Source organism: Ixodes scapularis, unplaced genomic scaffold, assembly GCF_016920785.2.
Source record: "Ixodes scapularis isolate PalLabHiFi unplaced genomic scaffold, ASM1692078v2 PGA_scaffold13__105_contigs__length_92229423, whole genome shotgun sequence".
Taxonomy (NCBI): domain Eukaryota; kingdom Metazoa; phylum Arthropoda; class Arachnida; order Ixodida; family Ixodidae; genus Ixodes; species Ixodes scapularis.
The window spans coordinates 33,001,327-33,073,415 of record NW_024609839.1 but is presented as its reverse complement, the minus strand read 5'-3'; the positions used below and the strand labels follow the sequence as shown (position 1 = coordinate 33,073,415).

Below are 72,089 nucleotides of genomic sequence, written 5' to 3'. Positions count from 1 at the left end.
GCCATCAGTGAGCAGCGAGAACTCATCCGCTCGCGACGGCGTGACCACGTGCTGGCGGGCGCAACGCGAACAACATGGTGAAAGAAGAAAAGTCTCATCCGGGTCCGGCCATACCCGTCCGGCCCTGTCCCCCTCCCCCTCCGGCTTCTGGCGGCTGTTCCGCTGTTCGCGGTAGCAGATAGCATAGAGTTAGTACAATAAACGCCAGAGGCTCAGCTGGCACTAGTGTCTACGGGACTTCCGGTTGCAAATTGAAGCAGACAGCATGCAGTCTACTTTTCCAGTCTGCCTGTGTATTCCTATGGAAAAACGCGCGTGATTTTTGTCTCGTCGCCGGAAAATAACATGAATAACTTTTGTTATTCCGGTTGTACCGGATAGTATTTACCTTTATTAATATTGTGAATGTGTAATTGCTTTGGTTACAGCGTTTTTCCTTTACGAACGAACGATGCTAAACTTCGCTATATTTTAGTCCCAAACCTCTGTTCCATGGCAGGTATGTAGAAACAAGCGACAATTCTAAGAAAAAAAAAAAGAAAAAAAAACAATATCGAAAGGAATGTAGAATGTGTTCAAAGTTCGCCAGCATTCCGTTGGTGCTTATATATCTTGCTCATATGCCTGTCCTCTCACTGTATGAAAATGACCCATTCGTGCATCTTTACGAGTGGTTAAAAAAAACGTTCGAAACGTAAAGAATAAAGTACGTGGGCTACTAAAGGTGTCTTTTATTACTATTTCCTATGTTTGACAGTTTTTATCGCGCACCTGTTCTTTAGCTTCCGCCTATTTGCAAAGATTTGGAGCGTGCGGGTGATGATTTCAACACAAAACAAGCATCTTCCCACATATTCATGACCAGAAAGAATAAAGCAGTACTTTTTTATCGCAAATCGGACTATATCACGTGACTTTATATTTATTTTGATCGTCTGCAAGCACAAGGAGTTACTTATCCAGTGTTACTGCGTATTCTTGCCGTCTCTCTTGGTTTTCCACACGCCCTTCGTTCGTTTGGCACGTAGTATATCCCCAATGCTGGAAAGCGTCGGCGCCGTGTTCGCGCTAACAGTGTCCGACAGTGCACATAAATACACTTACGAAGCGGTCTTAACACCATTTTTCATGCCGAGAATTTCAAATAAAAATGCTGTACCTAACCAATTATTTCGTCTGCGTGACTGAGAAATGTTCCAATGTGCCTAGTACGTACAAATTATTCGTGATATTTGCTCTTATAATCGAGCGTAGAGAAAAATTTCACTCGCTTTTTCTCATAAAAATGCATTACAGGAAGTCAATTTTTGACTGCTTGCTGTCTGCTTCAAAATGCAACAGCACGCTAGCGCCAGCTGAGCCTCTAGCGTTTATTGTAATAACTCTATGGCAGATAGAGCTGACGGTATGGTGGACGTAGGATAGATGGCGCCACTAAAACTTCGTATAATAAAAGTTTTGTCGATAGCACCAGGTTTTTGACGCATTTATATACATCTTGGAACGACAAGATTAATAGAAAAGACCTTTTATCGAGCAGGTATTCGCACAACTTGCTATCTTTCTACAAGACCCCATTGACGTCATGCCGCGTGTTTCTTATGGCCGCTACTCGCGGCTGCAGACCGAGAAATATTCTAATGTATGCCTCGTGATTACGCGGCGGAATCGTAACATTTTGAAGAAAGGAGGTGTGTTTTCTGTCCTTTGTGACAATGGGAACAATGTCAAACGTAGAAGATGCCAATTCTTTCAACGTTAAATCGTTGAACAGCTCCTTTAAAGGGCAACTGCGGTCCATACTTTCGATTTTGGGATTATGACTGTTTTTAGTGCAGTCAGCGTCCCTGAATTGCAAGGTGCAATTTTTTTCTCGTTATTGTGCGTAGTTTTAAAGATATCGACATCTGAAAGTTTTGTTTGGGGTGCGGCCAACAAAACCGAAACTAGCCGCTCAAGGCTCCGGCAACACTGGAAATCAGCCGCTATCTGAACGTGACGTCACGATCGTTCTCGTTCAACGATTACGCAGGACGGGCGCCACCTACCTCTGTTGAGCTAGTAGTCTAAAGATAGGAGGTAAGCTGATTTTGTTTTAATTCTGTATACGCCGTAGTTATCGACCATATGTAGCAAGAGTTAGTGCGTATAACCAAAAGCTAGCGACTGGAAAACCCGTGAACTCGTACGGTGCCATACTCGGCGGCCACCGCCGTGTATGTGGTCTTCCGTACTCGTCACTAGGCCTAAATTGTCATCTGGGCTCCGTGGATGGAGCGGCGTTGCTTTACGCCGCGCTGCCAGTGACGAACAGTACTGGGGGCCCTCTCGCTTTCGCGCTGCGGGTCAGTCTCAGACACGAAGGTTTGATGCTCTGGCGCGGGCCGCAGCGCCCGAACACACGTGTGCTGGGCTGAACACGACTGCTTTTCGTGTTTTTTTTCCTCGGGTGCGTAAAAGCCGAAGTCCAAAGTCCACTCGTCGAACAGCGTTCACCCACACCTTTTCCAAGTTCCGGTCCGTCGGACACTTGTGAAAAAGCACCTCCGTGTTGCTCAGAGGGTTGTTTGAGCAGCCCACAGCGCTAGAAGTTGCACTCGGCATCTCTCGAGGAACAGCTGGGCAGTCTTGGGCGCACCGAGTTGCTCGCTAAAACGAGTCTTAAAGTCCTCACAAGCAAATAAACAAAAGGCTATACCGAAGCTACACGGGCTACAGATAAAAGCAACGGCTAAACACGCCAATCACAAGCCGGAGTAGCGGTGGTAGCGGCTCAAAGAAGCGCACTCCGCGGAACGCCCGCACCGGAGGAAAAAAAGAGAACGATACGGACGTCACGGCCCAATGTTGCTTTAGCGATCAGCAACCCGCTGGCTGCCCGCTAAGGAGCAGCGGCTCGCGGCGGGTCGCATTTTTGTTATCGGCATTAGTTGAGAATGCAGCGTCCTACGGACGTAATATTTTGGCCGGAGTCGTATTTTGTGTCACTACAGCGATACCAGTAATTTATTTCATTTTGAGTTTTGGCCGGAGTTGCCCTTTAAGGTCGTTCTTGAGGTCATCCTAGAAGTTATCCTAGGCTTCGTATTTGGCGTCATCCGAGAGGTCGTCCTAAACGTAGTCCTTAACGTCGCCCTAGAGGTCGTCCTAGACGCCGTACTCGGGGTCGATCTCCAGCCATGTTTGCAGGCGTCTGTGACGACATCTGCCTTGTCCCTTTATTATTCGCTAGTCAGTCCCGATCGGCGAGGCGGTGCCACTCGTAGATCTCTTGTGTGCACTTCCAGGCATAGATCAGAAAGCGCCCAGGCGTCCTTCGTACCAACGTGCTCCTTTACCCCACTTTTCCCCCCTAAGTTTTGGGCAGTTGGAATATCTGGCACAGCTTGCTCCTTCGAATTCGACGTCACTTATGGAGGGAGACAGCAGAGGAAGAAACAAGTACAGAGCCTGAGTAACGGGCATGCGTGCCGTGGCGAACGCGGGTACAGAGAAACGAAAGAGGGAGTGTTCAACTTCTTCATCGGAGTCACACGGTTTATGGACGAGCTGCCGTCGCCACACTAGGAGTTGTGTCAAGGTATCCTGCTACACATAGCAAAGCGCTTTGGATAGAGTACAGTTCACACTGAAAGAATAAAAACACAAAAATACACGAGGGACAGTCACACACAGTTCTTTCAACGAGCAACTACATTTAAATGATGCCCATTACACTATGATGAACCACCTTGGATACGGAGAAAATTAAGTGAAGACGAAATGAGTGGGCGCGGCGAGGCCAACAAGAACATGTGGCTGACCATGTCGTGGTTTTTCGTACAGGCACTTCCCTGTCTGTTCGGCGCAGTATCCTCGGCCAACGTCGGCGGAACCGTGCTCCCGGCATCCAGTTCCGCCAGTCATCGCCTGTTTCCAAGCTATACGCTGCTGACAACGCCCCTTGATTCATCCGGGTTCGTGACGTCACCATCAACCGCATCCATAAAGGACTGTCTTCAGAACTACAACTTCAGTGGGCGCGGCGAGGCCAACAAGAACATGTGGCTGACCATGTCGTGGTTTTTCGTACAGGTCAGTTATCCTTCATGCTTTAGGAGTGATGATCTGTGTCTGATAGTTGTGCCGCGCCCACAAATGCTTTGTGAAATTGCTGTTGACTGTTTTGATGTATGTAAACTGCTGCTATGTGGTGACGTCGAGACAAATCCAGGGCCAACGGTTGAAGAAATGTTTGAGTCGTTGATGAACGGGCAAGCAATAATTCACAAGGAAATAGCTGACCTGAAAATCCAACAATCCGGTACTGATAAATCAGTTTCTGAAGTGCTGTCAAGAGTTGCAGAAGTAGACAAGGTATTGCTTGAGTTAAAAGTGAAGTCACTGGAGGTGGATGCACTTAAAAAGACCGTTAACAAGCTAGAGGAGACAATAACACTACAAATTGCGAAGCTTGCTAATTTAGAGGACCGGAGTCGACGTTCAAGTCTTGTTATCTTTGGAGTAGCAGACGCACCAGATGAGTCCGAGCAGGACTTGAGAGGCAAGGTTGTCGAAAATATTTTTGCAAGGCGACTAGGAGTCTCCTGCACCTCTGTTCAAAGAATTCATCGCCTAGGAAAACGCGTGGGAAAACGGCCAATTATTCTGTGTCTCCAAGACTACAAAGAAAAGGCAGAAATCCTACGCAATGCAAAAAAACTTAAAGGTACCAACATTTACATCCAAAACGATTATTCTCAGGAAACGCTTAACAAAAGAAGACTGCTCTGGAATAGTGCAAGCGTCGAGAGAACGAATAAACTAAAAGTATTTCTCGTCAACGACAAACTACGAATTGGCAACGACCTTTTTGCTTGGGATAAATCTTCAAATGTACGAGTAAAGGTTCCCATTGCCAATGCAGCTCCTGTTGATGAATGACGAGAACCATTTCCAGTTTCTAAACAATTTTGTCTCCTGAACATGAATGCGCGAAGTATAGTTAATAAAGCAGAGTGGTTTGAACTCGTTCTTCTCAATTATGACCCCCATGTCACTGTGATCACTGAAACGTGGCTTAATGACTCTGTGTCTGATGCAGAAATTTTTCCGGAATCCCGTCAAGTGTTTCGCAGGGACCGTCCCTCTCGTGGCGGCGGTGTAGCGGTTGTAATAAAGCCGTCTATTTCTGCTATCGTATTAGATCAAATTGGTGATCACGAAAGTCTAATACTTCGTCTTAATGTTTGGGGCCATAAAATTATACTTTGCGCCGTATATAGATCCCCTTCCGCTAGTCCAGACTACTTAAATCGGCTATACGATGACCTGTTAAAATACAGAGGCGAGCAAATTATTCTGGTTGGCGATTTTAATCTCCCCCATATTGACTGGCTGCGATTGTCTAGCTCTCCCGGTGATGACATCGTGTTCGACATGATGCTCGCATGTGATCTAACCCAAGTCGTTCAAGATTTTACACGGGAAAGTGGTTCCAGTCGCTCAATTTTGGACCTTATCTTTGTCAGTCGCGCTTTTGTTGATTATACCGTAACTCTCGAGGAGAGTGAGTCGGATCACAAATTAGTGCTTTTTTACTGTCATCTGAACCGCCACTCACAAAGGAAAAGGGTTACTTTAACTGTGAAGGATTTTTCAAGGTCCAATGATGAAAGTGTATTGGATTATCTTGATTTTTGTTTCAGCGACTTTATTGAAGGCAATGTTATTTTGCTGTGGGAGAAGTTCGTTTATATGTGTAACTATTGTTTAGATAACTTCATACCTGATCGGCGTAAATGCACGGGACGTAGGAAGCCTTGGATAAACCGCGAAATAATTCACCTTTCCCGTCGCATCAAAAGGTTTAAAAGAGCTCGCAATACTGGAAGCGTACAAGGTTTACAGGATGAAATGACAAGGCAGGTCAAGGAAGCTAGAAACAAATATTTTTCGTGCACTCTTCTTACCTTCTTGAAACATGATCCTGCAAAATTTTGGAATTATCTTTCAGAGAGTACAAAGCCTGTCGACCAGATAAAGGTTAACGACGTGGCTGTCACTGATAAGAAACAAATTGCTGAAGAGTTCAATTTATATTTCCAATCTGTGTTTTCTGATTTAGATACGTACACCCCCGTTGCTACTAATACCCCACTGAACCCCGATTTTATCTCGATTCGCGGTGTGTTTGTTATGTTACTAAACTTGAAAACTAAGTCTAGTTGTGGGCCTGATAAAATCCCAAACGCCTTCCTGCGTAGATATGCAGAATCGCTTGCACGTTTTCTTACTGTCATTTTTCGCGCTTCATTTAGTTCTTGTGTGCTGCCTAGTGACTGGCGAACCGCACGTGTCGTTCCCATTCATAAAAAGGGTGATCGTTCAGAAGTCAGTAATTATCGTCCTATTTCTATTACGAGTACATCGTGCAAACTTATGGAGCATATTGTGAGTAATTATGTTCGAGATTTTTTAGAAGAAAGAAACTTGCTTACACCATTTCAGCACGGGTTCCGAAGGGGTTTATCTACCATTACGCAACTTGTCACCACAGTTCATGATTTTGCCGCTACTTTAGACAAATCTGGTCAGGTCGATGTTATTTTTTTTGGACTTTAGCAAGGCCTTTGATAAAGTTCCACACGGCAAACTTCTGAATAAATTAGAGTGTCTTGGAATACCGTCCGAGATTGTCAATTGGATAGGTTCGTACTTGTCTGATCGCAGCCAGTTTGTCGACATTGCTGGTCATGCTTCCGGTATTCTGGGTGTTTCCTCAGGTGTTCCTCAGGGCAGTGTGCTTGGCCCGTTGTTGTTTTTAACTTATATAAATGATATCATCTCAGTTGTTCGCCCAGATGTAAATATTCGTTTATTCGCCGATGATTGTATTTTGTTCAAAAGGATATCCACAGTTGCCGACCAAATATCACTAAATTCTTCACTTGCCTCTATCTGCAATTGGTGCCGCACATGGCAAATGCAGCTAAATTTTACGAAAACAGTTCATTTACGTATAACAAGAAAAGTAAAGCCACTGAAGTTCTCTTATCAATTAAACAATGATGTAATATCTGATGTGACTGAATACAAATATCTCGGCGTAACCATATCCCACGATCTCCGTTGGTCACAACACATTCAAAATATCTGTTCCTCCGCTTCTCGAAAATGGGGCTTGTTACGTCGAAAACTTAGAAGCGCTGCCCCTTCCGTTAAATTACAAGCATATAACTCCTTGGTCCGACCGAAGTTAGAATATGCTGGCATAGTATGGGACCCGAATACCAAAAAGGATGCGTCACAGCTTGATATGGTTCAGAGGAGAGCTATTCGCTTCATCTATGGAAAGTATAATCGGCTAGATTCCCCATCTTCATTGATGATAGCAAACAATATATCATCACTCCAGCATCGTCGAAAAATTGCGCGACTAAAATTTTTGTACTTGCTTTATAATAACAGACTCCGCATTGAATCAAGTCTATATTTATCCCCATCATTATCTAGGGAAACTAGGCACCATCATCATTATTCCCTGGTAGCAATATTCGCTCGAACTAACATTTTTAAGTATTCCTTTTTTCCACGCACTATTACGGATTGGAACGCCCTCCCTCGTGACATCTTTTTTGCCCCCGACTTCAATGTTGCTCTTGAGTCACAACTTTTGATTGTTCTCCTTTCCTTCTGTTTGTACGTGCATTTCTGTTTAATTTTTTTATTGTATATTAGGCATTGATTATGGAATGTTTATTATGCTGATGGCGTTCATAAGTATTTATGTCGTTGTATAAGTAATAGATAAGGTTGCCATGTGTTTCTTGTTTCTCATATGTATAGTTTTGTTGCTTGTATGTACCCCACACCTGCAGGGGCCTGTTCAAGGCCTGCAGTATGTCTAAATAAATAAATAAAAATAAAATACTAGAATGTACTAGAAAAAGATAAAGAAAAAGGTAAAGATGGCGGAATTTAACTTCCTGAAAAGGAAGAAGAAGAAGAAGCAACGGGAGATGTTTTCTATGACAATTCCGGCGCTAGGAAATCCATCTCTGCTGTCGATGACGACAGTGAGGGCTCGGAAACATTGTCTGTGGCAGTTTTGATCTTAGAGGCTTCGATGATCTCTCGCCCATACTTGTGTTTGTGTGAGCCTAGCACAGTAGTGTTTGCATAGCTAGGAGAGCAATCTTGGCAGGTGCAGGCGTGGACAACAATCGGATGGTAGGACTCGGATGACGCCTTGTTGGTTTCGAGAAAGTGTTCTCTAAGGCGAACGTTCAGGCATCGTCCCGTCTGGCCAATGTATTGACTGCCACAACTGAGCGGAATAGAATAAATTGGCTTCTCTTGGCATTTGACGTATTTGTTGACGTGTTTGATGGTGCATTCTGGTGGATGACTTTTGTTATTTACCCTTTGCCACATTTGTTTTAGCTAGTCACCAGATAAAAACGATGGACATTAAAAAAATTGTAATCATTGGAGTTTTAAATATTCTGAAATGTTTCGTGTACGTCCAATAACCTATGGTGCTGTCATGTAACAAATACTCTAACTTGGCTAATTTCTGTGTCCATGCCCCTTCCAAGTGATTTCATTTGGGTTTACAGCTTTCTTAAATCACACTGGCACGTCGAGTGCACTTACGTGCAGCTCATAGTTTGCAGATATCGGGAGGTTTAGTTTGTCATCGCATTCTATTCAGAACCTAACCACATTCCACATTTTTTGTTTTCCAGGTTCTGTAGTTGTTCATATGAACTTGATTGCTCTGGAGGTTATAATGATTGCCTTCCACGTGAAAGCTGGTTGTGACCTACTAATTAATTTTCAAGAATAAAAGTATGCACATGTTTTACTCCCTCTTGCATCTTGTGTGCACTTCCTTGAAATGTCTTACTAACACGGTGTTCAAGCACCTGTTTATCTCTGGCAAGTGCACTTGGTAGTAGCATTCGAAATTGACTTGTGACAGCAGGCTTGAAGAAACTGATTGAATGCGGCAACGCCATCTTCGAAGGCATTTTTCAAACTTCCCTTGCTAAAATGGTTTCGTAGCATAAGTCACAAGTTGGTTTCACAGTCTAGCGTCTGCCGGAATTAAGCTGAGGTTCCTGCACTGCACTTATGTGCAGGGCTTAACGTCTGGGGGGTTCTCTGACCCCCCACTGATTTTAACGGATGGTCTGAGACCCTCCTTCACAGCCACAGCATTAGTGAAATCAAAATCATATCTTTCAATAAAATAGTTTGATTTCAGGGATGTGACAGTGGGGATTGGCAATTGAGGGTTGCAGGTACGGCGGGGAAAGGGTCAGCAGTGGGTTTTATTTTATGTGAATCTAATACATTTCGCCAGAACCCCCCCCCCCCCTCCTCCATTCTTGTAGGGACCCCCTCAACTTACGGGAGACTTCAAGCACTGCTTATGTGTAACTCATAGTTTGCGGCAATCGGGAGGTTTATTCTGTCATCACACTTTGTTCAAAACCTAATCACATGCCACAATTTTTTTCCAGGTTCTGTAGTTTTCCATATGAACTTGATTGCTCAGGAAGCTAGAGATTGCTTACCACGTGAAAGCTGGACGTGGCCCACTAATTATTCCAAGAATAAAGGTATGAACATGTTTTACTTCGTACTGCATCTCATGTGCACTTGCTTGAAATTTCTTACTAACACGGTGTTGAATTATCTCTGGAAGGCACAGTTGGCAGAAACGTCTGATATTAACTCGTGACAACAGGCTTAAACAAACTGATTGGATGCGGCAATTCCATCTTCAAAGGCATGTTTCGAACTTCCCCTGTTAAACTGGTTTCGCATCATGAGTCACAAGGTGGTTTCACTGTTTAGTGCCCGCCAGAGTTAAGATGAGGCTCCTGCGATGCGCTTACATGTAACCCGCGGTGTGCAGAAATTGGGAGGTTTATTCTGTCATCGCATTCTGTTCATAACCTAATCACATTCAGCTTTTTTTTTCAAATTCTATAGTTCTCCATGTGGACTTGATTGCTCTGGAAGATAGATTGCCTTCCGCATGAAAGCTGGACGTGGCTCGCTAATTATTTCTCAAAAATTAAGGTACAAACATGCTTCACTTCGTACTGCATCTTACGTGCACTTGCTTGAAATTTCTTACTAAAACATAGTCTTGTGCGAATGGATGATTTTGAGTTCAAAGCGAATAGAGGTATTGGCCGAATATTTTTCATTTTTGAATATCGAATAGTTTTTCCACGCTTTTTACTATCATTGCATACTGCTTAGACGAAAACCCAGATAAACTCCTGAAGGTTCTTCCGTTTGTTCGTTCATAAGTCAAGTATATTCTATCGTTATTTATGAACTGTGACCTCAGAAGTTCTGATGTCTTGGGATGACAAGTAAACGATGGATTTGACATAAAATCAATCCTATAGAGATGCCTAATTGAGTGAATTTACAAATCTTGCTATATAAATAATCTTTCTTAAATTTGAGTTAAAAAACTAAAGCCGTTTACAATTCCCTGTAACGCCAGATTAGAGCGCAGCTTGTGAGGAGGAGGATGGAAGCGTACTGAGGGATAGGATGGAAGGGTACTGAGGGATAGGTGACTCCCTGAGGTCACATGACCTCAGGGGGGTCACGTGACATAAGGGGGTGACCCTCGTGAGGGTAACTTCCATAACCCTTGTGACCCTTGTGAGGGTGACCCTCGTGAGAGTAACCCTTGCGACCCTCGTGAGGGTAAACGCCCGTTCACACTCTGGCAACCGAGTACGACCGAGAGAGACCGAGACTTGTTAAAAACTCTTAAATATTTTTAGAAGGAGAGAACACACTGGCACGCTGGCGCCATTTATGCGGCGAGGCTGGAACTGTATTTCACAAGAGCGAAGGTTTTGCGGGATTTCCGAGGTCAAATGTACGTAGTATTTATAAGAAAGGCGCGTTTATAATGTTGACAAAAGTTTTTCGAGCCAAGAAAGAAAGGATAATGCGCGAGAGAAATAGAAAATATGCCGGACCGCCAAGTTTACACTGCTACCCAATAGATGGCGCCAGTGTGTCCTCTCGTTGTAAGAGGTTTAAAGGGGCGGTGCAACGATTTTATGATTAAAATAATTTGCATCTCGTCATTTTTACGTTGTTTATCGTGTCCCGGAGAATAGAGAAAACACTTCCTTCATTAAAAATGTCGCGATTCCGCCTCTTAATCGCAAAACAAAGGTCGAGCTTTTTCCCCCGCCTGCAGCCCCAAGTGGGAGCCGAAGGAACTACGGCGGAAAGATTACGTGACCTCGCTCGGCTCTAAGCCGCAGCATAGCGCCCGCTAATGCACGCAGAGAGAGGGAGGGGAAGCGTCCTCCGAGATAGCACAAGGGAAGCTACACGGCACTCCGAATGACGTCACTGGGAGTGCGACCAGGTGTGACCCTGAAGGCTGGGAGTGAGTTGAGGGGTGCCCGAAATACCAATCTTTATCTTTTTTTTACGCAAAAACTCGGACACGCAGGCGAAAATTCTGTCTTCAAAGGCATTTTTCGAACTTCCCTCGTTAAAATGGTTTTGTACCATAAGTCGCAAGTTGGTTTCATTGTTTAGTGCACGCCAGAAGTTCAGCTGAGGCTCCTTCAATGCGCTTGCATGTAACTTATAGTTTGCGGAAATTGTGTGGTTTATTCTGTTATCACATTCTGTTCATAACCTAACCACATTCCACATTTGTTGTTTTGTTTTCCAGGTTCTGTAATTCTTCATAAGGACTTGATTGCTCAGGAAATTGGAGATTGCCTTCCACATGAAAGCTGGACATGGCCCGCTAATTCTTTATTAAGAATAAAGGTATAAACATGTTTTACTTAATACTATATCTTATGTGCACTTCCTTTAAATTTCTAACACAGTGTTTACCCAGCTGATAATCTCTTGGATGCGCAGCTGGCATGAACTACTGAAAGTAACTTGGGCCCACAGCCTAGTCACATTGCCTGGGCACTATATATTTAATTTGAATTGTCCCCGCATCAAAAATTAGTTTACGTGTTGTCTGTAACTTGCAGCGGCAGAAAGCTGTAACTCTCAATCACTGAGCTGCACGTCATGCGTGACGATGGGTATCATTCCGACATTAAAAAGTAGCTGGTGTGTTGTCCGCACCTTGCAGAAGTGGCCGGAGCCTGTTCAACTGCTACCTGCAGTGATTTAACGAAGCGGACATCTCAGTGAACAATAAATATACCAGTAAAATGCTATATTTATTGTTCACTGAGACGTCCGTTTTGTTAAGTCACTGCAGCTAGCAATTCAACACGCTCTGGCCGTCGCTGCAAGGTGTGGACAACACGCCGATGCTAATTTTGTATGTAGGAACGATTCCTGTCGCCCCGCATCACGTACAGCTCAGTGATTGAGATTTACGGCTTTTTGCCATTGCAAGTTACGGACAACACGCCAGCCAATTTTTGATGCCGGAACGATTTCCGTCGTTGCACATCACGTGCAGCTCAGTCATTAAGCGTCACGGTTACGGGCAACACGCCAGATAATTTTTGATGCCGGAAGAATTCCCGTATCTGTGGATCACGTGCATGAAAGTGACGGTTCTCTGCCAAACTTCTCCCCGCAGGGGGCACCTGTGAAAGCAGGTGTTTGGAGAGTGGCGTCTCCACGAACCCCGAGCCATGCGGGTTCGCCCGCCCACGTCTGGCTGTGCGTGGTTTTCCCGTGTCTGGGGAAAAAGGAATCCTGGTGGTTGAGCTGAGCCCGGGGCAGGTTTGGACCCTTCGGGGCCCCCCGGGTGAGGCAATACACCACTTCGGCCCCCGCTCCTCATAGACGGGAGTCCTGGTAAGGCCCGGCTAGGGTGATTCAGTCTAGTCGCCACTTCTTCTACCATCCCCTCCCTTCGTTCATCTTTGTCTTCTCCTTCTTTTCACTGTTCTCATTTCTCTTCTTTCCTTTTCAACTCCTTTGGCGGCAAGGGCTAACCTTGGGTGGTGACAAATACTCTCGTCCAGATCCACACTTGGTTATAGTTTCTGGGTAGCGCTAATAGAGTAATGCTTCCAGCAAAACCATATTTGTTATGGGGTGTTACCTATTCCCTCGTTGGGCTCCGTGGTGGGCGGCGCGCCACAGATTCCGAAAACCCTTTGTCTTTTTATGGCGCCCCTCTCTTCTCAACCCCGAGCAGAGCGACCCCCGAAAAGGGTTCGCCCCGCTCCCCCTACTTTCGAAAAAGCTAATGAGCCAGAAAAATATCCTTGATTTCTTGCACTTCACTCTACAAGTGACGCTGTGCATCTGTCAAAAGTTTCTCCCTTTGTCATTGCAAAGCATTTAGAACAAGTGGTTGGAAAATGTTATAAGGCAAAGAAGCTTGCTGGAGACCTCCTTGTTGAGGTAGAAAATAAACCACAAAGCACAGCACTCTTGAAGATGACAAGCCTGGGACACTACCCGGTTACTGTCACCCCCCACCGTACCCTGAATACTGTTCGAGGTGTCATCTCAGAAGATGACCTTCTCGAATGCAGCGAAGACGAGATCCTTGAAGGTCTGCGCAAGAGTGCTGTCTTTGCTGTTCGACGAATCACCTTAAAACGTGACGGACAAGAAATACCAACCCGCCATCTGATACTCACATTTGAGCTCCATACTCTTCCATCCACCGTGAAGGCAGCGTACTTGAACTGTAGAGTTCGCCCTTTCATCCCAAATCCTCAGCGGTGTTACCGCTGCCAACGTTTCGGGCATGGTTCCCGAAACTGCGGCGGCCGAGAAACATGTGGAAAGTGCGGTGGTACTGACCATGTAGTAGACATCTGCGAAAATGAAGTCAAATGTGTGAACTGTAGCGGAGTTCACCCTGCTTTTTCTCGCTCCTGTCCAAAATGGAAAGAGGAAAAAGATGTCCTGACTTTTAAAGTAAAACATAACCTTAGCTATCAAGCAGCCAAAGAACAGCTTGCCTTTCAGGCAAGGGGTTCTTATGCCCAGGCAGTGTTGAGGGGACCCCCACTGTCTACGGCATCTGTGGAGACACAGACTTCTTCGGAAGACCTGTCCTCTCCACAAGGGTCCCCTTCCGAACCTCTTAAGGTGACGCACACTCAGTCACCTTCATGTTCTAAGGGTGCTGTACCCTCCAAGGAGGGTACCACTCCCTCCAAGGTACCAGAGGTGCCATCAGCGGCCTTAGCTGGCTCTTCTGGCAGGGGTCGAGGGCTCTGTCCTCATGCTTCCTGCAGCCACCTGAAGCCCAGGCGGACAGAACAACCTCCTCCTTTGCCCAAGGGCCCAATGCTCTCGCCGGATGAAAAAAATGGACGAGAGCCTACCGCTCTCTGAAGACGACCAGTCTCTCCCTGAAACAGTCTCTTCCTCTGGTCTCCTCTGAGGTTGTAGGACGACCAAAGGACACTTCTAAGAAAAAAAACAATCCCACGTGTTGAGGCACCAAAAGCCCCGTAAATTTTTGTTCTAGCTTTCTCTGGTATATATATATATATATATATATATATATATATATATATATATATATATTCTGACTTCCCTTTAAAATATCAATGTCCGTTTTTCTTCAGTGGAACTCTAGAGGCCTCCTTCGTAACTATGATGATGTGAGCCAGCTACTTGACGATCACGGCCCCATTGCATTTTGCTTGCAGGAAACATTCAAAAGCGAGCCACACTAATATATTAAAGTACTTCCAGGTGTCTCGCAAGGGCCGGTTACAAGCCGTTCATTCATCTGGAGGCGTTGCAGTTGTAGTGCAACGGTCAACCCCATGTAGCGAAGTGACTCTGCAGACTTCGCTGGAGGCTGTGGCAGCCCGCATCTTGTTAGATCGTTTAATTACAGTTTCTTCCTTATACATACCCCCCAGTTATCAGCTAAAGATTGAAGAGCTTGAAGACCTTGTTAGCCAGCTCCCACCACCTTTTCTTCTTTTGGGAGATTTTAATGCACACAATCCTTTGTGGGGGAGTGGCAGACGAGATCCCAGAGGGGCTCTCATTGAACGCTTTCTTCTTTCCTCGGGATTCTGCCTAGTTAACACAAATGAAGCCACATATTTTAGTTCAACAACTCACACTTTCACTTCCATTGACCTATCTACTTGTCACCCATCATTATTTCCCTTGTTTTCGTGGAAGGTCATCACGAATCCTCACGGAAGTGACCACTTTCCCATCATTTTAGAATTTAACCATCTTCCCATGACAGTCCCTACGCGCTCTCCTCGATGGAAGTTTGAAAACGCCGACTGGTCAACTTTCAAAGAATCGTCTCTTTTGGCATGCACATCACTTGACGATCTCGATATCGATAGAGCCACTGAACATATCACTCACCACATTTTACAGGCTGCCATTCTTTCCATCCCCATGACGTCTTCGCATCTACCAAAGAGACCTAAGCCCTGGTGGAACAAAGATTGCCGTTTGGCCAAAAAAGAACAAAATCGAGCTTGGGGTATTTTTAGGCGTTACCCTACAGCAAACAATCTAATTGAATTTAAAAGAAAAAGTGCCCAGGCGAGGTGGATTCGAAGACAAGCAAAGAAAAAAAGTTTTAGAGGGTACGCTTCCTCAATTAACAGCACTATACCTGCGAAGGAAGTCTGGGATCGCGTACATAAAATTGACGGCTCTTACCGGGCATTTACTGTCCCACTCCTGAGTCGAAATGGAGTGTGTCCTGCAAGTCTTGAGGAACAGGCCAACATCCTTGGCGAGCATTTCGAGTATATATCCAGTTCCCAACATTATACTCAGACGTTTTAGCGACACAAGCTAAATGCAGAAAAAAACCTGTTAACACATCAGGTGGCACGCGCGAACCCTATAATACTCTATTTACATGATATGAACTTCAAATGGCACTTCTTTATCCCAAACAAACTGCCCCTGGACCAGATGGTATTCATTATAAAATGCTTGAACATCTTCATCCATCCACTATGGAGCTAATTTTGTACCTTTTTAATAGAGTTTGGCTCGAGGGCCGCTTTCCATCCTCTTGGAAGATTGCTATCATTGTACCAGTGCTGAAGCCCGGAAAAGATCCCTCTTGTGCATCTAGCTTCATACCAATAGCTCTAACTAGCTGTCTTTCCAAGACACTAGAAAGGATGATTAACAAGAGACTGATGTTTTTCCTAGAACGAAACAACTGCCTTGATAAGTTCCAGTGTGGCTTTCGTTCAGCACGGTCCACTGTCGATCATCTCGTCCGCTTTGAGACCTTCGTACGTGAGGCGTTTGTCAACAGGCAACAGTGTCTCTCCGTCTTCTTTGATTTGGAGAAGGCATACGACACGGTCTGGCGTTACGGCATACTGCAGGATTTGTTCGATCTTGGTTTCCGTGGCCGAATGTTGAGTACTATACAGAGTTACCTGCAGCAGCGTACTTTCCGCGTGAGGCTGGGAAAAACTCTCTCTAAGGAATTTTTACAGGAAAATGGAGTCCCTCAGGGGGGTGTGCTGAGTGTCACTCTTTTTATCGTCAAACTTAATTCCATCGGCCGTGCAATCCCTCCTTCAGTACAGTATTCTTTATATGTTGATGATCTTCAGATCTCCGTTTCATCCTGTAATTCCTCAATTTGTGAACGTCGGGTCCAACTTGCGGTCAATAATTTGGTCAGATGGGCAGATACAAATGGTTTTAAATTTTCTTCCGAAAAAACAGCTTGTGTCAGCTTTTCTCGTCGACGTGGTGCTCTTCAGGAACCGTCTTTGAACATGTATGGTTCTCCTATTGTTGTAAAAAATGAACACAAGTTTTTGGGCCTTGTGTTTGATTCCAAGTGGACTTTCGTTCCACACATTAAGAGCTTAAAACTCAAGTGTCTTAAATCTCTGAACATCCTTAAGGTCTTGTCACATGTAACATGGGGCTCCGACCGACTATGTCTTTTGCATATCTATCGCTCAGTCATTCGCTCTCAGCTTGATTATGGTTGTATTGTCTATAACTCTGCTCGGGCATCAGTTCTAAAGATGTTAGATCCTATTCATCATCAGGGACTGCGATTGGCTACAGGAGCATTTCGCACCTCCCCAGTGCTTAGCCTTTACGCGGAAGCAAACGAACTGTCCCTTGAGTATAGGAGGTTTTCCCTGGGTTTTATGTACTCTGTCAGGGTGCGCTCTGTCGCGGAGCACCCCGTTCGAGATAATATTGAGACTATCAAGTTCCAACGTACATTTGAAAACAAACCTTCCATAGTTCCGCCTCTCTCTATGAGGAATAATACTGCAGCACAATCTGTTGGGATTGATGCAAGGCTTCAGCTAGTCCAGTACCCACCAGATATCGCTCCATGGAACAACTGCCACATACATTGCGACCTTACACTGACCAAGTATAACAAAAAGAATGTTCCACGGGAAGTCATAAGGCAGGACTTCTTTGAGCTTCAGACCAAATATCACGAGTATGCCAGTTTTTATACAGACGGGACAAAAAAAGACTCGGTAGTAGGCTATGCTATGGTGGGACCATCAATAAATCAGGTGAAGAGAATAAATCCAAAAGCTTCTATACTAACAGCAGAGCTTTATGGTTTGCTGCTGGCTGTTGATTACATGATGAAAAAAACGACTTTCTCACGCTGTAATCTACACAGGGGTGATTTCAGATAAGATCGACCAAAGGATGGCTAGTCGACATTTTCAAATCAACTGATGTTTTTATATGTTATTGTCTAGTGTCTGGTATGAACGAATCAAACTTAGTTTTGGCTAGAAAAAATACTTGGGGACAGGAAAAATCGTAAGGCATGAGGTGGTGAACAGTTGCATTAACGTGCACTGATGGCGCGTTAATGCAACTGTAATCATATTTATTTAAAATTTATTTATTTTTCTAAAAATTGACAAACATGCCTGCTCGAACGACAAATGGCAAAATTTGGAGGTCTGTATCTCATGAAATAATTTAATCATTATGATATAATTTGCAGATATTATTCTACTAATATATAGCTAATATTTAAAAAATAACTAAGGTATCTGTGTGATACAATAGTTAGGATATATTTAGTCAAACATGGAAAAAAAAAATCAAACAAAGAAAAATTCCGATGCGAATAAAAAAAAAACACCACCCTCGATTTTTTTTAAATTTAGGTAACCTGTTATACTCTATTTCGGCATTCATTTCCATTAAAACATGTTGCATCATTTTATTGAGAAAGAAGATACCACTCTCCAAAGTAAGGTCCTTTTTAAAATCCTACACTTAGCAGTGTTTTATACAAGAACTGACTCTGAGTTCCAGTTTCATGAAACCAACACACATCTTTTATATATTTTTATTCAGATGAGGCCAATGATAACTAAAGAAATCGTTCACACACTTAAATTAAGGAGAAACTACTGTGTACAAAGAGGTATCATATTACGGATTAGTGATCCGAGAAAAGATCATACAGCCATCGGCCACTAGGAACTTTGTTTACTTTATTCTCCTGCGACACTACATGCTATTCCCTCTTCCGCTCTACCTTCATCTCTCTCTCTCTCTCTCATATATATCCCTGATATATATCCAGAACAAAAACATGTTCAAGCATTCCATTTCTGCGTGGTAGTGTTCTGTGGCTAGCAAAAATCATTTCCTCGCTAAGCTCACGATTATGGCAAAATAGTTGCCGGAAACCGCAGACGACACTCGTCGCTAGTTCTGGCAAAACGGCCGATACAATCTTTTTTTCGCATTTCCACGCTCGCTGTCAAGGACCAGGGGGTTCGCTTCAACCAGCAAAACATGGCCGCCGACGCCTGTTTACTGAGCAGTCACGCCTGTCGCCATCTCACTCGCTGGGGTCACGGGCGATAATATCAGGCACAAAGGGGCACACCAACCGGCAGCATTATCCCCAAATACTCTAGCCTCGCGTAAATACATAGAGTGTAAACGCTGTTGCCATGTTATCGTAGTAATACCGCTCCCACTCCCCTCCCCCAACGGGGGACTGCAGTACGCGACGGCGTACTAACACAACGGCGACGATATCGACATCGCGGGCTCCGAATTTTCCCATAGTTCTACTCCACGGGCATTTCTCGAAACGCTTGATATTGTGTACGCCCGCCTGGAAGGATTTAAGGCACGTAGTTAAGATAAGGCGGTTCTCCGCGGCAAAAGAAAGCAATTTCACAAAAGCTTAAAAGCGGCGGCGACGCGTGTGCGGTGAGCGCTTGTAGTTTTGGTGTACACAGGGTGTGTGTGTTCTTGTTGTTGACACCAGCCGGCGATAAGGCACTGCAGGCGGTAGCTCAGTACAGCAAAGGTTAATCCGAGTGACCATCAACGTAACCCCACCGCCAACCCCTCGCGAACTGGTCGCCGACATGGCTCAGGCTGTGTCATGAACCACGTGGTAGAAGCTAGGGTGCTCTCATATCAGCGCGTGGAGGGACGACAGTGCGATTCCGGAAAGTCTTTTTCGAAGGCCGCTGACCACAATTTTTTGTCTGGAGACTTTCCCTCTTTCTTCCTTTGACGTGGATCAAGCTTTGCCGACAGCCTCAGTTGTGACCTCTCTTTTCAAATGTACGTTTGCAGTGAGTGAGCTCCTCAGCCTCGGACTTGTCACTTGTGCACCCAGTAGTTCTTTCACTTGGCAATTATATGCCATCAGTTGGGGTTTAATTTCTATTATTTACATGTATACATTATGAAGACGTCCTGGAGCTCCGAACGAGTGTTTTGTGCAGATTACTTTTGCAAACACAAAAAGACTATACCAAAGCAGCGGAATTTTCGAAGTGTTGGCGAGTTGGACCTAAACTCGTTGAAGCAAATTCTTCCGCCTGACTGTTCCACCAAAGTGAGTGCGACGGACTACCTGTGCTACCATTGCTTCATGCACATCACTAAGGAGATCTCGATGCGAAGCTCAGAGCAGTGCCCTGACATATTTGTGCCAGCTGAAGAAGCAATTGAAGATCTAAATCGCAGCATACTACCTACAGATGTGTCGCCGCTGAGACAACCGAGCGTCGTAAGAAGTCGGGACAGGCCTGCCTATGTCAAGAGAAAGCAGACAGAACTGGAGCAGGTTGCTGCCAAAGAATATACGCTCAAGGCTACGTATTGCGTACGACAGGGACGCACCATCGGGGTCGTCCGAACCAACATGCTCCACATGCACTGAGTGGGTGGACAACTTTCGGCAGGCCTTTGAAACCGCCACCTCTCTCCGGGAACGTTGTCAACTGCTTACACTCCTGCCGTCAACACTGACGAAGAATGAGGTTCAAAAGATGATTCCACAGGCCTCAATGTACCTCATCAGTAAATCCCGAAAACTCAAGGAAAAGCATGGCGTGTGGTATGAGCCGGATCCTTACACGAGGTGCAAGGTGAGCCCTGAGAACCTGTCTGCTGCCCTAGAGTACTTCACGAAAGACGAGCTACAATGTTCGCTCCAAAGTCCCAACCAGAAGGACGTCATCTCTGTCATGCTCAACGGAGAGAAAACGTTCGTGCCAAAGCGCTTCATGACACGCTCAATACGAGAGGCCTTCCGTATATACAAAGACAAGCATCCCGATTCCGGCGTTGGGCTAACGAAATTTTATTCGTTGCGCCCTAGATGGGTCCAATGTATTCCATACCAGGAAGTGTGCGTTTGTGTGCGCTGCGCCAATTATTATCTTTGTATTGCCGCTCTAGAGAACGTTACAGGCTCAACATTCAACACTGGTGAAATGAACTCGGCATTTCTGTGCGACCCAGCAACAGAACTGTGCCTTCAAGGAGACTGTGATCACTGCCCAAAAGGCCAGTTTCTTACACTCCAGGAACTTGATATCCCGGAGGATGAAGAGATTGTGCTTGCAACATGGGAGTCCGGCGACCTTGTGAAAAAAACTTTGGAACCTGAGACTTTCCTAAAAGTCATCCAAGTGACGGTTGGAAGTTGGGTACTCCACAACCATATCCGGCAAACGCAAGGTAAAGCGATCTACGATGAAAAACAGTGCATGCAACGGGGGAGCATTGTCTTTCATTTTGACTTTGCTGAAAACTGGACCATCGTGCTTCCTGACGAAATGCAAGCATATCACTGGAAAAAAAAAGTTTCGATATTTACATGTGTGGTGACGACAAGAAAATCTACAAACAGCTTTGCCACCATCAGTGAGGACCTGTGTCACGACGCCGCTCACGCTTGCTTGGCTCTAGAAAAAGTGAAGGAGTGGGTTGAAGACAACGTTGCGGTATACTCGTACGTGACGTACGTAAGTGACGGCGCCGCCAGTCATTTCAAGAATCGCTACCAGCTTCACCAATTTGCAAAGGACGATTGCCCACAAGCCCAGTGGTTATTTTCTGCATCTGGACATGGGAAAAATGCATGTGACGGAGTTGGCGGACTCGAGAAGTACCGGTCCAGGCTGAACAGCCTGAGAGAACGTTCAGTAAGCGCAATTCAGACGGCCAGGACAATGGTGAGCGTTCTATCAAAGAAACTGAAAGGCGTGCATCTTGTATATCTGGACGAAAATGAGGTTGTTCGGTATCGTGAACAAAAAAAAGAAGAGTGGCTGACGGTGCGCGCCTTCCCTGGCATTCAGTCTTGGCACGCGTGGCGGCTCAGCAAGTCATCAACAGAAGGGACCTGTGACGTATATGTAGCACGGACAGTCGGATCTGCTTGGAAGCAACTTTATTAAATGGGTACAGCGAGGAAAACCTTAGCGTAAAGTGCCGAATTTAATTTCCCAAGGACTGCTCATTTTGAATGCAGGGACATCTTATTTATCACATTTTTCTTCACGGGGTATTTAACCTACTGTTTTTGTTGGTGGTTACTAATAATTTTTATCTGATCACTATAAAAAAAAATCCCAAAATGTTATCCTCGAGCAGGATAAAATATATCGGCTTGCCACGATTCATTCATACACCGAGAGCATCGAAACTGCTCCAGTTAGGCACTATGGCATCCGTCACCTGAAATTGTTTGTAATCGTAAATACACAGCCAACCTAAATATCTTACTATTATATCTTTGTTTTTGTGTGTGGAAGTAAAGTTGTTTATTTTACTCTAGATGTAAAATATACCGGAAGGTACAACTTCACACTGCATCATCTTTTCTCAAATCATTAGTCTCTAATATGATACCACTTTGTACGCTTATGTAAAATGCTGTATATAGTTTCTCCTCCCTTTTACTGTGTGACCGATCGCTCTTTTTATTAATGACCTCATCTGAATAAATATATATAAAAGATTTGTGCAAGTTTCATGAAACTGGAACTCAGAGTCACTTCTTGTATAGGACACTGCTAAGTGTAGGCTTTGAAAAAGGACCCTACTTTGGGGAGTTGTTTCTTCTTTCACAATGCAATGATGCAACATGTTTTTAATAGAAATGAATGCCGAAATAGAGTATAACAGGGTACCCAAATTTAAAAAAAATCGAAGGTGGTGTTTTTTTTTATTCGCATTGGAATTTTTCTTTGTTTGATTTTTTCCCATGTTTGCCTAAATATATTGTAACTATTGTGTCACTCAGATACCTTATTTATTTTTTCAATAATAGCCATATATTAGTAAAATAATGTCTGCAAGTTATGTAATAATGATTAAATTATTTCATGAGATACAGATTTCCAAAGTTTGCCATTTGTCGTTCGAGCAGGCATGTTTGGCAATTTTTAGAAAACTAAATAAATTTTTAATAAATATTATTACTTTATATTACAAGCAAGTTGTACCCATAGTTTGTTTGTAAAAAGTTTTAAAATTCTCCTAATTTTATTGTTTTAATTATTCACTTTCAAACTTGCCGCCTCCATCAGTGCGCGTTATTGCAACTGTCCACCTCTCCCTGCCTTACGATTTTTCTTGTCTCCAAATTTTTTTTCTGGTCAAAACTAAGTGTGGATTCGTTTATACCAGACACTAGACAATGTCATATAAAAACATCAGTTGATTTAAAAATGTCGAGCAGCCACCCTTTGGTCGATCTTATCTGAAATCACCCACGGACTCTTTAAGCTCTCTGAAGGCTGTCGCATCAATGAACCGTGTAAAAAACCCACTGGTTTCTGAGTTAAAGCACAAGATTATCCTGGCTGCTAAGAAAAATCTTGACATAGTCTTATGCTGGGTTCCTAGCCATGTTGGCATTCCTGGAAATGAAGCAGCTGATTGTGCAGCTAGCTCTGCTAATGATCGAGAAATCGACACACACCAAATACCCTACAAAGATTACCACAACTCTCTGAAACGTTGTATCAAAGCAAAGTGGCAGCTGCAGTGGAACAGCGAAACCCGCAACAAACTACACGCAATCAAATCTTTTCTAGGCGAGTGGGAGAGTGCCCGACATCTGGAGCGCTTTTATGAAGTCATACTCTGTAGGTTACGAATCGGTCATACTCGTCTCACACATGGACACCTCTTGAGCGGGGAGGATGCCCCTGAATGTGTGCATTGTAACCTACCTCTAAGTATTATGCACATACTCATTGAATGCCCTAAGTATGACCAATGCCGGTATAAACACTTCTCACTGCTTTATAAAGAACACATTCCACTACACCTCGCCCTACTACTAGGTGACGAACCGCTCATTCCATACAGTTGTGTTTTTAATTTCCTCACAGATATCGGCCTTGTACACTGACTGTGATTTTACTCCTAAATTCATTGTCATATTGTTTACACTTATACACATTTATGTTCATGGTTTTATCATATATTTCGCTACTATAGCTCTTTCCTCTCTTTAAACCCGAATTGCAATAGTCTAAGCTTGGCGCAATATAGCCTTAGTTGCTGATGCGCCATAAACCCCCAATCAATCAATCAATCTGCCATGCTTCTACGGGTCAAGTTACGGGCGAAAACCGTAGGGCCTCATTACTGTCATGCACGTAATACCTAGTTAATGCTGGGACCGTGATGCAAGGCAACAGAAATTGTACCGGCATCAAAAATTAACTGGAAATTGCTAGTAATTTGACGGGATTTGTTTTTTTTTTACAGTGTAGCCAGTACTCTCCTTCCGGCTTATTCTTAGAGGGGCTGAAAAGGTGAGAAGGCAAACTGAAAATTTCCCGTCAAGAATTAAGCCATGTTACAATTTTAGGCTGATTGCTTGAAGCCCCCGGAGTGCAGATGTCGCGTTAGGAATGCGCGCTTGTATTTCATTCGCCAGTTTCTCCAAAAACTGAAAGCATCGTTCTCGAATGTAAAGTTGCTCCTGAACAGGCAGTCCTCTCGTAGCAAGCCGCTCTGAAAATGCTGCCCCGAGGTCAGCTTGTGCAGGGGTTCAGGTAAATGCTCTCCATGTTTCTTTATTCTTTTCGGTCAGCTTACCCGCTCCCGGCATTTAAAGATACATGAACCCAGCTTGCAGAACGAGCATGCTTGGTCCCGGAAACCTGTCTATGCGATACTTCTGAGAGCCGCAACTGGCCGCCGAAAGTAGCCAAAGAAAAGAGCCTGATTGTGTTTTTTTTTCGAAGATGTATATTACTCAAATTCCGATTTTTAATCTACTTACTGCCGGCCTGCCAATTTTATATCATCCAGATTAGATCATTCCTGCAAGGTTGAACCATTTCAGTGCCGTTCTAACACTTTCCTTTTTATCCTTCAGTACTTTGCATCACTAACTGGATCAAACTACCTGGCCATATAGTAACTCAGCGCAATCCCATTTCCTTTAAAAAGAAGTGCATAAGTTTGTGTAACCGTGAACCTTGGTGTGTAAAACTGCATTATAACAATAACAAGCTAATAGATTTGTGTGTGTGTGTGTGTGATTTTTGCTTGTTTATTTTTTTATGTTCAATTACTTGTTTGTATCTTATTTCTGAATCCCCCCACTTGTAATGCGTCTTCGGATGCCTCTGGGGTGAATAAAATGAAATGAATGCGTCTGCATCATTTACCCAATTGTTCCTGTAGTTCATTTTACCCGGTCCCACTACTTCGGTTATTGCTATTTCATAGGGACTCTTTTTTATACAACTTCCTTGTCGTTCAGAGACAATTACACCACCCAGTTTATCGCTTAAAAAAATAGCACATCTGTCTCAAGATATCACTGTCCTGTATTTCAGCACAATAGTGGTAGGTTATAACATTATCTTGGGTTCTAAAATGTGTTATTTAAATCACTTGGAATTCACATCTCTCATGTGAGCTCAGAAAAAAATAAATAGTGCGAAAACCCGCGTTCCTACGGCGTTAAAGCTACGCGTTAAGCCTTCAGCTCAGCGCTATAGCGCTGCGCACGTCAGCCTACTTCCGTGACGTCGCAGGAGGCGTGTTTTGGACTTCTCCTCTAGATGGTGTTGCCGTAGCGCTGTCAGAGGGAAAGGGTGGCGCACCCTCCTCCACCGCCGACGGGACGGGCATCACAGTCGCGCCTTCGCGTTTTTATTTTTTTATTGCTTTGCTCCTCCTTTCTCATTATATTCGACCGAATGCCGCGCATTTGTCGCTGGATGTGGTTGATGTGGTCGTCCGTGTGTTTTCCGCCGCAAAGAGCAGCGAAAAATAATCTTACGCTGTTCGTGTCCGACACAGAGCTTGGAGTAGGAGAGAATCATGGCGTACCCCACGCACTGCTGCTGCATGACGGTCCGCACAGGCACCAAAGTGTTGGCCATCCTTAATGTTGTGAGTATCCGCGTCTTGTTCACCATATATTTTGGGGCGGTTTCCGTTGTTTTTGTGGAAGGGTGCGTCTGACCTTGGCGTTCTACTAAAAAGCTCTATTATTCCGGTGCTGTGAGAAATGCCATGGGCAGCGCGCCGGTTGTAACGGTGACGTGGGTGAGGATAGATTTTTGTTCCGTGCAAGCGTCAGGTCAGCGGCGGCCTTGAAGTGGTGACGCGAAGGCTTGTGGTGGAGTTGCGCAATGTTGTCCTCGTTGCTGCCTCTTCCTGCGGCGCGCTGTTCTCGCTTTGACGTTGCTTTCGTTTTCTTTTTCTCGCTTCAGCGCGTGTAGGTATACCTGGAAGAACGGCGCGGTTGCGCTTACCGGATGCAACTTCGGTCGGTGTGTGCGCGGCTTTACGGTTACGTGATTGCAACTTGGAAGTGAGTCATGGCGCGATGCAGGCGAAACTCTGTTGTATGCAGCGACCGCAATCGAAAATGGACCGGGCAATATTAAGAGGGTCTTATACCCCATTCACACGACGGTAATTGTACCCTTTGCTAAGGGACCTCTATTCTCTGCTGCCAGTCAATTAACGATATTCCGCTCGTGGCCTGTGCTCGCGACCTAAGAGCACGGGCTGATTCGCCGATAGCAAAGGGACCTATGTTAAAGGTACCTTTATGTTGACCGTGTGAATGGGGTATTAGAATACCCCAACGCTTTGGTGCCCCTAAACGCCCTGTCACACTGAGGCAACTCTTGGACAACTTTATCCGGCAACACGAGGAAATCGAGACCATGTCACATCGCGTCAGCAACAACAGTCGGGCAGCATGTTGCTGCCGCCCGGCCACCGTGTTGGCCGATTTGTTGTCTAAACACCCGACCCACCAGTGACTGATTAGAAAGCTTGACAAGGGGTGCATTTTCCACGCTTTATTTTATAAAACGGCTCTTCATTCGCGGACAAAGCAGATAACCCTAACCGAGAAAGTGAGATCCCTGATATATGTTCGGGATTTACGCCACCGTATGAAGTGTTTCTGTCCGGTTCTTTCCTTCATGCAATTCCTATTTCTACTGTAAAATTGAGCTAGCACCGGCAGTACTCCAAAACGCCTTTTGTAGCGTGGTGTTGACCTGACTAACAATGCTTAAAAAGTGCGACACCGACGCGATCGGCCTTCATAACAATCAGTGGAACAAATATTTTTTGATGCTGTCGTTGTGCCTACCGCCTAATATGTGATCACTTCATACCCCAAAACGACCTGGATATTTTTAAAACAAATCTGGTGTCTGGTAGCGGCTGATTCCAAGTTCCAAGCATCAACAATCATGATCAGAGTGGTTTTTATATTGTTTTGATTCTTTAATCTTTGCTTTCCTGGGTTATTTTGATTATACTTTCTCAGCAGGTGAAAACGGACGCCATTTTATTCCACTAGCAGTAATCTGAGCCGGTTTCTCGGCAGTTATAATTTCAACTCCAGTCTGAACGTTCACGACCCTAATGTGACTATTTTGACAATCGCTTTCGGTAATTACGCAGTAAGCACATTAAATTATTTTAGCTGTACCGGCCTTAATTATTGTTGAAAAAAGTTTTCCAAGCCTTTATTTGAGTTAGACGCTATTGATAAGGAAGTAGCTCTGCCATCGAAGCTATCTGTGTTGTCGTGTTGTCAGCCCGAAATTCGCTGAGCCAGCGATGGGGGCAGCACACGTTGTCCAACACAAGTTGCTGCTGTTTTTGTTGCCGAAAGCTGTCATGCCGACGCAACATTTTCGTTGTCGTCCGTGTTGCTGCTGTTGCCGCGATGTGATAAATCTGTCGACAACACGGAGAGCGAGCAACAAGCTGCCCGACTGTTGGACAACGTGTTGTGCGGCTGTTGCCGTCGTGTTTCCTCGGTATGACAGGGCCTTAAGAAATTAGGTGGCCCAAACGCAACGAGGGCGTCGCCGGCTTATAGAATACGGTTTTCGCAACGCAGTGGGGCGAGCTTGCGTTTCCCGCTTGCAGTGCCAATCCGGCTAGCAAGCATAAAAAATACAAAAAAAAGTCAGACATATGCGCTTAGTAAGTACTTTTTGTTTACAAAGCGTAGTTAAAGTAAAAACAAATCAAGGTGGCTAAAACATAAGACAATCTAAAATCAGTATAAATATTGTTAAAAAAAAAGAAGTAAACAGGCGACCTCGTTGATGCTACACATTTTTTGAAAAAAAACCGTAGACGACGGTTGATGGATGAATGGATGAATGGATGTGAATGGCTATACCCTTCGTAACGGGCGGTAGCTTGCGCCACCTAACCTAAGTCTAAAAAAAACAAAAAAAACATATATGATTTCTCCCGCCCTTCTAAGTCAATTTTCTCCCCCTAACTATCACCAGGCTGTGTGGGATATCAGCAGATGACCCTTGGGAAATCAGGCAAAAAAAAAAAAGGCTGTAAACATCATCCCGAGCGTCTTCGCCCCGGCGAAGGAGTCGCCAATTTTCCTCTAGTCAAACTTTGCCGGCGTTACCCCGCACGAGACTCAGTGGGAGACAGGTTTGAGACTTTGGGACGGAACCTCGCAGGAGGGAGTCCCAATTTTCCTCTGTCCCGCCTGCCCCCAGCTGTGCTAGTTAGTTGTGCGTCATTCAATTTTCCCTAGACAATTTCCACCAATTTTCTAATCGCCTCTTTTTGACGTAATTTTTTTCTCTTCCGTCCATCCACCGTCGCCAGTAAAACCCATGGCTCCGGTCATGGACTTTGCTGTTTCGTCAGTTTCGTCATAACAGTTTCGTCACTAATTTGGGCAACGAGACCTCCCTCCTCCTGACTTCACAACAAAACCCAAAAGTATTGTGATCAGTTTTGCAACATTGAAACGTGCACAGACAAGCCCTCGCGACGTGGATGAGTGAAAATACGTTTATTGGTGAAAAAGCAAAAGCAAAAAAAGAAGGTGGTTGCACAACGGCATGGCTTGAGAAGAAAAAGCAAACATTATAACGTTTTCAGACGCTCGTTTTCTTCAGGTGGGAGACTACAGGCCTCAGACGTTTGAGTCTCCTTTCAGAATAGCCTGTATAGCTTTCTTCATATGCAACTGACATTATATACGTTAATGATATCAGACTTGTACATAATCTGTTACAAGTAATGAAATTACTTGTAATCCCTTACATTTATCGGTAATTTAGTAACGAAATAATTACATATTTTTCAGAGTAATTTTAAAGTAATTTCCTTACATTTTTGACGTAACGAATTCCTTGTAATCCGTTACATTTTTTTTTTCGGGACCAACCCCCCCCCCCCCCCCCTTCCCCTTTTCTCTAATTTTTTTTTTTTTTTTGTAAAGTCGAGCGCAGTGACACTGTCAACGAGAATCGACCAGCGCAAAGGGAGGCTTGGCACTCTTCAGTTCCGCCAAGCCTTTTTTTGCAACACCAAACCCCTGAATCTATTCTTTTTTACACCAACAAAAGTCAAAAACTCCAAATTGGCAGTTTTACAAAAATTAAGGGGGGCGGGGGGGGGGGGGGGGGGGGAGCAAGCTATCTCCGCTTTTTTAGTTCCTTGTTTTTCTTTGCGATTGAAGACAGGGAGAGGAGGACACCAAATGATTGTGTGCCTCTTCGAGAAGCTCGAGGCGGTAAGTGCACAGACAAGAATTAACAATGTCCTTCCCGGTTATAGTGACTACGACCGTTTTTATAATGTCACAACACGAGACAACGCTCCGTCTTCACTAAAAACCACTAAAAGAGATGTGATAATATGTGAAGGTGTTATTGCCACAAGCATCCTCCTTCGTTGCTGCACACTTATCATCTTCTCTTAGAAATCCAGATGTATTTTTTTTTCTGTTTCTTTCACCCCATTGACCGTGTTTTAAAAGCTACTTACCTTTTTGTAGTCCAACTTCTAGGGTTTACCCGCTTTATTTGTGAATTGAATTACAGCCAGGTTATCTACTTCTCAGTCACACTTTTTGTGAGTCAGCTTTTTGCGATCACTTCGAAAATGGTAATAGTCTTGCTTCTGGTCTTACTTCTTCTTCCTCTTTTTACCCCAGCAGGACGTACCCTATCTCAAGCAGATACCTTTACAAATAAACATGATGGTGGCTGACGTAGACTTGATATTCTAGGCTGGAGCGGAGAGTGAAATTCATGAGTGGGGCCATAGCGCAGCTTACTTAGTACTCTGTCCTTCGGTGCACGTGGCATCAGCGGACGTCTATCTGGAGAACACCGGAGTAAACTGCGGTCGGTTCGTGCTCTGTGTGTTTTTGAACGGCACCAAGAAAGATAAGCACGACAAACGTGCGTTTACATTTCCTTGTTTTAACCAACGTTCTAATTAACTGTTGTTATACATGTCCTTTTTTCGATTACTTAAATTTATATACTTGGAACTTTTTTGTTATTCACCAACGTCTCATCCGAGGCTCGACCTGTTCAGAACCAAAGGAAGAAGAATATTGAGGCAAACCTTATCTATTATTTAATTATCACCTTACTGTTACAACTATGGTTTGCGATTATCTGGCAATATATGCCGGTATAATAAGTTGGACATAAATCAATTTGTATTCTAGTTTTGGCTACATGTATGACGACTTCTACAGCTTCGCGATTTCGACAGTGGAGCATTTTAGTAGATCGGTCCGATGACTCCGACAACGATACCCGATACTCCGGCGCCGCTTTTGCGCATTCATCATGTCGTTATCGGGGGCATCGGAGGTGTCGAAACGATCTACTAAAACTCTCGAATATCAGGCAACGGCTGCAACCAGGAAGCTTTGCTCTATTTTCGAGGTAAATATAGTACTTCCATTGCTTCGCTGAAGAAGATCAATGCAGAGCATAAAATATTCGTGGATGGGAGTGGCAATATGCCACTCCCATCCAGAGCCTCAGTTCAAAGGGTGTTCAGCGTAGCAGTCGACATATTGAGTAAGAAATAACGCGAAATGTCAGACGAGTTTTGAGAGTCAGCTGTCGCTCAAAATACTCAAGGTCATTAAATTGAACAGGTTGTAACAATAAGAATTTGAATAACCCTCTTCTCTTTGTTTCTTAATTGAAGACAGTAATGTTGAAAGTAACGCCACAAAAGTAACGGATTACTTTTCAAAGTAACGGTCACTTACTTTTATGGGTGCGTAATTGTAATTGAAATAAATTACAATTTAGCTCCGAGTAATTGTAAATGTAATTCCTTACTATTTTTCAGTAACGTGTACAAGTCTGAATGATATGATGCATCTAAAGATAATCTTATAGTTAATGATTTCGGAAATACTCGAGATAAAAAGTTATGGGAAAAATTTTCAGATTTTTTTAAAATGTAAAGAAAGAAAAACTGCCCAGTCATATTTATCGCTTGGGATTGTATAGTATTCCACCGGTACTAAAAAGGAATTGCAACTTTATCACTTTGTTTGGATACAAAAATAAAAGGGATGAGGCTGCATTTAAAAATGAATTTGCATTAGGTGAATTTCAAAGGGTCTACACCCCTAAACACAATATATATATATATATATATACCCTCTATATATATATATATACCCTATATATATATATGATAAAGTGCATAATGAGTATTGAATACATTTTGATAACATATATTTTGCATAATAATTGTATGCAACGAGAGATTGGGTTTGAAAGACACAGATTACAGGAATTAGAGAAGATCTGGGGACAGGATTTTAATTGGATTATTATGAGAATCACGATATGAAAGATAAAAAAGTTTGTAACTGTTATGAATTCCAGTGAAAACCTTGATCCTCTTAATTTTATCACTTTGGAGAATAAAAATAAGGTAAACAATAAAGAATATAAGAATTTAAAAGAAAGCAATGAAAATTTAAAAAGTAGCCTTGAAATTAATTATAAGAAATCAAAAGAAAGCCACGAATAAGTAAAAGAAAAGTATGAAAAACCGAAAAGGTGTATAACATATAGTTAAATTTGAGCTAGCCTCTGAAAAAATAGCGTTTGAACCAGTAAGGAGATCTTGTTGTAACAGATACAAGATTTATACAACATGGTTTCTGATATATTAAGTTTGTATTAAAATACACATGGGACGAATTCATATGATAACTTGGTAATTAGGTTGTTGGTTACAGGAAGATACATTAAGCCAACTCAGCAAATTTATTGAAGTATCGTTTACAAGCCTCTTTGTTAATAATGATGCAATTTCTTTTAAGGTGAAAGGTGACGACATCACACTGAATATTTGGTATCTTATAATAGAAAAACTTCATAATTTTAGAAAAGGATGTCCATACGCTAATGAACTTATTTCATATTCTAAGATAACTCTTATCATCTCGAAAGGTTAGGGCATTCTTCGTTACTGTCTTGGTGTATATTTCGTGATTTTTCGATCTTACGACATTTTGGTTTATGTCTACCGTAAAGGTTCGAAAGAACGCACACCCATAATGAAGAGATAAATGGTGAAAAACATGGGGTGGGCTATCTTTGGGGACGCCACAGCAAAACTTTATCAAAAACTGACTACAAACCACGTGATACGTTAACTGATACCGCAGATCGCGGACACCGCAAATTCGCGTGTCACGATGCAATAAACATGCGGGAATTTGCTACGAACTCCTGTGTCACGGGAAAGGGCACCGCAGGTTGCGGGCGCAGCAGATGTAAGTGTTATGGTGCAATAAGCATGTAGGAACCCGCTACAAATTTGTCTCTCACTGGAACCAATATCGCGCGCGCAGATCACGGGCGAAAAGGCAGGAATTCACTACAAACTCGTATGTTACGGGAACAAATACCGCAGAACGCGAACGCAGCAGAATCGTATTTTACGATGCAATATGCACGCGGGATCAACTCGCGTGGAATCGAGATCGCGCACGCAGATCGCACACAAAAACGCGGGATTCCACTAAAATTTTGTCAAAGGAATGGATATTACATATTGCGGAAGTAGCATATTCGCATTTCACAGTGCGACATTGACGCGGGAACAACTTGCGTGTCACAGGAGCCGATATCACGTGCGCAGATCGCAGAAAAAAACGTTGGAACCCTCTATAAACTCGTTTTGCAGACGTGCCGGTACAGCCAGTTGCGGAGTTGATCCGATTCCCGTTGGGCATTGCGTAACGTCCGACGGGAATCGGGGGGGGGGGAGGGGGGGGGGGAAGGGTGGTTGATGTTTCGGAATTTTTATGTTGCAGATATTTAGCCAGAAAAACGGGATGGGCGATCTCTCGGGGGAGGGCGTTCTCTCGGAACTTTACGCCTTTTTTATCTTCTAATACTTTTTTGTAGTCGTCAAAGTATAGATCCGTTTTCACTATATATATTTAACTCCTTTGGCCTCCTGTATCATATAAACTATATGAATATTATTTTCCGCTAGGATATTTCCACTCGACTCACCTTCAAACTTAGCAATTACATTTTTATTACACTGGAAGTCAAGATTCCTGAGTAACGTCAGCTGCCGCAACTCTGCCTTGTGTTTGAGTTTGGGTTGTGATCTTGTTGTGAAAGCGAAAACTATGGAACGAGTTTGGTGCAAAAAGCCAGGAGGCATCCATTTTACCGAAGCTCATTTTAGCGAACGCCGGTTTAGAAACAGCCGTTTATGGGATTCCTTTGTAAAGCAACCCAGTTTGGAAAAAAAATGGCAGCGTGCCTCCTTTTAGCGAATTCGGCCCCCACGAAGCGGTGTTTACGGGTGGTACAATGAGTTGCTGGGCGATTTGGATAGACATCTTGACTTAAACATCGCAAATAAGTTACGTAAGGAAGAGACAACAGGAAGGAAACAGCGCTCTTTCCTTCCTGTTGTCTCTTCCTTACGTAACTTATTTGCGCTGTTTAAGTCAAGAGGTTTACGGGTGGGTCAGGTGATTTAATACGTGCCCCAGTAACACACGCGGGAATTAGGAAAACCTTTGTTTTTTTTGTGTTTTTTAAACAGCGTCTTCTTTTTTTTTTGATAAACGGCCTTTGTCTACACCGAGCTTCGATAAAACGTGCCCGTTTTCTACAACGTGTTTCGATGAAATGGCGTTCGATCAACCGCAGTGAACCGAAAAAAGCTTGCTTTGAAATTGACCCTTTTCAAAAGTGTGCGCGCCCTTTATGCTACGTTTCACCGCAACTTTGCAAACGGCGAAAGCTACTGTTCCAGTGAGCCAGCAGGTGCCTCGGAGGGAGAAACGTACATATTCGTGACTCCAACTTTCTATAGCTAACGTCACTCGTTTTCTAAAATGGCGGTTAGAGTGAAGGTCGGAGATCTGTGCTGGTGTGCCAGTTGCTGAGCACGTCTAGTGTGCTGGTCTGATTGAGCTTCACAAATTATCCTCGCTTATACGAGTAAGCTAGGGAGTTGTGCCCGCAGGTCACCTCTTTATCAATTTAAACGAAAGCTGTGTTTACCGCAATATTCACACCATTAAGCACATTTTAATTGGGGTACGGAACCAAAACTAACTTCTATCTTGGATTTCCCTTCTTAATATTGGTGTTTAAAAAAATACTTTTATTGTTTCATCAATATAAATGCCACAATTGGGCCCATAAAAGCTGTAGAGGCTTATTAGACGGGGTCCGGCAATCCACGCTATGCTTTGTGATTTTCACTTCATTTTTCTCAATCGAAATAACAATATGTAGAGTAAATAGAAAAATACAATATACCAATATCACATGCTCGCAATGTTTTATCAACAAAACGTCTGTATACGCTTAAGACACTTCCCTTTACTAAAATAGATGGGGTGGCCCAAGTCACTAGGCTCGATCTAAAATGGATGCATAAAACTCGACGCCTGCACGTAGCAACCTAAACTTTTCGTCAAACGTGTATTTCACAGGTTGGTTATTTCTTGTAAAATTACAAAGCGTAGCTCTCTTTCTGTACAAAATAGGGTCAAGAAACTTGTCTACCAAGGCCAGTAGCGGGGTGTGTTTGGCGTTCGTATTGATAGATGGCGCTACCTCCTTATCGCGACCACCGTGGTTTAATAAAATGAACATAATCTTTTTGAAATGTACATTTGGTTAAAAATAAATGCAAACAATAAAAGCAAAGCTTAAAGTTAAAAAAAAAGCGCATCTGCATGACGACGGCGCTTTTGCTGCCAACGGATTTCATCTGCATGTTTGCTTTTTTTCGCTGGTCGGCTGCATCCAACGTTATTAGATTAGCTAAGTTAGAACTGCTTATAAACTCTGCATGCACGAGCAGTACCCCCCCTCACTCACCACGACTCGCCTCCCGTTGCTCGACGCGCCGGACGGCTGCTTTGGTAACTGCAGTGTATTCTATGGGATATGTATTTTTTGAAGCGCAGTGTCTAGATGGCGTTCAACCGTACTCTATGGAACACACAGTTCGTAAACCAAAATCCAGATGGCGCTTCGAACGCCGGAAAGCGGACTGGAGTGAATGATGGGGGGTACCTCCTTCCGGAGTAGTTCCACAACTGAGGTAATCTAGTAACATTGGCTGCACCTTCGGACGCTGCTCCCGGCGCCATCTGTCAATACGAACGCCGAACACATCCCGCTACTGGACTTGGTCGTCCGCTTCGCCGCCCGCCGTAGATCCTGGCAAGTTTCTTGGCCCTATTTTTTACAGAAAGGGAACTACGCTTTGCAATTTTACAAGAAAAAAAAAAAACGATATGTGAAATACACCTTTGACGAAAAGTTTAGGTTGCTACGTGCAAGCGTCGATTTTTATGGTCCATTTTAGATCGTGCTTGGTGACTTGGGTCACCCTATATTTCGTGCAGATTTAAACTAAACAAAAAGGCAAAAAATAAATTGAATTTTTTTGTTAACACAAGACAACAACAAAAACCAATTACAGAGCAGCTTTTTATTCTTTGGTTTCTCTCCTAACTCAAGGTGTATCTCACAGCGTATTTATTTAGCTAAAGAGATTATTCGCGGAAATTTTATATTGTGACATACGTGTCCGACCCACGTATTTCAAAATATTCTGGCCAGTTCAGGGACTTTTCAAAGACAGGGTTTTTCATACACATTACAAAATTGTATTTGTTCAAAAAATAAGCCCAGATATTTTGTATTTTTTATACCTTTTCATACTCAGATAATTGCCATGTGAAATAGGGAACTGGGGCATTTAGATTGATAAATGCTTTAGGATTAATACCAGCCCATGATTAAGAGAATCAATCGAAATTTTACAGAATATCTCCACAGGTGATGAGTTTATAATATGTTAACAAAACGTATAAATTAAGAAACGATGTTTTCCCTACAAGAACCCCAAACCAAAATCCGAGTGAGACAACAGAAGTGTGCTTCCTAAGGCAACACGTGACTCTTAGGACTTTATATATATTATACCCTGTGTTTATATATGTCTTGATAGCGATGCCACTTTTTCATATTCTAAATAGAAAACAAAATGACATTTTATTATATGTAAATGGCAATAATTGTGATTGTGGCGTTTTTCGGGGTTCCTCCTGTACATTACTGCAATTTGTAATAATAATATTACAATTAAGCTATTGTAATACGTAGTTTTTGTAGCTGTAATATAATTTGCTGCTTATGATCTAATTTCAAACGCGCGAACTATGGCAATCCCAAATCGGCAAATTATCATCACTGGTGCCAATTGCCGCGTCTTTCATTAGAAACTTAAATAAATAGTCTAAAATCAATGAAAATATTGTAGCCAGTCTGAAAAATCCACGCAAAATTACATTTATTGCGTATAAAGCAGATTGTGCCATAAAAGTCGCGACTTGTTACTGTGGGCAAAACTTCCGAATCAACCGCCATTCCTTTCCCATCAGATGCTCCTAAAAATACACAAGCAAAAAACGGACCCAGTTTCTCTATTATTATAAATTTTTATAACATTTCGGACGCTGCTCCAGACGCGCGTTCGTTTTGCCAATCTCAGCCTTTCCAGTTCGAAGGAACGCCTACCCGCTTGCACGCCTGCTCAGTGCAGCACGTTTTGTTGGCGTTGGAAATAGCGCATACGAGCGAACGTAAGCTCTGTTTGTTTGCGTTAGCGTTGCGTGTGCACGCTCGAAGTTCTATGCCGCGCGCACGCGGAGCCCAAAAATAGCGGTCTTGTACTGGAGCATGGCGACGACATGGAGCACGCAACTCTAACGTAACCATGCAGCGCTTTTGTTATCTTCCATACGCCATAGCAACACTCTCTAATAACGTTCAATCCCACACCGGCAGCAGCACTACATTGGGACAGTGAAGAGCACTGTTTGCATTCATAAATGGCTATTCGCGAGCCGCGATCGCGAACATTCCGCCGTGCACGCTGAGCAGCTGGAGAACCCGGGGACCCCCACTGCAGCACTTCCAGTTTCCGCCACAAGAGGGCGAGCAGCGAGCTCGAGGCGCGAATACTCTATCTGACTAGATGCGCGCAGTGCTGTTTTTGAAGCCACGGGCGGGAGAGAGAGAGGAGTCGCTTTTGTACGTATTTTGAGTGACGGGCAAAATCGCTGAGGGTGACAGCAACGACGTCTGGAACAGACAAAATAGGGCCCGTGTAAGAGGAAATTTCCTCCTCCCCCTCTTCTCAAACAGGCTTGGGTTACGCTCTTGTCCCTGTATAATTGGCAAAGGCTGTCACGTTCTTCGCCTCTGTCGCTCTCATTGGCTCGATGGGGCCGTAGTATTCACTCCTTGCCGAGTCTTTTACTTTTTTTTTTAGGCAATGAGGGTGAAAGGAAGTGCAGTACCTGCTGCGTCGGTTATCGGAGGCCACCATATTGTAAGCATGCAATTCGAACATGCGTTGGACACTCCTGCGGCGTCGGGGTTCGCACTCGAGTCCATACGTATTCGACGCCAGTGTGTTGCGTCCGTGCTGGGTGTGAACTCTTATCCGATCGCCCGCTTCGCGCATGAAGTTATGGCCAAAACGTGGCGGCCACCAGAGTTGCTTGATGGACTTTTCAAGAGGGTCTATTTTCTTTCTCGGCCATGTAGCATAGAATCCGGTTTTAGCTACGGTGCTTGTTTCTGTATGAGCGCGCCATAGCTCAGAGCACGTGTAGCGAAAGGTTACGCTGCAGGGCCCAGGGATTCTGGGTCCGGTCCCCACCCCTACTCGTGTCGATCTGGATAAGCATCATACTGGCGAGCGGTCGTGTATCATGACTGCTTAGTTCACGTTTAAGACTTCAAGCTGACGGTTTCCAGACTCAATTTACATTCTTTTCTTAAGTGACACTGATAGGGTATTTACGCCTGCCAAAATTTTTATTTGTACATGACATATAAGAGCCCAAGTACCCATAAAACAATTTGCGGCTCGAAATTCGTGTTCTTTCCGCCCGAAAACCGCCAATCGAGAATTGGCCGGTTTGAGTCGTGCTCACTCTCTTTTCTGAGGTCACGTGCCGTTCTCTGTGGTGTAGACACACAAACCAAATATGATCGAAGTGGTGAGTCATCGAAGGCACGCACCAAGTATTAGAAATAAAAAAAAAGATAGGACACCCATTTTTTGTGGCTTGTAAAAAAACTGCAAAAGTGTTTATTGAAAAAGAAAAAAAAAAGTTGCACCGAAAATCAGAAGCACTCTGTGCCTTCTCTCTGTCATTCTCGACATGGCGTTGTACCGCGGCAGTCGCAGCATGGACGGCTGAACGAAGCGGACTAAGCGATGGATGCAAACGACGGGCATTCGCAGCCATCACTATTGACATCAACTTCAGTACTGTTTTCCGCGGTACCGGCTAACCTGTCTAGCTTCGAATAAGAAATCGTTTACCGATCAAAACAATTAGGATTTATTTTGTACGACACGCCCGACCACCAAGCTGATTCGCACGAAGACCTCGCCGAGTCGTCGCTCCTTCCTCGGGCTAAAAACATCGCTCGTCTTACGAACACGAATTGGTGGAGCATGAAAAACGTACGAATGTCAAGCACGAAATGCTTGCTTTTTTATTTTTCGTGCAATATGCGTCATGCGCATTTTTCGTCTGCTTCGCACGACCGGCAAAAAAAAAGGCAAACGCGGTCGGATGGTTACGTGACAAAACACAAGAAGCAAAAGCGGTCGGATGACCACGTGACTTCCGGCAACTCTACTTCTCCCCATTTTTTCTTCGTTCCCAGTTTTGTTTCGGTTTCGAGCAGTTGCATTTTTTTACTTTATTAAAAATATACCTGACGCTGTAGCAAAATATTGATTTGGTATACTTCTGACACCTTATTAAACCGTCTGGCAAAAAATAAACAAAAATCTTTTGGGAGGAATGTGTCAGTGTCCCCTTAAATATTCTCTGGGATGCAGGTACAAGTAGGCATAAATCTTCCTTTGTCGACGACATATGGTGCACGCACCTGAGCATGTTGAAGCAGTTTTATGGTCATGAATATAAATTTTTTTAAATTCCGACAGACTTAAACGGCATGGTGAAACCGCAACGGATTTAACGGCAAAATAGGAGTTCTTAGAATTCATTTTTCTTTTGCTCTATTAAAATGGATCGGTCCTTTGAAATGTCTGCAGTAATTTACCTAAGTGTGCCCTACCCTTATAGCCTCGATGGCTTACGGAAACAGATGACAGTTCCGTGCCCTGTGAATGCGAACTGTTCACGTTGAGTGTACCTAGCTCAGGGCCTGTAGACATATTCAAAGCAAACAGATGTATGCATGCATAAGGCGTTTCTGCAGGTAATTCTGTCATTTAAGGCCCGTTCACACTCTTGCGACCGAGAGAGACCAGACCGGTTTTTAAGCCTCTTGCGACTTCTTAGGACCAGCTCCGCTGCATCGCATCCTGTCCTAAAAAGTCGCAAAAGGCTTAAAAACTGGTCTGATCGCCCTCGGTCTAACTCGGTCGCAAGAGTGTGAACGGGCCTTAAGTCTGCTGCAAAACACCGTGCATGAACAGTGTCAACGTCGCTTTAGGGATTTCCGGGATCTCTGTTGTTGACCTTTCCCTTTCTTTTGTTCCAGATCGCCTCCCTGAGTGGCCTCATAGGCTATGCCGTGGTGGCGGTCAACTACAAGGATGATCTGGCGACCTATGACAAGTTTCCCGAGGTCAAGAACTTGGAATGTAAGCACGCCCCTGCTTCCACTCGTACGACGAGATTGGTCTATAGACCCTCTTATTAAATTCGCCGGAACGAGCCGCTTTTGGCAAGTTATGTTCCCGCGAACATATGGTCAAGCGAGGACAAACAACCCCACCATAGCACCGCTTCTTGCGACCTACATAAATAATTGTATGACCAGTTCACCAAATGATTAGCTAAAGGATTGGTTAGCGAGAGATTTGTAGGAAATTTTTGAATGATCCTGCGAGACGATCGATTCCGTCTTATTTGTTTGATAGGACAACAGAAAATCAAGTTCTACAGAGGGATTTCGGTAGCACTTCATTGTCTCAGAAACATTAACATTAAAAGGCTCGCTGAAGCCTGCCGAAGCGTCGCGGCTGGAAGTATCTGGGGGCGGCAAGAGACGGCCTGTGTTTGTAAAAAGTAAAAGGAACTATATTTCGTTTTGCCGTAACTTGGCAAAGAGAGTACGCGACGGACCCCTCCAGCTAATTGGAGCGACAAAGGCGAAACATGTGACAGCCTCTTGCCAAGAACCTTGGGGGACAGCCAAAACAATGTACGTGTTGTCAAAAATATTACCCAAACAAGCTTCCTGCCGCAGAGTCCCATAATCCACTTTCTCCGGAAACCACCAGTTCGAGGTGTTCGGGCCGGGAATGCACAGTCCACACCACGAGCGCTGGCACGAGCCTCTCGCTTGAAAAGTTTGTCTTGGGCGCTCGTGAATCCATGGAGGAACACAAACAGGTGCTTTCATACCACAACCTCTGAAACCATGACTTCAAAAATGGTGGATTGGTAAGAAAACTTGGCGAGTCAAATGTCAGAGATGCTGAGAGTTATTAGAATTCACTTGGATATTGTGTGGCCTTTGTAGCGTTTCAGATGTTATATAAATGGGTATTGGTTAGCATATTTGAATTTGTGTGTCGTCTTCACACATGACTATGAAAGCGACAGTGAGCAAAGCCCTGAGCACTGGATTCTAGGCCAGCGATTTTCGTGCGAAAGAGAAAAGTCAGATTTTACGTCGCAGGTGCGTTTTCTTAATTGTTGGTTCCTTATGAATCGCGCTTCTATAAATATCTTTACGGGCCTGCCCGTCAAGGCGGGTTGTGCCGGGGCACCGGTGTACGAGCTCGTTAACGCAACGCAGCTCGAGGGCAAGCGGAGTCAAAGTTTGCTCTGCAGAACCCAGGGATCCTGCGTTCAATCCCCACCTTTGCCCGTTTTGATCTGGACGAGTATCATTCCGGCATGTAGTCACGTATCACTACTGCGGGATGCGCGTTAAAGACCCCAGGACAGCAGTGGTGCTGCACTGTCTAAATTTACTACCTACAGCAAAGACACCAGACACCCACTGGGGCTGGCTAACTCCTATTTTCTCAACAAACACGTATCAGAATTACTTTTTAGGTTGTGCTGACATGCTCGTTGCATTCTCTGCAGCCGCATTTGGCAGGGTCCTCGCTTACACCGTCATCTGCGCCATCGGGCTCATCGTGGCCATCCTCTGTGTCAGGGGTGCTTTCACGGTAAGGCGCCCCTTTCCTGCTCTTTGACCTTTGAGCTTCAAGAAAGGCAGATTTCATAATAATAGTAATAACTATGATAAGCCCCTTTATTTCCCTTTTTGAAGGGGGTTTCAAAAATAGAAAACGTCTGGAGTAAAAACTCAGCTGCTGATGCCCAACTCATTTTGACGAAAAACAACATTGTAAAAACATATTGAAATTAAAAATACAAACAGAAGCACCACTGCACAGATGATTGCTCGCATATACGTGTAAACCTTTAATAAAGAAAACGATTTCACCATTTAAACGTGACACCTCAATCGACAGGTTGAAAATTACGCTGTCTCTAAGACTATATGATTTCACATTATTTGCTTCCTTTTCAATAGCATAGTTTAGTGAATTAGGGCTATAATTAGTATGAGGTGTTGAAACTCCGCGTCTCGCCACGATGAGGGACATTCTAAATCTTATTTTTTCAAGCATGTGCAGAAAGTGACAGTGCAAAGGGAAAACAAAAATAATTGTTAAGTTTGCAGTTGTGTGCCCGTTGGGACCGCTCTTGCCCCGTGTAGTTCGTAAGAGAAGGGGCTTCTTCTTTTTCCACCTGACAGATAAGCGATGTCTTGTTAACATGGACACTTTGGTTCTCCAAAAAATTGTACATTATGCGAGGTTTCTATAATAAAGAGACCGAAATGCAAGTCTTTTCGGGCGGCGGAGAAAAACTTACCGGTGACAAGCTCACCAAAGAGCTCACCGCACTGTCCGATGCGGAGAAAAGCTCACCGGCCTTTTGTCGGATGCAGAGAAAAGCTCACTGGCCTTTTGACGGATGTGGAGAAAAGCTCACGTACGAATTTAAGAATCGAGCCTTCGCTCAAGTGAAATACGTTCACTAAGTATATGCTGGGATGCCTTAAGCGCATCCGATCATTCTGCACTTCACTAGCAGAATATATATTTTAAAATATAAAAACATCCTGTAAACACGCCAAGCGTTGCCCGATGAAAATGAAATAAAAAATTTTAATGAAACGCTAATTAAAAAAAAAAAAAAATGACGGGTGGAACTCTAACCAGTCCTAAGGGCTGCAGCATGAGCAGTTTCTGGGTATTAATTTATGAAATGACGTTCTATGTAGTATATCGATACCGCACTGGCAAACCAGTAGTTTCAATTTCGAACGAAGTATATAAAAAAGGTCGTATTTCCTCTATCCCGGCAACGGCAGAAATAAATATGGTAACAAGCGCAACGGATTGACATAAACGCGGAACGAGGACTACAGCCAGGGTGGAGAATGAAAATCTTGATTAAATCCTGATTTAAATCGGACGAATTTACTGGGATAATTTAAATCAAATCTTGCCCGCAACAATAATGCGAAAAATTTTTTTTTTATCATTTCATATTTTGATATGGCCATATATTTGTTTTATTTATATAAAATAACTATCACTTAAGACAGTGGTTCTGAAATGGGGGTCCGCGAAGCCCAGCTTCATCTGTCAAGCCCGGCAATAAAAGCTGTCTTTCCTTTCAGATTGAGAAGAAACGTTCCAATTTTCGGGCGAGTTTCTTGTGTATATGTCAATAAGTGAAGTCTACTTCACACTAGCCCTCAGTTATATGTATTTAATAAATCGCTATCATAATTAACCTATATAGGTCCCTTCCCCTCTCCACGAACGGGGCCCTCCATGATCTCCGCAGATCCACAGGGGGTCCGCGAAACATCAAGGGTTTAGAACCGCCGACTTAAGAAATATTTATATAGGACTGAACTCGAGCAAAAAGCAGTGGTCTTCAGGTCATATAGATGCGTTGAGCTTTATTGTACCTTCGACTTCGTTCATCAGTTAGGTCACATCCTTTTTGAAATTAAATCAGAACGCTAAATACGGAACGACAATTAAAAAAAAACTATGTTCATTTGGCAAAAAAAAAAAAAAAAAAAAAAAAAAAAGAAAAAAAAAAAAAAAAAACGTTGTTGATGTAGTATGGCGGGACTTTCACGTTCGAAAAGTCGTTTAAATATCAGTAATTTTTTTCCCCACAGTGTTTCCACTGATCGGAAGAATAGGACAAACAACCTGCCGTGTTTAAAAATGCATATTGTAATAAACATACAATATTTTCTAGCTAGAGTGGTCTGACTTCAATCAAATAAATCGGACTGAAAAAAATATACTGTATATATTTAAAAACAAAATTCTATTTCGCTTACTGAAGAGCGACCAGATGTGAAGTGTGTACTCTGCGCAGACTTGGAAAGTAACCCTTTACTTTTTCAAGTAATTTTGTATTTGCCATGTCACTTTTCAGGGAAGTAATTTGTAATGTAATTTCTTAACAAATATTGGTAGCGGATTACTTTAATTGCTGGTTACTTTTTTAAAAGATATGAGCATAATACAGTAACTGGAGCAATATGAGCGGGCATTTCATCAGCATAAAGATAGCAAGTTCAAAAATATAGAAAACATTCTGAAGAGCAGAATAACAGAAAAGGAAGCACGATTTTTCCTACGATCGGTCACTGGAACCACTAGAAAACGTGTAAGGCATATGCTCTACTAACGTCTAACTTCTGGTTATTTCAGTTGGTAGAGCTCTTGGCTAGAAATGGAGAGGTCCCTGGTTCGATACCAGCACCAAGCAGATCGTTTCTGTCGCGCACCAGTCGCCTATCTGTGTTTGGAGATTTGTTCTTTTGCCCCTCTCGTAACCATTCTCCAGGGATTATTATCGTTATTCTCGTTCAGCTCGCTCTCACCTCCACACTAATTGCATTATCATCCTAATCTTAAAATACAAGACGTTCACTGTTGTTGGTGTTACATTGGTGGCAGCTGTTAAAGTTCGTTTGCTCAACTGACCTCTAACTCCTAGTTTATAGCTCAGTTGGTAGAACGCTGCAGTAGAAATGGGGTGGTCCCTGGTTCGATACCAGGACCAGGCGGGATTTTTTCAGTCGCGTCCCAGCCACCTAGCTCTGTTTGGAGATGCGTGTTTGTACTTTGTCCCCTTCTCCATAGATTATTGGCATTTGCAAATGTCCGAAAAAACAAAGATCAAGAAGACCGCGCCGAATAGGCGCTATGGTGTTGGGTTCTCGATTTCCTAGTGGAGGTAGACGCTGCTACTGAGCATGCGCACCGCTAGCTTTGTCTGCAGCATTCCAGGGATCATTTCCGGACGCCGTAATCTCGCGGGAGGGCAAGTTTGGTAGCAGCTTTCGCTTCCTTGTCAGCTTACAGGCAAACGGAGTTCACCTACATTCTCTCTCTTAAATACAATACTTTATTTTTACAACGTCTACTAAATGCGGCAGTATGGGAAAGGAAAGGTAATGTTACAGAACTTTTTTTTTCTTTGAAAACAACAAAAAAATTTTATTGTTTTCTTGACAAGTGTATGGGAAAAGTAACGTGAAAATAATTCGTGATGTAGCGAGTAACGTAATCTGTTGATTTTCAGCGAAAATAATTTGTAACGGCAATTCACTTGAGGCTCGGTAATTTGTGATTGTAATAAATTACATTTTTCAAGTGACGGGCACAAGTCTGACCCTGCGTGACACTGTCAACATAAACAAACGATTAACTTTATTTATTTTTACATTTTAGTGGTTACCATTAAAACTTTTAGTGTGGTGAAAATTTCTCATTCGAGGCACACACTTCTGCGAAAAAAGATTCAGGCTGATCAACCCATTTTCCAAGAAAAATGCAAAAAAAATCGCTTTGCTCTAACTCTGTTGCACGGTGTTGCGCCTGCGTGAGAGACGCCTAAAGCCTTGGTAGCGCTACTGCTATTAAATGATGACTAGCGCTTTACATGATAATTTACTTCAAGGGGAGCTTTTCTTCGGGTCTATCCAAAGACTGGTAAGCTTTTCTCCGGCCCCGCACAAAAGTGGGTGAGCTTTTCTCTGGTGAGCTAATCTCCGGTGAGCCTGTCTCTGGTGAGCTTTTCTTCGGGATTTGTATTTTCTCAGTTTGTCGTCGAAAATGGTGTACATATAGCGGAGTATCGATATTAACGAGGTTCATATTAACGGGACGTGACTGTACCGAGAAAACAAAGAATTCTAGAAAGCTTTGGTAGTCAAGCTTTCGGATTTGCCAGTCGCATCTTGCGATACAAGCTTTTCATCAAATGATGATGGCAATAACTCAAAACTGGGATGCTATTAAAAAAAGGTTGAAGGGGCAAAGAGAGAGAAAAAAAAAAGAGGGACTGACATCTCATAATTTGCTGCAGTCGCTGACAAGGTGAGAACCGCATGGAGGAGGGAGCTTCAGTTGTCCCTTATCCAGTGTGATTTTCCTACCTTTGAAAACGCATAGGCATCTTTTGAACCTCGAGCGTGCTTGCACAACCAAAGCACAGCGGAAGTCATGGAGTGCGCGCTGGAGGTTAGGCGTTCAAAAGACACGCCTCTGTTCTGCTTCAGTGAGGGAGTTTATTCAGTCGCCTTTTTTATGAATCCACAAAGTAAAATCCACCAGCCACAAAACATCCCCCCTCTTCCAAGAATATTATGTAGTACTAAAAATTGCACACGCGAAAAGACCACAACAATAGAATCCTCGGACAACTACTTTGAACTTCATTACTGCAAAACATCCTACAAAGGGAAGCAAGAGAAAATGAAAGACGCGATACCAGCATCTCAAGCGCAGCTACGAATTTATTTTCACTTCAAGCCTTTGGACTCTTTTCGGTCTAGATGAAGCGCGACCCTTAGGGTCCCTAGACAGGACAGAGGGTAACTAAAATGATTGGGTCTCGTAACCGATAAGGCTGGGCATTGATTAAGCTTATAACCAAGTTAATCGCCACCCTTTGTTCGAATAATTATTTGATTAATCGATCTCGTTCATTTCCATGCCTGTAATACTTGTTTAAAAGTCAGAACTAAATTTATTTTTGTTGAATATGTGATAAACAAGCAATAAAGAATTTTGATTACGAATCAACCTCGATGTGTAGTTGAGTACAGTTCAAAGACACTCACACTCGCAGATTATTACTCCAGCTGCATGAAGCAAAGGGTTTCGTCGATATTTTCCGGGAAGATTAATCTCCTTTGATTGCTATTCGCAATAGTCTTCGCTGAAGTAAACGGACGCTTGGCACGGCATTGAAGTGGCCGGGTCACGTGTAATCTCCTGCGCTTGTTTGGAGCTACAGTTATCGGGTCTACAGTTTACTTTAGGGTAACAGTTTATCTAAAGTTTGCACTTCTTACGGGTGTACTCATCTGCCTCTTCGCATTGAAAGGGTTTTAACGTTCCTTTGGTTCGTCAATATTGTACCAATTAACCGGTTAGAAATATTAACCACGATAAAGAAATAAATTATTAATCGATAGGTTAATCGATCAATTGCCCAGCCATAGTTACCGGAGCTATTGGTATTATCTATTTGAAGGAAAGATGAAAAGGTTATTTACAAACAAAAGAAACAAGTTAGAGGTGAATTTTAGAGTATTTTTATCCCGTGAATTTTAATATCACGTCCGTTTTCCTATAAAAAAAAAACTTCGTTTCAGCTTCCGTCCGAGCGCAGCCAAAGCTACGTGCGGCCGGAGCCAATCACATGCCGGCAATAGGTCACGCGATCTCGCCTGCACTTTTGTATCACTCCGCTGCGCCGCCGGTCGGCCGCGCCGCCCGCGCTCGCCGAGTATTTCGTCTGCTACGGGTGTATCAACGATATCGTCTGCTACAGGATTAAAAAGTGCCCTTTCACGTTCTGAAACTTAGTCACAGGCGATGTCAGTACGTAGGCTGGCCGCTGGCATCTGTGTCCGAGCTTTCCACCTGTTCGGCGTAGTTTCGAGTTGTAAGTACACGTTGCAAGGTCCCCGATGACCCGGCCGTTGATGTTTCCTTGTATTGTTTGGATATACCAGGGATCGAGGCGCAGTCCTTTCCACCAGCTTCTCGGCGTTCAATGTGATCGGCAGGTAAAGGGGTTCCCTGATTTCGCCGTGTATCTGAATTGCAGTGGCCCGAACGTTTTGCTTGTTTACAACGCGTCGGTACGACGCGGCCGGAGTCTCCTGCCGAATTTGAAAGTAGACATTCATCACGACTTCTCGCGCCTGACGCCCAAAGGTGCCTTTGCGAAAGGACGTTTTGAAGCGACTCGGTGAGGAAAGCAGCGAAGCACATGATTCGGCGATTACGGGAACGAAATCACACAGAAAAACCGAGCGCTGCAGCCGTGTTGCCAGCGGATATACATGTTTTCACCAAACCACATGCATTTACGTATATTAATAAAATAATAAACTTCAAAGATTTGATTCCTTTAGTTGCAAATCATTCTCAGCAGTACACATCTGGAACATTGTGCAGTTTGTACGCACAAAGCAGCTATTTTAAAAGAAATTACTTTTGTGAACTACTTTGTGGTGCGTAGGAATGCTCTTCTCGAAGTTGCGAACCGTCCCTCAGCCTTTGGCTGCGCTCGGACGGAAGCTGAAACGAAGTATAGAAGATGCAACTAATCGCGAGAAAACACGGAAAACCTCAAACCAGTCGTTACGCCCTAAAAGGATCTTTCGGCCGCCAAGCCCATGTCGGTCGTGTGGGCAGCGCGTGCAACTGCAAACTTTGTCAGGCGTAAGAATTCCCCACACTGACACCAGTTGTGAGGTCTTCTTTTTTTTACCTTTTTGAAAATAGCAATTATGCGCGTGCATAGCTTTGATGGCCGCTGAAGATGCGCGAGAGTGCAGATTCCGAAATCTTCGGATATGACGTCACGCTCCGGGAAGGAGGGGCTTCAGCGGTACTTTAAAAGTGATTTTCTGCAGACTTCGTGCGCTAAATTAAAAAAATAATCTTGATATTCGTGATCCTGGAGGCCAAATGAAGACGATTTATGTGTTTTTACTCAAATACAAAACCGTTTCAGTTTCCCTTTAAACTCATATGACTATAGGAATAACCCTGAGAGAGCAGGCCCAGTACAAAAAAAAGGAAACTTTATTGCTTTATGTTTTATGTTTTGTTGATTTTTATCCTCGTAGGATGAGCGACTCTACATCCTGCCTTACCTGGTGTTTCATGCTATGGTCCTCGTGGTCCTGGCGATCCTTTTTTTCATCATGATCAGCACCGTCCCGAGCAGCACCCAAAGGTCACCTTCGATCGTCGAACGGTTGGCCAGTATCCGGACAGCTTCACCACTGGCAAGTTCTTGGCCACATAATTATATACACGACCGGCAAGGGTCCGGCCAGTAACTATCTGTTTTCAGCTTCGCTGCCGGAGACAAAAACAGGGCCGGCAAGGGTCTGGCCAAGAGTGTTGATTTTCAGTAGCGATAGACCGAATGTGCCGAACTTCAGATTCGGCAAAGTTCGGCACATGCCGAACGTTTGAAGGAAAGTTCGGCAAAGATTAGGCAAAAATTCGGCAAATGTCTTCGCCCGCACGAGAACGTGACGGGGCCATGGGTTGCAAATGGAAGATTCATTTTAGGGAATGCTCGGAAATTTTGAGTGCTGAAACGGTAGTCAACAAAGCCCGCAAATACATGAAGATGAATAGCGTCAGTTACCGGAAACAAGCCTCATTTGTTCATTGAAAAAAAAAAAAAAATCACCCCCAACCTTTTAATTAGAAAAGTAATCTGGAATTTGCCATTTTCTTCCAACCGCTAGGGTTAAATTGTAGTGGACTTCTAGCTTCCGCAACGTATATTAGGTTTTATTTTCGCGAATTGAAAATACTGTGTTCTCCCCAAAACAAAAGATAGTCAAATTTCCCCAAGTGGTCACATAAAACAGCGCTGTGTGGGTACACCTAACCCTCTTGTCCGTGGATACACCTAACCTTCTTGTCCTTCGTTTTTTTTTTTTTTTTTTTTTTGTTTGTGTTGTTTTATTTTTTTGTTAAAATTTAACATTAATACTGCTCTAACGAAGACCCAGGGCGCATGTAAGTATTCGGAATATCTAAAGTCGTCTGTCTGAACACCACGCAGTGTCAAAGTCTGGGTCAACGATACAAGATTTTCAAGGGATGGAAATATTCATCGGGTTAAAACGTTCACCCAGTCGAAATGTCCAATTAGGTCAAAATGTCCAAGGAGTCAAAACGTCCAGCGAGACGAGATGTTCAACCAGGTCAGAATGTCCAACCAGATGAAACGTCCATGGAGTCGAAATGTCTGTTATGAGACATTTTTATCCGTTGGACATTTCGTCTCGTTGGACATTATGCCGTGGAATATTCTGACCCTAGAACCCCCCCCCCCCCCCCTCCCCTGGCTACACCCTTGATGGCCAGTGACTGGCCCAAAGTGAATGGCCAATGCCTGACCGAACGTGATTGACCAGTGACAGGCCAAAGCTGAATGGCCACTGGTTGGTCAAAAGTGAATGGCCAGTGGCTGGTCAAAAGTGACTGACCGAAAGTGAATGGCCAGTCACCACAGCTTGGGCCATTGAATATCTGGTCGGCCAGAGTGCACTTGCCAGGCGATGGCCCACTCACAACGTGCTGCTTGTAGCCTTGGCTCTGTCAAGTGTGCCATTGATGAAGTTGTTCTTGCGAGAAATGCTGCAGTTTTTGGACTGTCTTCTTGACTTGAAAGTTATACACACTGTGACGACTTTCCTCCGGAGAGCGAGGGAAAATTTGAATGTTGGTCTTGGCATAACCTTAAAGGGGTCAAAATACGATATCGGGTTGGAATGTTCATGCTTTTACAAAGGCGTACAGATCCTTGTCTGTCCCAAGTATCCTCGCACGAACCACCCCTCATTCAGAAGCTTCTTGGTCCCGGTGAAATCTCATGGATAAAAGGGGTATGTTTCTTTCATTCTTGCCTTCGCAAGGCTTGATGACGTAATCATGGGATCGAAACCACCCGTCTGACGACAGTCGAGCTCGGCTCACGGATGATACGATTAATCGCTCGAGCACTCGACTTCGGCTCGTAACAATCAATGCCTCGGTGGACATTCGGGTAGTGGCTCGTGTCCGACTGCGGTGATGAGAATAGCTGAGCTCTAACAATGTATGGAGCTTTGCACGCGTTTTCTACTTCGCCGACCCCAGCGCGTGGGTATATGATTAACGTTGGCGGAATAGGACAGGCACCAGGTCATGTGGCCATTTGTTGCGTCTCTGAGTTGAGGATCGATGAGTGATGGTTATATTTTTCGAGTATATTTACCGACTGCCATTGCTCAGAAAGAAAAACTTAGGCCAGTTTGTTCGGTTATTAACGTTAGGAGGGATTTTGAGTACTATTTAGTGAATGTAAAAAGATCGCTCCCTGGCCTTTTTAATTTTCTATTTTTGCAACAGCTATCTTTATTTATGAGATAATAAATAGCATTACCTAAGCTGTAAAGCCTGAGTATTCCAAAAGTGTGTTTAAATTAAACATGTAAAAACAAAACAACGCCAGAGTTTTTGTTTTTAAAGCGATACTGACATAACCACTCCCATGCTTGTTTTCTTTTTTTGCCAGGTGATTTCATATGATCTTAGAAGACTACCCAATCAATATCTTGCTACAGCGGCAAATATATTTTAATCGAGCTAGAAAAAAAATTTATCCTCTTCACTTTGTTGAAGAAGGAAGACCAGCGCTCGTTCCGTGTGTTTCTTCTATGTCCTCGTCTGTTTTTCCCGCTGTTTTCTGCGATGAATTCCCACCTACTCGCCCAACTATCGATTCTTCTATGATGGCTGGAAAGGTTGCCACCATCTATGAGCGACAGCGGCAACCAGACTGGTTGTCTGGCTGCCGCTGTCGCTCATAGGTGGTGGTAGCTGTCCAGAGTTTTGTGTAGTTTTATGTCGACATTTGTTTGGTACCGGACACGAAACTGGGGACACTAGCCCTTAACAGCTCCGCTGTAAAACGAATCTGCTGGAAACTAAAACTGGACTGGGAAGAAAAAAGAGATGTAGAGGAGGCGATAGTTGCTCGAAATCACTTAACTACACTCAAGCGCATTTTCTTTTTTTTTTTTCTGTTTGAAGGAGGCAAAAAACGTGCACGTCGCACTTTGCACAGAAACGAAATTTTCGCTTTTTTTTTTTAAATTTTACCGATTCCTCTTCGTAAAACAAGCAAGGTCTTCAGCCAAAACAAGGGGCGGCGACTCGGCGACGTCTTCGTGCGAATCACCTTAGTGTTCGGGCGTGTCGTACGGAATAAATCCAAATTGTTTTGATCGGTAAGAAATTTTTCTTTCGAAGCTAGACAGACTCACCGGTACCACGAAAAACAGTTCTGAAGTAGAGGTCCTACGCCCGCTGACCGCCGCTTTCGCTTAGACATCTTTGTTCAGCCGTCGAGCCAGCGACCCTCGCAATACGACGCCGTGTTGAGAATTACGCTGAGGGGGCGCAAAGTCTTTCAGGTTTTCTGTGCAACTTCTTTTCTTTTTTTTCGATCAACTTTTTTGCAGTTTCTTAGAAGCCACAAAAAAACGCGTATCATATTTTTTTATATCTTTAATATCGAGTCAGTGCGTTCGGTAACCCACATTTTTTTGTTATATTTTGGTGCGTGTGTTGCCAGGGCCCAGAGCGATGGCCAGTGCGATGACCATAGAGAACGGCACGTGATCACGGAGAAGGGAGTGAGCGCGACTCAAAACGGCCAGTTCTGGATCGGCAGTTTTCAGGCGGAAAGACAACGAATTACGAGCCGAAATTTCTGTAGTGTGTAGTTGGGCTCGGATATATCATCTACAAATAAAAGCTTGGCGAGCATAAATACCCTGTCAGTGTTCCTTTGATGACCCCGTTATTGTATTACGAACTCCATGAAATGAAAGCACGGAAGTAAATAGGGGAGAAGGCTGACATGTGCTGGTCTTTATCCCTATTTTCTCCCCACTTTCACTTCTTACAGATCCATGCCATCATGCACACTGAATTGTGTCTGCCAAGCCTGTTTCACTCAATTGTTCCGCAACATTTCTGCTTGGATTGCAGGATGGCAGCCAGGTTCTTGGAATCATCTGCTCTCTCTTTGTCTCGTTGTGCATTGGGGTGAGTGTTTCTCCGTGACTGGATGAAACATCTGTCTCGGAAAGCTGTAGTACAGTGTCTGGAATGACTCTCCGACTGGTGTTTAGCCTTTTTTTCCGCCATTGCGTTCATGCTTCAAAAGTGTTCCCAGAGTGGAACATAGGGCATCACAAGAGCCGGAGTGTCATGATGTCAGGTGACGTGATTCTGGCGGTTAATCGCAAATCTTCTAGAAAAAAAAAAGCACGAGGAGCGGAAGTGTTGCTGTCGTCGGGACGTCCCAACTCTTGGCTTACAAAATTTATGTGCACTGTCAGGCTTGAGAGCGACCTGCAGCATAAAAAGCGTCGGCCACATCCATAGTATTCGGAACAGTGACGCCGCCAGGATGGTGGCTTGACAGCTGCATAATGTCATCGGGCAGAATTCGAGGGACCACTGTTTAGGGCGGAGTAAACACACCAGTTAGACTCATTTCATGCACCATAGCTGTAAGAGAGGGGGGCAAAGTTTGTCAGGCACTCACGCTGTCGCCCAGTCCCATCGGCGTTACGCAGCCGTTTATATTAGGAACGTTTAGAGTGTACCCTTTACGAAGGGACAATTCAGCATCAGCTCAAGACAATAGAAGGCACTTGAAGTATGTGAAATTGTCCTAGCCACTGTTCTGGTTTCGAGTTTAGACCATTGTAGCACCTCGGCCTCTTATGGGAAGGAGGTGGTAGCATCTTAATAAAGATGGAATCAATCCAGATACCAGATGTTTTATTATGTTAAGAATTACCTGAGACTGAGGTAAAAGATGGGGCACTTAGTAGAAGAAGGACATTGGAAAAGGAGCTCCTTAAACTCAGCTGCTCTGCACACCCACTTGATTTTTGTTAACATATTTTATGGAAATAAAATTCGCAGTAGGAATCACGTTTTGCATCTTTCGGTGTATTTGTGTGCAATATTATTATTCTTCTTTAGTCACAAGTTGGAAGAATTATGAAAACTACAAAACGTGACTCCTATAAATGCCAAGTTTCCAAAGCTAAACCTGGAGTGATGACCTTCAAATTTCACTAAAATAAACTTAAATACCCCGAAACCCTATTTACCTTAAAACACTGAGTAAGCATCCGCTCAATATTCCTAAATAATATCTAGCATTGTCTTGAAGACAGCAGGGTCAATCTCGGCAGCGTCTGAAGAAACGAGGAACCATCGGAGAATTTTCTATAGTATTGAAATAGTGGGAGTGAAGAAACATACCCACGAGCACCTTAAAAATCTGCTCAGCTGATAAATAAAAAAAAGAAAGCCAGGATGTTGCATAAAATTAGTACAGCGGACCACCAACCTTTCCAATTCATTCTTGGGCGAACGATGCCGGCTTTAACGAACATTTTGTGCCCTAAGGTAGAATGCATCTTGCTACTTATGCATGTTTTCTGTTAGTGCAGTACCACATTAGTTAATATATTTCTAGTTTCACGCCTTCTTTTTTTTCTCTTTCGATGGATCCTTTCTGAAATTGTGAGATGATGCATAGATTATGCGCCGCCGCCATTAGTTGGTCTCATCGCTTCCGGCGTGAAGCCCGTTATTTTTTCCGAGCACTGATCTCTATGACAATTGCTGGATCGCGCTTCCCGCTCCCGCGAGTGAAGCCACCGGATGGCCATCTTGCATATCGAAAAATCGCGTTTTTGAAGTGTTGCGGAGGCAGGCGGCAGCGTGCTAAAGACACGTTTTCTACTCGTTCTTCGTCATTCGCCAAAGACGTTTTTTTAAAACCCTTTGTAAGCCGTGAGACTCGCGGTTGAAAACACGTGGAACTTTTACGGGAGCGCAGTGCCACAGGAAAAAGGCACAACTCGTCGAAAGCAAGTTTCACCGGGCGTGATCAAAGCTTCGTTGTCACGCAGAAGTGCTGCGTGTCTGTGCCTGCGCACGCTTGGATACCGATCAAGAATCGACGCGGCGGCTAAGTTTTGAAGGTGTGTCGCGCGTAGATGTCTTTACATCGTATATCGGCCAAGGGGTTCTGGATCGTACAGCTGTTCCAGCGATTGTTCCTGTGCACTATTAACCATGGCTATGTTCTAAACTTACTCTAATGGGTCACATGGCAGCGCCAATAGAGCAACGCTGTGGAGCAAAGAGGGTTTTCGAAGGCAAAACTACAAGACGGCGAGAATGAAAATTTTTGAAGCGCGGCCCGTAGAGTCGTGTGCTATCTGTTGACCAATCGCAATTAGGCGAGCCGCGCTCAAACTTCAAGTGCAAGAAAGTAGGTTAAGTTTATTTTAACAACCCCATGTCTCGGAATGATCACATTATCAAGATAGCTAAGAACGCTTTCAAAAGCGCTTGGCAAATTGTACCAGTTTAAAAATATACTGCCTTGTCGTTTAAAATTGCTTATATATGAAGCTCTTTTTGTACCTACTTTAAATTAATCTAGCTTGGTATGGACCACTACAACCCTGTCCAATCTAAATAATTTACATATCCTTAAAAAAAAAAAGACTGTTCGCATAATGCGAATTGTGTCTTTTGACACACACACTCCTCCTCTATTTAAAGAGCTGCATTTAACATCTATTCTTGATTCATATGATTATATTCTCCTCACATGATATAGATCAGCCCTTCGATGTAATGAACCATTTTTTTACTTGTATTTCAAATTTAACTTCCATTTCCAAACCTTATGACGTTAGGGAAAGGGAGCGCTGGAAAATTCCATTAAATCGCACGAACTATGGGTTTCACATGTTAAGTTATAATCTTAAGTCTGCCTTAGATAAAGTGGAAAAACATAACTTGTCAAACATTGAAAACCTACATCTAAATAAAATTCTAGAACTTTGTTTTCACAAATAAAAAGTAAATTGTCCTTGTGATCTGTAAATCCATCCGTTGTGTATATTTTGTTTCATGTATACATCCAGTCACTAGATGCCGTCGTTCTTTGTGTATAAGGACAAAATTTTTCCTCGAGCAGCAAAATACAGTATATAAGTATTTATCATATAAGTGTTTTCTTTTCCCATGTCAAAGTTGTTTGGATTTCCTTGGTTGCTGTTGTTTTGTTACCGTACGCCAATTGTAGGGCTGCAGAGGCCTTGTCAAGTCAAAACTGTTTTGACTTTTTGCCTCTGCAGCCCACATCACATTAGATGATGATGATGTAAAAAAGATTGATTGATTGATTTAATGAATGAATGAATGATCAAGAACCGACACACGGTGTCGGTTCTTGATCGGTATCCAAGCGTGCGAAGGCACAGAGACGCAGCACTTCGGCGTGCAAAGGAAGCTTTCATCACGCCGCGATACCGGTGAAATTTGCTTTCGACGGTTTGTGTCTTTTTCCTGCGGCACTGCGCTTCCGTAAAAATTTCCACGTGTTCTCAACAGCAAGTCTCACAGCTTACGCAGGGTTTTAAAAAACTTCTTCGGCGAATCACGACGAGCGAGTAGAAAACGTGTCTTTTAGCACGCTGCCTCCAGCCTCTCCAACGCTCCAAGAACGCAATTTATTTTACATGCAAGATGGCCGTCCGGTGGCTTTACTTGCACTGCAGCGAACAAGCCGGGATGCGCGAGCCAGCAATTGCCATAGAGATCCGTGGTTCCGAGTTTGCGCCAAACACTGGTGCAGCGCCCGTGTGGACTGCGTTTTGATCCCAGTACACTCCGAATGCTGTTGAAGCGATCCTCTCCAATGCGTGCTCACAATGTATGGCCAACTGATGGCGGCGGCACATAATCTATGAAACACATAACAGTTTTGAAAAGGGTCTATTGATCAGGGGGGACCTAGAAGGGTTTTGGGAATTTCGATACGCAATTATGTTAAAGACCTTCATATCAAAAAATACCATGTTCCTAGGATCGTTGCAGTAGCCGGCTGATGGTTATAACAAAAAATATTTTCATTTCTAGTGCTACTTCTTTGTGGTGGTGCTGTCCTTCTACAAGCAGCTGACAAATGCTGCAAACAAGTCGGCCATTAGTATGGTGCCTGCGGCTCAGTCTCTCTACCCTGGCACCTATGTGCCACCTATGAGCTACAGTCCCGTTGTCCCGGCACCCCAGCGCTTCTCGGACTCCAAGACAAGCCTTGTGTGAAAAGCCCGAACCCGTCTGGTTACCTTTTTTGTTGTTGTTTTACTGCTTAGTTATTGTAGCTGACCCCCCGCCCCCCCCCCCTCCCCCCCTCCCCCCCCCCCCTCCCATTCTGTCGTCTGGGACTCTTATTTTCGCACCTTTTTTCTAGGATGAGGGATATTTGTGGGTTTGTGATATTTGTGGGTATATTGGTCTGAGATTGACTTGGCTTTTGGAATTGGTCCTTTGCACCAGCTAGGGTGTAAAGGCTAGACAGTCACTCAAAAGGTGTTTCTTCTTGTCTGCTGTCTGGTCTGCTGCCTTGAGGTCCACTGCCTGGTGTTATTAGGCTAGCATCTGGCCATAAATGTTGCGTCGGAACATACGTCTGGCGTCGGGACTTAGGCCTGGCGTCGGGTGTTAGGCCTGGAGCCGGGTGTTGGGTCTTGCACCGGGACAAGGAACAAACTCTAATGTATGTGAGATGTTCAATTGTTGGGCCTAGCTTGGTACAGGTGTTACTAGCCCGGTGAACTGCTCTGCTCCTCCAAGATAGACTTGCTCAACATTATTTGCTAAATCGGGACACATCTGGCTCGCGTCAACTACGCACATGATGTAGAATATAACTTTACTGTTCTTAATGTCTTAACGAAGACTAAAAAAGTACCATACAAAGCTGCTCATTCAAAATTCATTGATTCCCATAGAATTGTGATTGATGTAACTGCATCAGTGTTAGTAAACTTATTTAACTTTACCTTGTCAACTGGCAAGTTCCCATATACCATTAAACTCGCAAACGTTTCTGTTTGCATTAATGAGGTGATAAAACTGTAGGTACAAAGTATAGGCCAATATATCTACTATCTATATTTTCGCAGGGGCTAGAAAAAATATGTTGCGGTTTATACGACTTATTTTGTAAACATTCAATGGTAACTGACTTTCAGTTCGGTCTCCGGAAGGAGAAGTCCACAGAATAGGCTTTGTTATCTAAAAAAAAACTGATATTAAGAGATATATCTCTGTAGACTAATATAGACCAATACTAAGAACTATAAAACAAAGAGAGTTGACACTGGGATATTTTCTTGACTTTAGCAAAGCTTTCGATTCCCTTAAGCATACAACGCTCATTAATAAACTTTAATATTATGGTCCATGATGCAAGTCTTTAGGACTTATTCATATATACCTAAAACATCGCAAGCAGTGTGTCTTAGTAAATGGTTATACTTTGTCGTTTCCATTATTGAAGTCTGGTGTTTCACAGGACAGTTATGCTTGGCCCACTTCTGTTTAATGTGCATATTAATGGCATCGTGAACATCCGTCAACACTCACGTTTCATAATGTATGCAGATGATTTATTTTCATTACTGCGACAAATTTTGGTAAGCTAATGATTACATTTAATGCTCTCTTGGAGACGTTTTTTATGGTCAGAACAAAACGACCTTAAAATAAATAGGGCAAAAACGAAAGCGATTGTATTTAAACCAGTAAATGGAACATCTTGATACTAATTATGCACTTAAAATTGGTAGCAGCCAGATTGAAATATTAAGCCATCATAAAACGCTAGACGTATTTTTTATAGTATATGTAATAAGATCATCATATAGAATTCTCAACCTACAAAGTGGCAAAGGTAGCTGGCATTATCGGTCACTCTCGCTCTCCTCCGCCTACAAAAGATAAGATTAAATTATATCATGCTTTTTTTGGCTCGCAGATTAACTGCTCCATTTAGTCTGGGGCACAAGTGCAAAAACTAATATCAACAAACTAATCATTCTTCAAAAAAATATGGTTCGTTTAATTGCAAATATTTAATACTCCACACATCCCGACGCACTCTTTTTAAGCTACAACGTCATGAAAAGTTCCAGTGTTTATGACTATCGTTTGTTATTTGCTTACGCATTTTTAACTTTGGAGTATATTACTTTTTTTACGGATATAAAAATCTGACTAAACGTGAATCAGTCATCAATGTTTGTCACAGAGAATTCTGGAACGTTACTCATTTCCATACAAATTATGCACTGCAGTCTCTTGCTCATAACCTACATACACTGCTCAACAACCTTTGCATGAACCGCATTGATATTCATTGTATAACTAAAAAAGCGGTGCGCACTTTTTGCCTTGTTTAGGTAAACATATTTGTTTTGCGGGAATTTCATCGGAATGTTCTTAATTGTTTTGATAGGCATTTGTATGAAATGTGTTGAGCTGTTTTGTATATATTTTAGGAATGTCTAAATGAGATTGTTTTTAAATCATGCATTTCCTCTACGTGCAAGGGCACCAGACCCAGTAAAGCTAGCTCTTTGTAGCTTTTTGTCCGGTATCCACGGCATAATGTTGCTGAAAATAAAGTTCAGTTCAGTTCCAAATTCAGTTCAATTAGCTTTAGATTGAAGGTGAAAGTGATACTAGGAAGCTGTACTCCAAATTGGCAGTGTACCCACAAACCTGGCTTGGTGTTTTCCTTTTTTTTAACAAATAGCTTGAAGTGGCTACATGAACTGTCCCATGAGAGCAAGGCTAAGAGGCCCTGATACATACGGCCAAACTTGCACACCCAGGCCCAGTTGAGAATGCACGCTGTTTGAAGGCAGCTTTTGTGGATGCGCTCAAAGTAATATAGGCTTCCATTATATATACCAAAGCCTTGTCTGTTGCCCACTATTATTGTTTTGACCAGAGGTTTCTTGTATTCCTAGGTTTCTTCTGAGCTATTATGTTAGCACCGTTGCCTTTAAAGTTACTGTGTGCACAAGGAATTCCTTTTACGCCACTTCCAGTTTCTAGGCTACTGAATATTTTAGTCACAAAAAAAAAACAAAAACGGTGGGTATAGAGGACATTCTTGTTGAGTTGAGAAAAAATTTGTTTTACTTCCTGCTCTGTCTGTGGTCGCTGTAAATATACTCACTTTTTCAGTGTCGCCACTTTTTCATGCGATTCATTAGCTCCAAAGTGCGTTATAAGGCGGAGGTTTGCCAACACAAAGATGGATGCAGAGTATTTTTGTAGAGTTATGCTGCATTCATTGTTTACATGTGAGGGCATTCTAGTCAGGTTTGACCTGGTGGTAGATTCAGCATTTCTTCTGAACCATATGACTAAAGAGACATTGGCCACTTGTTTCTATTTTACATAGTCGTGCTTCGGTTTTTAGCAAGCTAATTTGTTTAGCTGTGGCGATTTATGTGCATTTCCGGGGAAATTATTGCGAGGTCGCCACTTGCAGTTGTGGTAGGAAATCACAATCACAATACAGACATACCGTGTTATCGTTCCTTAGTGTAAGAGCCTATCTGATTGGGCACATTGACGAAGACATTTCACATGAGGATTCTTTGCAAGTGTCGTGTAAAAGTCAAGGTAACAAAAATGCTTGACATCGAAGCCTCATGAACCACGACAACCTGGCTTCATCCACTCCGCAGTCTCTCAGTTGTCTGGATGCTTATTGCTCCATACCTGCCGAATGAAATTTCTACCACAAGGGTGTTTCTTGTTCAATGTGTGCACATTGATGTTTGCATTCAGAATGTTTGTATGCAAGAACTGTTGCCGTTCCGTTTTTTGTTACTCTTCACGACGCCCACGTGCGCTGCAGTTACATTGTTAGACCTTACACAGAGGTCACCGCAATTGCTCCTGATTTACACAAGGTGGGCCGTCACCTTACAAAGTTTATATATCTGCATTTAAATAAAGCTGTTCCACAAAGTCTTGAGCGGGAACATGGAGTTTGTGTGGCTGGCTTGTTCCACCCAGTGGTGATGAATTGGAAAACCCATAAAATAGGTGCTGATATACTTCCTGTCGCTGTGACTTGGCAAGGAGTGAACGCTGCAGCCCCCTTCTGCCTGTCGGAGTGAGGGTGTCAAAGCACGTGACAGCCCTTTCTAATGTTACAGGGGCGAGAGCATAAGCCAAGCAGTTGGAAAAGGAAAGGATCACCTCCCTTCTTGCCCAGACTCTCTTTTGTGAGTCCCAGCGGTCACTTCGATCCGCTAGAAGAGGGGTCGGCAACCCGCGTACCGTATATGAAACTGCATCACCTGTCGCCGCCTCCTTCCTTTGCTGCTTAGACACGAGAACAGCACACAAGTTTGGACCTCAAATGTGGTTACACAGGAGCAAGAAGCTCTTCCATTGGGCTACTTGAACAGAGAACCTTTTCACTGCCTTTTTTAATTCCATTCGTTTGTTATCACTGAGATGCATATACATTTTACTGAAAAGCAGATGAGCGCTCAGACAGTTCACTAGTTTGGGTTCCTTAAAAATAATAAATCTGGGACAGAATAAGCACTCTCCCTTCGCCCCCCCCCCCCCCCCCCCCTCCCCCCACCCCCCTCTTTTTTTCCTTTGCGACTTGTCATAGGGCCCCCTCCGTGTCTGCTGCGTGACTACTCGGCCCGCCGCTGCAAAAGGTTGCCGAACCCTGCATCAGAAGGTTAGCTTGTCACCCAAATTCATACTAAAGAGGCTCTCATCCCCCCTTCCCTCCCCTCCTCTCATGTAGTGCGTTCAAACGAACGTCTTTGAGTGTAATTAACTTGGAAGCCACGGTGTCTCCCTCCGATGCGATTATTGACTGACTATGACCGTAGCCTTCGCGGTTTGGCAAATTACGGTTAAAACCAACCAACGTTACCACAGCATTTCCTACAGTTATGCTCCGATCCCACTTTGGACAGTCCGCAAAAAATCAACGTGTCGCTCTGGGACTTACAGCTGAATTGTGGCAAGGTGGTGTACCCATAAAGCTAGAATAACGTATAAGCATACCTTTTTCGAAAAAAAAAAGAAGAGAAATTTGTCTCGGCTATCTGCTGCGGCATTCGCAGATGTCATGGCCGGGTTCACTAGTTAAATCTGCCGCTGACAGATGTCAGAAGCGTCGGGCGTGCCAGCGACTAGCTTAGTAGACGGCCTTCAGAAACGTTTTACTATGCCAGAGCGCTAAAGGCCTTGCGGTGCGCTGCACGTTTCCGACACCAGTCGGCGGCAAATTTAACTAAGCGAGCCCGGTCATAACATCGTCTGCGAGTGCCCGTGGCAAATACCCCAAAACAGGAGGTGTTTTTTTTTTCATCAAGGTAAGTTTATTTGTTGATATTTTACTCCGTGCTTGTACCATCTAACCACACCTCTGCACTAAATCTTAAGGTGATATGTTGAGAAACGTATATTTGCGGACCGCCGATTGTAGGATCGAAGCGTTAGCGTACACGCTAGATTAGCTCAGTGTAACTGCCAAATTAACCCCCTAAGTGATGACTTCACAACATGGCGCTCCGCTCTAAACAAGCAGTTGCTAGGGCCTTTGCTATGGACTTGACGTGAGGTTAGAAATCGCCTGATAAAAAAGTGAATATTTTTTTGGAAGCATTGTGTCTTCTCAATATGTAGTCACTAAAACTTTTCCTGTCGTCTCAGTGCCATAAAGCGATGACAAAAGCCCGTAATAAAGTTTCACTACCGGTTTTGCCTTGCTAGCAGACGACATGATGCCTTCGCGGGTTCAGTTTTCCAGAGGGAGTACGTGAGTGCGTTAAATAAAGTTGGTGACGATTGCCGAAACTTTTACTCGGTAGTTCGTTACAGCTCAAGAAGGTAGGGCGAGAGAAGTGAAGGAAAGGGACGAGGACGCAGGCAGAACGCGGGAGAGAGGAGAAGGTTTCCCCCTCTCGTCTCCAGCGTTCCGTCTGCTTCCTCCTCCCCTTCCTTCCTTTTCTCGCGCCCTACCTTCTTGGGCTGTAACTTTCTATTAGCCCCGTGCGCGACCGAAAGCGTCGCTGTGGTCGGCCGTCCACGATTGGCCGAACGCTGACTATGACGTAGGAAAGGGGATTTATCATCGACGAAAATAAGAGGAATGAAAGAACTTTAATTTTGACGGTGCTGGCAGTGTTGCTTTAAGAGCTCAATGATTTCAAGCTTCCACCATGCTATTTACGAACACCATCGAACTTGTTGTTAGCAAGATAATGACGTAAGAAGGGGGAACCATTGGAGGGCGCCACCAAAACATCTCGCCGCTAATAGAAGTCAACTTTCTGTGGGATTTTGGAAGCGAAAAGTGCCCGCACACAGCTTTGATCGACGCTCGAGGTGCATGAGAGCGCGAACGCCGTCTTGTGGAGCTCGCTTCACCAATATGTGAGAAGGTGAAATCACGGTGAAGCCTTATCACATATGACGACGACGTGAACTGTATCAAGATCGATGCGCAGGACAGCACATGTTTCGAGGATTTCTAACAGCAGAGCTCCTCAGTGCACATTTGTGTGATCAAACGAACTGTCCGTAACAGATATATATATATTCGCAACCCCAGCCCGCCGCTCGCCCTCTCGCGGACGAACGGAGAACCAGAGGAGCAGGGACGGCAGCGGCGGCGGCGGCGTGGAAACGGTGGCACGGCCTGTCGGCCTTGATGCGTGAAGCCGCTTTAACGAAAATAGTGAGCGCGTTAAAATCGGAATTCTTGGGATCCACCTTGCAAGGGCGTTGCACGAAGGACCGGAATGTCTAATTTCATCGGGGACTTTACCTATATCGCATACGCTGCGGATTGCTGGTCTTGTGCATGGCCGCCAGCTCAATCGGTACTCAACATGACGGCAAGCGCTCCCTTTTATAACGAAAAGCTCTAACGTACGGTCCACGAAAAGTATATTCCTCGCCCTAAGTAGGAGAAAACTCGTCGCGCAACGGGTATGTCGAGCAATGCACATCGGGAATGGGTTCGCGTCTTAAAGGAGCGGTGCAACGATATTCAATTGGAATGTTCTTTTTTTCACTTTACACGAGTTTACTGGCACTAGTGGGACTCAAGGATACTCGCACACAACGCCACTGGCCAAGAAACTCCTGTGTTGCGGTATAATTTCAAGAACAAAAGCGATCATTTTCATTCAATCTCTCCTTTGCAAAATTTGATGACGTAACGTGGAGATCGCGGTACACCCCAATGACGATACTTGAATGCGGTTCATAAATTGGACCAGAGCATTGTCTGGGCACTCGATTCGGGCTCGTGATAATTACTAGCTCGAGAAGCATTCGGGTAGTGGCCCGTGTCCAATCGCTGCAACGACGACAATAGCCGAGCCATAAGAATGTCTGGAACTCAGCGCGTGTCCTGTGCTTTGCCAACCCCAGCGCGTGGCTATGGTCAACATTGGCGGCATATAATCGGCCCCAGATCACGTGGCCACTTGTTCTGGCTGTGAATTGAGGGGCTGAACGCTGCTCGTTTTTCTTTAATTTTTTTTTTTTTTTTGGGGGGGGGGGGGGGGGACTTTTATTGGCGACGTGAGCGATCGAAAACGTCGCTGTGGTGGGCCTGCCACGATTGGCCGGATGGTGACAATGATGTCAGCAAAGGATTTCTCATCGAAGGAAATAAGAGAAATGTAAGAACTTCAATTTTAACGGTGTTGGCAGTGTTGCTTTGAGAGCGCTATGATTTCAGGCTTCCACCATGTCCATTACAAACACCATCGAACTTGTTGTTCACAAGGTAATGACGTCACGAAAGGGAACCATAAGAGGGCGCCACCAAAAACATCTCGCCACTAATTGCGTGCGGTGAATAACGAACGCGTGTTTCATAGGTCATTAGCGTCAGGGATCCGTTCAAAGTGGTATTTGCGCGAAGCACGATAATTGTTGCATCGCCCCTTTAAGGCCGTTATAAGGAACATGACCATTTATTCTAAGCACTTTCAAAAGACATAATACCCGTACTTGATTTCACGTAAATACAAAGTAAATAAAGCAACGCTTAAAGCTATTTAAGCGCGTCTGTGTTAGTCAACCGTTCGTGACGAGAGCTTAGAAAGGGCAGTTTTGGCGAGAGGGGCCGCAACGTTGCAAATAGCACGGTACAAAAAAATGTACGGTATATTAAGATATTAATTTTTGATAGAGAAATAAAACCACTAAACACGCCAATTATGTTAGTAGACAGTTTTCGCATAGCGTTATCGCAGGCTACCGTTGGCTACCATGAGCACGGCAACGCTCCTGGCGCCCGGTGAAAATTGTGCTTCAAAGGCCCAGCGCGAGCTTCCGGTTGTAATGCTACACCGCACGGTAGCCTGCGGTAACAAACTTTCTATCAATAACCAGAGAGCAGCTTGATCACGTGTTGCAATACACTAGAACCGAGACGGTGAGCAGGGAGTTGCGAGCCTGTGACACGAAGACATCAATACCGTGAACGCTGCTGTTCCGAAGCTTGACGGTCACAGTGCGAGGCTCACTTACTAGAGCACTTATGGCCAGGCAAAGCACAACCACGATATCTTCATCACCCTAAAACATATTCTGCCACAATCAGTGACGTGGCCGGTCGCTCGCCCACCACAAAGCTTTGCAAGTTAAGTTTTCTGCAACTTTTAAATATCTGCATGCTTGTTTTCCTAAGGCGCATCAACAACTCCGTCACCTGTGATACGATCCTACCCTAACCGTCTCGCATTTGTAGACAAATTCATCATTTTTAGTGCGCTGACCAGCGTCAGCGAGCAGGCGCACGGGAAATCCTGGAGAACCTATCCCCGTCTCTTCCGCCATCTTGGAACTACCGCCCCGCCACCTATAGGGCGTTGGAGTTGCGAATATTGCCGCGTGCATGACCGAGAAGGAACGCTCTCCTCTTTAGTCCGTACCTCCACCCATAGACGTAGACTTTATTGGGAGGGGGGGGGGGGGGCGGAGCGGGCTCAGGCCATGACCCATACCAAGACGCTGTTTACGTGCCATGTAACGAGCTTCTAGTAGTGGCATGTAAAAAAAAATAACGCCCACGTTGCCTTTATTGACAAAATACATGGGAAACGGAGTCCCAGCGTGCTTTCGTTAGCTTCAATCTCCAGTTCCGGCGAAGTGGTAACGCGCAGCACCCTCCCCTCCCCTCCCCCCCCCCTCCCCTCCCGGAAAACTTCTCAGTGTGCCCCCCCCCCCCCCCCCCCCCCCCCCCCCCCCCCGGAAAAATGGAAAGTCTACGCCGAGTTTTCCAACCGCGAGAAATGTCGCGGATGGAAAAGCTCGAGGAGCGTCACTTGAAAATAAAGGTTTAATCGGCAAACTTTTGCCAGAAACAAAAGAAAGAAATTCGTAACGGCAGCAGCGCACGTCGCAGCGTCGGCGTGACAGCCGGCTGGAGCGAGGGTGAATGTGCCTCGTCGTCGGGGAGAATCTGACTGAGTCCGGAAAGCTCACGCTGGACTCCCTATCTACAACACTCAACATCTCGAACATTCCGCCTATAATGTTCGAGACTGACTAGGCAAGGTCATTCTGGCCTCCTTATCTTTTACACTAGGGGTGAGAGTAAACGCGAATCTTCTAGGTGTAAGAAGAAGCGTTCCTTCTCGGTCATGCACGCGGAAATATATAACTTACCCGATGTTAGTATCCAGCTAGCAGTACAAAATACACACCAATATTGCGAGCCTGAAAAATGAAGTAGGGGGTATCAAACCGCTCATGTAAGAGTCAAGATAATTGCACCGTCATTACAACACACGTCAACTGCAACACAAGAGAGGGCCCGACGCTGCTTTGATATTGCCGCGCGCAGGGTCACGGACTTCTAGAACGTTCTCGTTTATTCTTGCTCCGGACATAACTTCTATCGTTTATCCCTGCTTATGTTGCTCTAGAAAGTGCGTGTTCAGTCTCGCCCCTGCGCTCGATCCTGCGGTTTCGCCGACATCGACGCCCGCGACGCTTTGCTGTTTTCTTTTGTACCCTTTTATTTTTGGCACAAGTTCGCCACATTAAACGTTTATTTCTCTCTGTTTATTTATTGTTTTTTCTTGGTCACCACCCGTGAAATTTTGGTGGAGGTGCGGGGTACCGCATGCCCGTGCAACGTTCCCCTCCAAGGGCCCCCAGTGTAAGTCCGATTCCCGGCTCGGTGAGAAGACCACTCACCGCGGAACCTGAAGCTCGGACCAGCCGCCGCACCAAGGGAGAGGATCCTGAGTACGGTTTGCTGCTGGACAAACCCAAGCCGAAGAAGACGACGATGGCCAACCAGTCGCAAGCCCCCGCCGCTTGTCCTGTCATCTACATGCCCGTCGCACCGCGGACGGCTGCCCCCTTCCACAGTGAACTGTACGAAGACGTCGAAGACTGGATTGACCAGTATGGAACGCGTTGCCCGCCACAATGGCTGGACCGACGAGCAGCGCCTGCACAACGTCTACTTTTCGCTTGAGGGGACCGCCAAGCAGTGGTACGAGAACCATGAGTCCTCTATGACGTCGTGGGACGTTCTCAAGACCAATCTGAAGGCTACATTCGTCAACCACCACCGCCGAGAGAGAGCCGAGGACCTACTGCGAACCAGTACCAAGGGCCCCAAGGAGAGCGTCCCCGGCTTCGTAGAGGACGTTCTGCGCCTGAGCGCCCGCGCCGACCCTCGGGCTACTGAAGAGGAGAAGCTACGAATCCTCATGCGCGGCGTGAGAGACGACATCTTCGGAGGCCTCGTCCGAAACCCGCCGGCAACCGTCGACGCCTTCGTCACCGAGGCGACAAACATCGAGCACGCCCTCCAAGCGCGCGCTTCCAACTACCAGCGGCAGCCAAGCGTCACTGCAACCGCGCTGCTTAGCGGCGAAAACGCGCCTGGTACGGACATCCGCGAGATTATCCGGGAGGTCGTCCTCGAGGAACTGCGAAGGTTGCTGCCAACCACCGGCCGTCCGCCAACCATTTCCATCGCCGAGGCTGTCCGAGAAGAAATGCATCGGACGCTCCAACCAGAGGTTCCCGTCACCACGGTGGCACCTTAGGAACCGATGTTGAGCTACGCCGCCATGGCCCGACGACTGCCGCAAGCTTCCCGCCAAGCCACGGCGCCGCCCCGAGGAGACGTCCCAACGCCGCAGTACCCCCGACGACAGGAAGATCAGGCGCACGTTCTCCCAGAGCGACCTGCACCGAGGAAGACTGACGTCTGGAGGACGCCGACCGACGCCCGCTGTGTTACTACTGCAGGGAAGCTGACCATGTGTACCGCCGATGCCCATACCGACGACTCGGGCTGCGCGGATTCCACCCGAACGACCCGCGCCCCCGTTATGGTGAACGACCTCGGGAGATCGACGAGTACCTGCGACGACCTCAGTCCCCCTAGCGTGCGTCCCGCCGAGAGTTCCGATCGCCGTCGCCACGACGTCCAGCTTCGCCGATGCACCGACCCCGACGTGAAAGCCTGTCACCCCTCGCTCCTCGCGGGGGAAACTAGGCGCGGCAACCCCTGGAGATGGAGTTGCCGAAGACGACAGACGCCAAGATCCTCCACGAACGTCGGAGGGCCCCCACTCGAACGCTACCAGAGATCGAAACGACGCCCCTGCAACGGTGTCCAATAACCTAAACGTCGTCATCGACGGCCACGACGCATCAGCGCTCGTGGACACCGGAGCAGACTACTCATTCTTGAGTGGGAGGCTGTCCCGCCGCCTTCGAAAAGTCATGACGCCGTGGGATGGACCCCAAATGCGAACCGCCGGGGGGCACCCCATCACACCGGTCGGGAGATGCACCGCTCGCGTCGAGATCCACGGTGAGACGTGCCCTGTCAAGTTCGTCGTTCTGCAAGACTGTTCGAGGGACGTTATCCTCGGAATGGACTTTCTTTGCGAGTATGGCGCCGTCATCGACCTCGGAGAAAACCGGCTGACGCTACGAAAACCTGCTCCAGCGCTGGAGGAACCCAAAGCGACGTCATACGTGGTCCGAGTCCTCGCAGATCACGTGAACTTACCGCCGCGGTCCCGTGTTTTCGTACCCATCGGGATCGACGGGGCTTTCTGCGGCGACGTTCTGCTCGAGGGAAGCCTCCAGTTGCTTCTAGGAAGAGGAATCGGCGTCGCAAGAGGCCTCGCGGAGCTCCAAGACGGACACACTGTTGCACTCGTAACAAACTTCCGACAGGAGGCTCAGCACTTTACGAAAGGAACCGCCGTGGGTCACGCCGAGGAACTCATGGACTCAACCGCAATCGCCGGAATAGCAGAAGACATCTCTTCGGGGCCACACGAGACAACGCCGCATTCGCAGTTTGACATCGATCCAGTCCTGCCTACCCCACAAAGACGACAACTCAGTGACCTTCTCGCCGAGTTCAGTGAGTGCTTCTCCACGTCGTCAAAGGTGCGCCAAACGACGGTTGCGAAACATCGAATTATTACTGATGACGACGCGCTTCCTGCTCATCGGTCGCCTTATCGTGTATCTGTGAAAAAGTCATCCAAAAGCAGGTCCAAGAAATGCTCGACGGCGATATCGTCCAGCCCTCAAAGAGTCCGTGGGCTTCACCGGTTGTCCTGGTGAAAAAGAAAGACGGGACTCATCGGTTCTGCTTGGACTATCGTCGACTAAATGCCGTAACAAAAAAGGACGCCTACCCGCTGCCAGGCATCGACGACACTCTGGACCGGCTGCGCCACGCCCGATTCTTTTCGTCGATGGACCTGAAGAGTGGGTACTGGCAAATCGAGCTCGACGAACGGGATCGTGAGAAGACTGTTTTCGTCACGCCGGATGGGCTGTACGAATTTAAAGTGATGCCGTTCGGACTGTGCACAGCACCGGCGACGTTCCAGCGCGTAATGGACACCGTTTTTTCCGGCTTGAAATCGCAAAGCTGCCTCGTCTATCTCGACGACGTCGAGGTATTCGCAAGCGACTTCGACTAGTACCTGAGACGTTTGCGAGCCGTGCTACAGGCTATCCAGAATGCTGGACTGACACTAAAGCCGTCAAAATGTCGGTTCGCTTACGGCGAGCTCAAATTCCTGGGCCATGTCGTAAGTGCTCATGGTGTAAGCCCTGATCCTGCTAAGACATCTGCTGTTGCCGATGTCTTGCTGTTGCCGATTTCTTGGACTGTGTGCTTACTATAGACGTTTCGTTCGCGATTTCGCTAAGATTTCTGCACCGCTCACGCATCTGACCAAGGACGACGTGAACTTTCATTGGGGGGAGGAACAAGAACAAGCGTTCAACGAACTGGGGGAAAGACTCCAGTCGCCCCCTATCCTAGGACACTTCGATCCATCAGCGAAAACGGAAGTTCACACGGACGCCAGCAACGCCGGACTCGGCGCGGTACTCGTCCAAAGACAAGACGGAGCAGAGAGGGTGATCGCTTACGCAAGCCGGGCACTGTCGAAGGCAGAGAAGAATTACTCGACGGCCGACAAGGAATGTTTCGCAGTCATCTGGGCGTTGACCAAGTTCCGCCCGTACCTGTACGGGATCCCGTCTCGCGTTGTCACGGACCACCACGCTCTCTGTTGGCTCGCCAACCTCAAGGACCCGTCAGGACGCCTCGCTCGCTGGAGTCTGCGACTGCAAGAATTTGACGTGACCTTTGTGCACAAGTCTGACCGCAAGCATGACGACGCCGTCTGTTTGTCTAGTGCCCCAGTCGAATCTCCTTCCGAAAGCACTGACGGCGATGATGACGCCCGTTTTCTCGGCGCAGTGACAGATGCCGACATGGGAGCACTTCAACGAGACGACCCGGAACTTCGCGCCGTGATCGAACACCTCGAAGACCAAGGAAGTTCAGTTCTGCGAGTCTTAGCCCGAGACTTGTCAACCCTCGTTCTGCGGCGAGGCGTGATCTTCAAGGAGAACTTCGGAACGAGCAACCCTGCCTGGCTGCTGGTTGTTCCGGCCAGCCTGCGAGAAGACATCTTTCAAGCATGCCACGACGACCCGACGCCTGGACACCTTGGCTACAGTCGGACGCTCGCCCGGATTCGTGACAAGTACTACTGGCCGAGACTCCCGAAAACAGTCCATCTGTACACAAGGTCGTGCCATGAGTGTAAACGACGAAAGAGGCCTCCGACGAAGCCAGCAGGATTCCTGCAGCCCATACCCGCCCCGACTACGCCCTTCCAGCAGGTCGGAGTGGACTTACTTGGGCCGTTCCATACATTGACGCAAGGAAATCGGTGGATTATCGTCGCTACCGATTATCGTACGCGATACGCCGAGACGAAAGCCCTGCCACCGGGAACAGCGCTGGAAGTCGCGAAGTTTTTCGTCGAGTCCATCCTCCTTCGACACGGCGCACCCGAAGTGTTGATCACAGATCGAGGATCATCTTTCATGGCACACCTGACTCAAGAGGTTCTTCGGCTTAGTCACACCAACCATCGACGAACCACCGCTTATCATCCGCAGACCAACGGACTAACAGAGCGGTCCAACAAGACGATCGCTGACATGATCTCCATGTACGTTGACGTGGAGCACAAGACGTGGGACGAGGTGTTGCCGTACGTATACGTTTGCGTACAACACAGCGGTTCAAGAAACCACGGGAGTGACGCCTTTCCAACTGGTACACGGCCGGGCGGTTACCACAATGCTCGACGCCATGCTGCCTCACGTGCCAACCGATGATGGCAATGACGACGCTCAACTGATCTCCCAGCGCGCGGAGGAAGCTTGTCAGCTGGCAAGAATCAAGATTCAAGACCAACAGCGAGTCGACGCAAGCCGGTATAATCTTCGTCGCCGGGACGTCCACTTTCAACCCGGAGCCCGGGTATGGGTTTGGACACCAATACGGAGCCGCGGACTCAGCGAGAAGCTTCTGAAACGCTATTTCCGACCCTACAAGATCATCCGACGGCTCGGCGATCTGAATTACGAAGTCCTTCCCGACGGAACGCGCCCATCTGCAAGATGTCAGCCACGACCCGAGGTGGTGCACGTCGTCCGGCTGAAGCCGTATTACGAACGATAGAACTTTCTACTCTTGTCGACGAGTGAACTGTGAACTCTGAACTGTGAACTGTGGCTCGCGATTCTGCTGTCGTTTTGTTTTGGATTTGTTTTTGTATTTTTGTTTTTCGTTTTGTGCTGCATCGGGACGATGCGCTTTTGAAGGGGGGGGATAATGCCGCGCGCAGGGTCACGGACTTCTAGAACTTTCTCGTTTATTCTTGCTCCGGACATAACTTCTATCGTTTATCCCTGCTTATGTTGTTCTAGAAAGTGCGTGTTCAGTCTCGCCCCTGCGCTCGATCCTGCGGTTTCGCCGACATCGACGCCCGCGACGCTCTGCTGTTTTCTTTTGTACCCTTTTATTTTTGGCACAAGTTCGCCACATTAAACGTTTATTTCTTTCTGTTTATTTATTGTTTTTTTTTTTGTCACCACCCGTGACAATATCATGTTCGAAACAGATGCTATTTCTCTCTATATTTTTTATGAATCTCCACGCGCGTGATGATTTTCGTCAGACAGTATCCCGTATCGCACGCAAATACAACTCGTATTTATAGACCTGCCATGTACCAAATTACAAAGACAAAAACGTATCATAGTGCAAACGATTCAAAGTGTTGCAGACGGCATACTTCAGTCATTCCGTGAGCGTTCGTCCTGCGTTTGTCGTCTGCAGCAAGCGTCTCGAACGTCTGACCGGAAGTTGTCGTAGCCAGGGACTCAAACCGAAAAATATAACGTTTCGGTTACGGTTACGGTTACCGTTTTCTGTTGATATCGGTTTCGGTTCGGTTTTTTCCGGTTTAATTTTTTACGGTTTTGGTTACAAAATAGACGTTCCTAAAAACCGGCTTATTTCACTTTCTCCAATAATT

At 45.0% G+C, this 72,089-nt stretch overlaps 1 protein-coding gene across 1 annotated transcript; it reads left to right on the top strand.

The window, feature by feature from the left end:
• Positions 1-25,388: 25,388 nt before the first annotated feature.
• On the top strand, positions 25,389-56,488 carry LOC115316921. The gene is made up of 6 exons (XM_042289850.1): positions 25,389-25,647; positions 39,645-39,747; positions 41,207-41,292; positions 48,327-48,436; positions 52,272-52,320; positions 56,239-56,488. The coding sequence occupies exons 1-6, from the start codon at positions 25,576-25,578 to the stop codon at positions 56,422-56,424; spliced, it is 606 nt and encodes a 201-aa protein (XP_042145784.1). The 5' UTR covers positions 25,389-25,575; the 3' UTR covers positions 56,425-56,488.
• Positions 56,489-72,089: the final 15,601 nt, after the last annotated feature.

Excerpts from the sequence above, each read along its gene's own strand:
- LOC115316921 (XM_042289850.1), top strand. The coding sequence starts at position 25,576 with ATGGCGTACCCCACGCACTGCTGCTGCATGACGGTCCGCACAGGCACC. Across the intron at positions 25,648-39,644 it reads TGTTGGCCATCCTTAATGTT|ATCGCCTCCCTGAGTGGCCT; the intron begins GTGAGTATCCGC and ends CTTTTGTTCCAG. Across the intron at positions 39,748-41,206 it reads CGAGGTCAAGAACTTGGAAT|CCGCATTTGGCAGGGTCCTC; the intron begins GTAAGCACGCCC and ends CATTCTCTGCAG.